Below are 72,089 nucleotides of genomic sequence, written 5' to 3' on the forward strand. Positions count from 1 at the left end.
GTCGAATTCGAACATAGGAGCTCCGTTGGGAACTCCAGCTCAGTGGCGGGAACTGAGCCAGCACGATGCAATTTGCCTACCTTGGCAACAGGGCGTGGCTTGCGTCAGCTTGTGCGCTTTCGTGCTTGGCCTTAAAGTTCGCGCTTGAAAGAAATACCTATTAGCAAAATCAGAGAAAACGCAAGTTCGGGCCTTATCTTGCTCAAAAGACGCACAACTCTTTTGCGCCGACACGCCAGAATGTATACGACCTCCCGAGCAGAGTAGGCAAAGCGGGCAGCCTGCGAGAACACTATGATACGCTGCGAGAACCCTATGATACGCACTGTCAAAGATTAACGCAATCAGTGACAACGTGAACAACTCTAGCCGGCAGATTTAGTTGTTAACCAACCTTACAAGCCTCGTGAACACGCCTTTGATGTTCCTTTCCTAGTCTTTATTTCTTTCAAGCGGCAGATTTGAAGCGAAATCGTAAGGCTCTCGAGCTGCCGCATGCCATGTCGGCTTGCCGAGATAAACACACTGCAACGTGTTTCTGTGCGCGCGTGAGAACGCAGCCAGGAGCAAAACGCCGCGAAACGGGCTCGTCAAGAGCGCATATTCTCCCCGTCGGCCTGGCACAGACGAGAGGCGAGTCTAACCGAACGGCGCTCCAGCTATCGCAAGCCGCCGCAAACATACCGAGCATTGTCTCGGCTTCAGCGGCCACCGCGTCGCGGCCACAGCGTCAGTCTAAGCCACGCTGTCGAGCGTTCGTGTCACGCGTGGTGACGGCGGTACAGTCCAAGACTACACGGCGCTCTTTTTCGCACCTCACCTTCGAAGCAGCCGTCATACGTTCGCTTCATGGCGGTAGAGTGGTTAAGGCACTAGCATGCTGAGGCTGGAGGACACGGGTTCGAACCTGGCCGCGGCGGTCGCGTTTTTATGGAGGCTAAACGCGGAAGGCGCCCGTGTGCTGTGCGACGGCAGTGAACGTGGAGAGGCCAGGTACAACGTAACTTTGGTTTGGCTAGATATCTTCTTAATATGCTGCGTAAGTGACGGTATTATTGAGAGCAATATTCCAAGCATGTTAGAAAACTTGTACACGTGTTGCGCGCTTTTAAAAATCTCTGCAGCAGGCAATGCATGCACTTCGCGGAGTATTACGCAGTTAGGCAAGTTACCTGATATGATGTAGGTAAGTGAAACCATGAGCACTTCTGAAGCCTGACAGGCTGGGAGTGAAAGTATTACGGACAACGTGGAGTGAAAGTCTGCCTGTGGAGAGTCCCACGTTTGACAATAAGGGAAAATTCTTCTGAATTTATGGCGCGATTACAGCTCCCAAACGCTTTGTAGCAGTCTGGGGCTCGAACGTGCACGCCGCATTCATTTCCAAAATAGGACAAACAGCGAGCATTAATGCGCTGCAATGGCGATCAGTTTTCTTTCAGGTCACGTTCTGGTGGGCTGCTTGCCTGGTTTGGTCAATGACTGGATATCCCGCATCGTTCACGTCGATTCCGGCCAAAAGACAGCCTTCGCAAAAGTTGTACTAGCTGCGCCATGTCTCGTCGACGACACACGGATGAAAGCAGATTACGCGAACCAGAGCGTAGAAGTAGCCGTAGTATTTCACTTAGTCAAATTACATAAAATGACTCCGAGGAGAGGCTAATGGAGAGCGACAAATCATGCCTCCTGACGACGACTACACCCCGGATTACGCAACGTGACACCGGTGGCTGAACAGGCAAAACACATTCAGAAGAAAAGTCTTTTAAAATGATCATGCTCAGTTAAGTTGAAAATTAAATTAAAGGCATAGTTGAAAAAATCCAAATTAATGAGATAACTCAAAAGATTGAGGGAGTAGCAATAAAAGTGAAAAGTGAGCTGTCCGAGTAGTACTACAGGTGCGTAAATATTTAGTAGCAAAAAAAATGTTTCAGAAAATAAATACGCGCATAAGAAATTCGAAGGCGCCGTGAAAAGAGAGCGATATTAAACCACAAACAGTGATAACAGAACGGATATTGAGTAGTAAAGTGTTAGCAGTTTCTCTCATTGATGAAGCAATTTCTAGACAATATTGGTGCGATTTGCTTGGCGTTGCAATTTGGTAACCTATACTTTGAGTTCCCTGGGTAGTCTTAGATTTTTTAGTGGATAAGAAATGCGCAAGAAAATCATATGTCAAATTAGTGGAAAGATAAGTACTAAGGGAAGAAATGAAATGCTGCTTGGTTTTACAGAAAATATCAACCACCAAACTGAAGTTCTAACAAGAAAAGGGAAAGGTGATAGGAATTTAACGTTCTCATTTGGAAAGATTCATTGTAGAGAGATATGGGTCAGATGGTTCTTGATAATCACCGAGTGAACAAGGAGTGAAAACCTCAGGGTGGTCGTCGTTTCTACAAGATGACTTGTCTTCGTCTTGGCAAAGCGTTCATCACTGGAGGGGTATCCCACCAGGGAGGAAGGTCCCGTGAGGGGGAGCTGGAAAACATTTCCCCAGAAAAAACGTCCCCGGAAGATACGTCCCCGGAAAAAAACGTTCCCGGAACATGCATCCCCGGAAAAAACGTCCCGTTTTGGGAAGTAGGAAAAAATGTCCTGAAACGGGTGACACCAAAGGTATCGTAAGCCGCCGTAATTTGAGCATCCGGCCGTCTCGCATGTGCACATGCATGCAACACGCATGCATTCAATTCGCATGCATGTACAGCCACTGTTGTATTACTACTGTAATACTTATACTAGTACTGCACTACTTGTATTTGCTAGCACATCTTGCTTAAAGTTGCTAGCCGAGAGCCGCACATGGTTCATGGATGGGAACTTCGATCTCGCACCCAAGGGATTCCTGCAAGGGATTCCTATATTTTATTCTTGTACCAATCGGCGAGGGAATTGTATCAGTTTCATACGCCTTCATGACGACGAAAAATCAGGAAGCCTACGAAGAGCTGTTCAGGCCACTTCGTGACACGTGCGAACTCCTTGAATTGGCTCTGTACCCGGACCTCGTTATGTGCTACTTTGAAAGGGCGACCATGAATGGTGTCAGGGCAGTGTTTGGAGAAGGCGTTGCCATATAGGCGTGCCTGTTCCATCTGTGCCAAAGCACCTGGCGAGAAATTCAAGAGCTCTGTTTGGCGAACCTTTACAGGCAAGACGAAGAATTCCGTACATTCATGGGAATGCTGGCCTCTGTTGCTTTCTTGCCACTTAACGACGTAGAAGACGGAATGGCAGTATTGAAAGGCCAAATGTCACAAGCTGCCCAAGAAATAGTAGACTACTTTGATACTACATATGTTTCTGGTACGTACAAGAGGATAAACAAAGCTAACAGCATCGTAACCTTGCGGCGAACACCTCCCACCTATGCCCTGCAACGTGGAGTGTCCACGCGGCAACTCTTGACGGAGGACACAGGACGAACAATCATGCAGAAGCTTGAAATAAAAGGCTGGGAAGCATGCTTGGCCATAGCCACCCAACCGTGTGGGAGACGACTGACGCCTTGCGTTCAGAAGAAGCCACCGTGACCATGAAGAAAGCCAAGTGCCAAGTCGGTTTGCCTCCAAAGAGAAGAAACAGAACCGCGCTCGTGGCCAACACAACACGAGGAAGTGTTTGACACCAACCGGAACCTTCTGGGACAAACGGTCCGACCGTAATGGCCGCCTGAATGTCCTCGCAATTCACGGTTTTGGGGAGGAAAGGTCGTCGTTGCAAATCCCATCCATATTTTGGGCTTCATCTAAAGTACGTTTATTCTCAAGAGTATGCAAATCATTTGGCATCACCTGGAATATTCTGCTTCAAACGGGTGGTCCCCAAATTTTGTGTGTGCGCCGCCGCGGTGGCTCAGTGGTTATGGTGCCCGCCTGCTGACCCGAAAGACGCGGGTTCGATCCCGGCCGCAGCGGTTGAATTTCTTTGGAGGAGAAATTCTAGAGGCCTGTGTACTGTGTGATGTCAGTGCACGTTAAAGAACCCCAGGTGGTCGAAATTTCCGGAGCCCTCCACTACAGCGTCTTTCATAGCCTTAGTCGCTTTGGGACGTTAAACCCCATAAACTAAACCAAACCACCACACCAAATTTTGTGCAAATGGTGGTCCCGGGGCGTCCCACCTCGGTGGCTCTTCTACTGGCACATCTGGTATAAGGGATCGAAAGTAGCGGACCCAGTTGAGGCGCCAATGTTGCTAGGCAATATAGTGCGGTCACCTGTTCACTGTTCACTGTTTTGGTCAATCTGACCTTTACTGCGGACAGACGCTCCTTGACAAACGAGCCGGGTGGTCAGGACCGCTAGTCCAGGGATCCGCTGGCGGCAACTGAATGGCGGTCTAGCTGAGTGAAACAGGCTTGCTGCTCCAGGTTGTGGCTAGTCAGGGCCTCCTCCTACTGCTCGTGTGTCAGGTGTGGCCCTATTGACACTTTCTCCGGTTTGTCCTGGTAATCCCAGGATGTATAGTAGAGCGTGGGGCTTGCTCCGCACCAAGGACAGTAACTTGGGTATTATGTGGGTCTGATCTTGCGTAAAATGTGAACACTTGGACATGTCTCTGTTTTTAAGGCGGAAGCCTTTAATGTCTCATCGTTGTAAGCAGCAGTTGTCGACAGAAAATGTCACGCTTTTCAATTGGTGGAAACGGTCGTGACGTCACAGTGCGCGAATTTCAAACGGGGCCAATTGCACTTTGGCTAGTAACCATGCAACCAATTGAAGGGATCGTATAGTGATGCTCCAAGTAAGTGGGGATGAGCTTAGTTAATTGCTTAATTGCCCAATTAGCCTAACTACCTTTACTAGTCAGGCCATATAAATAAATAAAACCGATTAAGATATTGGTCGAGCTCAGGAATCGAACCCCAGTCTTCGGCGTGAGAGACGAGCATGCTATCCACTCCGCTATGCCAGCTTTTTTTTTCTTTATTGCCTTCAAAGGCGTGGCAATACAGTGCATTACAACAAATGTGACTATTTACATGGCTATTTACATGGCTACACCACTCCTCCCTTCCAGCGACCATTCCAACTTCTTCAGTTGGGATAGATTCTGGAAAAGGGATACAATTTCTTCGTCAAAACCTCGGTCTTTTAACACATCGTAAATTTTCAGGACACTCTCAACAAAATATTGATACACAGATCTGGCTCCAGGATCGCAATGGCGATATGCCATGGCACTACGCCACACAGCATGCAAGCCAAGTAGAAAAATGGTGTCATATGGAGCTCCATCGTCTTCGACAGGCAGAAACCTAATGCCGTGCGGAGTGAGTGGCAAATCTTTCTTTATGGTTCGCTGCAACACGTCCCAAAAGAAGATTGCATTATTACAGTCGACAAAAACATGGTCAATTGTTTCCTCCTTCCTACACAGAAGGCAATGGGTGCCCTACGGGACGTACATGTCTCTTTCATGTAACCAGCTTTTAACAGGTAAGGAACCTGTGTGCAGCTGAAAGAAGAAAGTTTTTGCTGAAGGCGTTACCCACATTCTTCTTACCCTCTTTAACACATTTTGTCCCGGTGAAGCCCCAAATGCCGACCGATACAAGGGAGCGGGAAAAAGGACGTGTAATAAGTCTTTCTTAAGTTGCCTTTTCTTCACAGTTGTCAAATATTCTCTGGAAAAACGGGTGACAAGGAATCGATAAGATGCGAGAACCTCACGAAGGTAACGAGACACACTGTAGCGACCACCTCCGGCAGAGGAGATTACAAAGTCTAGGAGTGCATTTGGCAACATAAACTGAACAAAACACTGGAGGAAAGGGTTTCTTCTTTCGCGGAGAAACATGAAGCGCATGACCAATTGGCTTAAAAACAAGTGAGAGAGGGAGAGACCCCCCTCGGCGATTCGCCGAAAAAGATTCGTTCGGGAGGTTCTCTCCCAACTGGACTGCCATATAAATGTCGCAAAGATGCGATGGAACTTCTGTATATTCACCCGTGTACAGTACAACACCTGCAAGATGTACATTACCTTTGCTGCTAGAAAAACATTGCATACCGCGGCACGCGCGAACACTGAAAGGTCGCGCCCACGCCATTTAGATGTCATCTCTCTCATTTCACCGGCCTTCTTGCTCCAGACCGAATCGCTTTCACGATAGCAATCAAGAGGCACCCCAAGATATGTGCTCGGTGTAGTGGACCAGTGAACATTTTCAAATACATCCGGAGTCATGTCCCATGCGCCATGCCACAAACCAATGCACTTATCTATGTTTAACATGCTCCCACTCTGCGCACAAAAATCTTGTGTTGTTTTCAGTACAGCCGTAATGCTTTCCCTGTCCGATGCAAAAAAGGCAACGTCATCCGCGTAAGCAAGCACACGAACTTAACACGAGTGGAAGCAAAAACCGCGTATTTCTTCATTCTGCAAAATTTTCTGGCAGAGTGGTTCAAGGAACAGTGTGAGAACAGCGGCGACAATGGACAACCTTGGCGTACAGATGAGCGTACATCAATACGGCGCGACAGTTCACCATTTATGACAAGATTTGTGGTGCAGTTTCTGTAAGCCATTTGTACACCATCGCGTATAACTTTACCAACACCAACATACTCCAACAAATGAAAGAGGATGTCATGTGGCACCCTGTCAAATGCCTTAGCGAGATCGATCTGCAGCATGGCTACCTGCAGGGATTCGCTATCACAAAGTTCTAAAACACTCCTGGCCACATGGATGTTCGTGTGTATCGTCCTGTTTTTAATACCAAATGTTTGATGGGGGCCGATTAAATCCTGGATTACAGCCTGGAGTCGTCTCGCCAACACCTTCATCAGCACCTTGTAGTCTACGTTTGTTAGTGTGATTGGTCTGTATCCAGTGACCGTGCGAACTTTGACTTCCTCTTTGCTTTTCGGAATCAAAACTGTGTGAGCGCGCGTAAAAGAGGGCGGCAATAATCCACACTCGAATGACTCCACGAATACCCCATGCAAGGCCACAGCGACACCAGGTTTAAACTCTTTGTAAAAAGCGGCACTCAGTCCATCTCGACCTGGCGATTTTCCAAGGTTTAGTTCGTCGATGGCTCTTTCGACTTCACCAACGGTGATATCTCTTTCGAGTGCCGTTGTAGTATCGAGGTCCAGCCTAGGCATTACTGTGAAAAAACCTTCTTCAATCCCCGGTTTATCGGGTAATCTGTGGCCGAACAGTTCCGTGTAGTAATCCTCAAAGGCGTTCTTAATACCAGCTTGGTCGTACGTTGTTTTCCCCCTGTAATCTATCTCTAATATCTCTTTAGCTCTAGCATATGCTTTTTCGTCTGATAAGGCACGCTTAGTTGGAGCCTCACCCGCCAGTAGCTTTTCTCCCCGTGCACGTATAATTGCTCCTCTATACTTATTTTCGTCTAGTTTCTCAAGCTTTCTTTTTATTGCTAGTATTTCCTGTCCGAACCCGCCGGGGAGTTGGGCTTCTATTTGAAGCAGCGCTTCTAGCTCCTGTCTGAGGCTTTTCTCTTCCTTCGGCGCATTACGCTTCAACTCGCCCCCTCTTTCTATTGCTTTCATTTTAACCTTTTGTTTAAAGGTTTCCCATCGTTCAGTTATGGTCCTTCCGTCTGATGTTAAAAGTGCGTTTAATTCTTCCTTCGTTCCCAAAACAAACGCGTCATCATTCAACAAATCCGCGTTGAGTTTCCACAAGCCCCATTCAACCTTCTTCCTTTTCTTTCTACCTAATGATACCATAACCAAACTGTGGTCACGAAAGGAAACTGGCTCCACCACATAGTCCTCACAGTTAGGAGCAAGTGGTAACGATATGTAAACACGATCCAATCTAGCATGGCTAGATCCTTGATAATGAGTGAAATGTTGACGCTTGCCACCTCTTGCCAAATAGGCCCCATCCAGCAAGTCTACCTCATTTATAAGGTCTGACAGATATACCGCACTTGCATCTCTGCAGGTGTTGGATGGCGTTCTGTCCTCCATTTCGCATACACAGTTGAAGTCGCCCATAACAAGGAGATGCCTACTACATTTAAACAAGTCAGCAACGTTTTAAAAAAAACCCAGTCTCTCTTTAGGTTTTGTCGGCGCATAGATGCACAAAGCACGTACATCTAAATCTCCGTGTTTAAAGTCACACATGACATAACGTCCCTCCAAACAACTAGTGACACTTTCTATCACAAACCCAGCCGATTTCCTCAAAAACAAACAGCAACCGGCCGATGTCCCAACAGAATGGCTGACGCACACATCATAAAGACCACGGAACGGGCTCACCATGCAGTCAGTGCGGCCCTCGCTCTCCACTTTTGTCTCCTGTACCGCGACTACATTCAGCTCCCTTTCCACCATTAGCCTTTTTAGTTGGTACTGCTTCCTCTTACTTCCGAGGCCGCGCACGTTCAGTGTGGCTAGCCGGAGAGGCGCGAGCACAGGAGCCAATGTGAAAGCGAGGGCTCATCCAAAGCAAGGCGATTACTCGCCTGCACAACTCTTGCTCGGCTCCAGGGAAGGGTCGCCGTCGACGCGCGACAGCGATGACGCACGGGAAGGGCGCACATATTTCTCTTTCTTCCCTCTTGCAACCTTCCATTCCTTCTCGAGCTGGTTGAGCCGCTGTTCCCCCACTGTACCCTCGGCCTTCTCCAGGCGCCTCTTTGTCGACGCTGGCTGGGCGTCCATGGCGTCTGTGGTGTCGGTGTCGTTTTTCCCGGAAACCTGTGCTTTGGCTCCTTGAATTCCGCTGCTCGAAGCTTCGTTTCGTGGGGCAGCTGCGGCGCTCCCCGGCTGTTGACCTTGGCTCGCTGCTGGCTCCTTCACCGCAGCCGTGCTTGCCTGAATTTTCCCTTCCTCGTTAGGCAAGACTTCGGCTGGCGGTTTATCCTCGCCGCTCGCTGTTTGCACTGTACTGCCTTTTGCCCTATCTTCCGAGGAAGCTGCCTTCTCCGCCTCCTCTTCGTCCATCAGGTGGCTGGTCTCCTCAGCCACCCTGGTTGCCCCGGCTACGACGGCGTACGTACGAACGCAATCCATGCGTTCATGTCCAAACGCGCGACATTTGCTGCATCTTGGCGTCTGGCACTCCCGGCGAATGTGGCCCTTTAGTTTGCACCGCAGACAAGTCGGCGCCCTACCGGGCACGACGACGAGCGCAGGGCCGTCGGCTAGTTTGAAAAGGTCCGGGAGGGAATCCGGGGTGACGCCTTCCTTGAGAACAATGCGAACAACACGGGTCGTCGATTCCGCAAGCTCGAAACCACTCGCATGCCATTCTTCCAAGCGGATGTTGATCACCTCCCCAAACTCACTCAGGATCTTTCGAAGGGTCTCATCCGGCACTTAGAAAGGAACCCAGTGGATCTTCGCGGTTATCTCTCTACGTACCGGATCGATGACGGCACAGTACCGCCCCTTCACCTCCAAACCACCGGCTTGCACCAGCGCGTCCTTGGCCTCTTGAGTGCGCAGCTTGATCAGCCACACGTGTCCCATCTGGTACGGGCCAATTCCTGCCACGGCCTACAAAACACCAGTTTCTTCGAGCGGCGTCCGAAAATCCTCGATCTTATAAGGCCTGCCATCCACGTCGCAATGCAGAAACACGCAATCCTTCACGCCTTCGTGCGAAGGCAGCGACGGTAGCACGAACCTGTACCCCTCGGGGGGGGGGGGGGGGGGGGGGGGGGGTGATTGGCGCGCGTACCCCGGCCGTCGCCGGTGAAAGGACCTCGCACGGAGAGAGCCATGCCGCGTCCGCTCCCCTCGAAAGCCGGAGGCGGACTGACTCCGCCATGCCAGCTCGATGGTTTGGAATGAACAAAGACGCGTCTAGTGAATACGGTGTCTTCACTCACTCTCATCCTCCTCCATTCCCTTCCGGCGAGGTTTAGGTGTCCACCGATAAATGAGAGACAGATACATTTCCTTTCCTCAAAAACCAATTTACCGACAAGCGAGGCGTAGAACCGAATGGGCGATGGCGTTCTATGGACTCCTTGGCAGCGTTGCAAGACGCTGTCGCGTTCCACTCTTAGGGGCGAAGCTTAACATCTTAACCACACATCAGTGACCACACTTTAGGTCAAAAAAGTGCCCGCCTGAATTTTGACGGGTGTCCACCGAGATATGTCAAACAGTTACTGCGTAATTTCCTTTCCTCAATTACAATTTTCATTTTCTTCATTACGGCTCCTCTTTATCTATCTTCTTTCACTCCCACTTCCTCCCGTCCTCTACGATGCGGTTCAGGTGTCCACCGAGATGACAGAGAATTACTGCGCCATTTACTTTCCTCAAAAAGCGTTGCGTTCAAAGGGCAAGGCATCGCGCCGAACGGGTGGTGGCGTTAGGAGGACTCCCTGGCAGCGCTACAACGCGCTGTCGCGTTCCACTCCTAAAGGCGGAGCTTAAGCGTCATTAATTAGCAGTTAATTAGTATTCAGGCATTAATCAGTAATTAACAATTAATTAGTGATCTGCCATCACTTAGTAATTAGTACTCAATTATATGTGACGCCACCGGTGCCACAGAAACAGCGAAGGTGGTGCGGAAAACGCTTCCGCCTCTACCCACTTTAGACAGTCAAAGTGCCCCCTGAATTTTATTATTCTCCTCCAGTGAATGGGATCCGAGGAGTACAGTCTTTTGTGTGGTCTTCTTTCTAGTGCAAGGTGTTCTAGCCTGTCACCATACGGTCGTCGGACGGAGTTAGCTGACGCACGTCACGTGCAGCTGCGACAAGAACTGCTTGCTCTTTTTTGCTAGGATGTGTTACGGTGCTGGGACCGAGCTTAAGCGCAAGTTTTCTTTAACCGCTTGGTCTTCCTGTTGAACAGCGCCGGTTTACCTGGGAGGTGTAACAATACTGCTATGCTTCTTCGTACAGCGCTGTCACATCTGGCAGTGTCGTAGAGTGCAGAAATCCTCTAGAATTGTCTTTTTCAGCCTTAAAGTTGTTCCTTATCGACTAGAGGAAATCTGGACTATCGAGTGTTTTTTAAGTTGTCGCCTTCCTTAGCATGCAGCCTCTCTAGTTAGCGGCTGGCTGCTTCTAGTTGCGCATGTGTGGTATTCTCGAAGTGATCAGTGTGAAACGTGTGTTATTTGAGATTTATTACTTTTTTCTCGTGTAGTGACTGCTATCATTGCAATACCGCCAAGCTCTTTTAAATATTTTTCAGAAATAGTTATTCTTCATTGCGATAGGCTTGTAATCGTCGTCCTAGGCGTATTAAATAAGAGCCAATAGAAGTGTTTTTCTCCTCTTTCTCCTTTTAGAAAAAGTTCTGAATAAACTGTTTGTTTTAGGCAATTATAATAAGTCGCGACGAATTGCTTTTAATCCGCCAGTGTGAGTATGAACAGGGGCTTTGCTTTAAAAGTCCACCATCCCCTGCAAGGACGATGCGCCTACGTAGGAGACACAGTCGGGTGAGCCGCCATATCGTATATATATTCTGAGGTGTACTCTCTATACCCGTAATTAAATCACTCATAAAGTAAACAACATAAAAATTGCAAGCAGAATTTGGATCATGTGTAGATTTCGTGAGGCAGCTAATAAGTTTACTAAGAGTGACGATTAATACATGTCACGTCATGGAGTCTTACAAAAGATTGATGCCTCCGAAAATACTGTGTGTTGGGAAATGGTGCTAGCCGCGGGGAACCAGCCGCATGCAGAGCGCAGCACATATACTTGTCGGTTCACCACTTTTAAACTACGCAAGCAACCTTGCATACATCTACATGAAGTTTGGGTACAGGAAATTGTCTGAAATTTTACGCAGCTGTGAACCGATGAACAGCGAGCAAGTGCTGCCTGCAGTGATGAATTGGTCGTACTCACAGAAAGAGGCCGTTTAGCATCGCATATCCTCGCTGAGTTCAATGTTAGTCGCCAAGATCAGGCAACGCATGGAAGCGACAGCGCCACTTTTAAGCTAGGATAGCGGCCTTATGTACCGTCTTTGTCAAAAGTAACCAGGCTGCATGGTTTGCTTCTAGCTTGTATAGTGGAGCCCTTGTGACTTAATTAAAGATCAAAATGTGTTGGAAGGTAAGAAGACCCCCCGTCCTTACCTTTAACGACCATTTCAGCTATAGGGAAGCTGTAAGGGCTCCACTGTACGAGCTAGAAGCAAACCATGCAGCCTGGTTACTTTTGACAAAGACGGTACATGTCGTTTTGGTGCAGGATAACTGATGTTTTTAGCATAGGGGAGTTGTGTTAGCGTAGACATATACAGTTGTCAGGCCAGTGTGAGTCGCCAAGGTCAGGCTACGTATGCAAACGACAGTCAGTCTCGTGCCCTTCGGGCATCGCAAGTGTGATTGACTGTGTAGATTTTGGAGAAGTTTGGATGGAAGTTCCCACCACTTTCTAAAGATTTCGAATGCCACCGACACAAAATGATACCCGCTGCATGGCCCAAATGCAAACATGGTGTGGTATATATTTTTAACAAAGGCTGCACATGCTACATGAAATGTTTCCCCTGTCTTGAAAGCAGCTGAACTGCAAATCACCTACAGAGGCAGCTAATGCATGCAAAAGGTGCGTATGCAGCTGCGTGTTTAGTGCTGGAGCATATCTGCAACATCTCTCCCTTTTGGTTTGAACCCAAAAGAAAAGGCAGGCATCCATGGAACTTTCCTAAATTCTTTGCGCAATCGAGAGCTCAGCGTGTCCTAATTTTGCGACAAGGGCAAACCAGGCGAATAAAACAACTTGAAGTGACGGATGGATGTTAGGAACGTAACCTTTGAAATGGTGTGGTGCTAAGTGACACTGCGCTCTGTGTTTCTTATTCTTGCGACCGCCCGCCCGCAGCGCCATTACGCGGCGCATATGGTAACAAGGTCGCGCTGACAGCATAACATTTCAGCGATTGAGTGTAGAATGTATTCACTGCGGCTGCGGAATTCAGGTCCCTAATATAGACTTTGGAGGCACAAATGAACTAGTGGTCGCTCGAGAAAGCATCACAGTTATGCATTTAAAACTCAGTTCCCAAAAAACCTGCTGGTCTTGATGGTAACAGAATTCTTTTTTGCGACGGTACGTGCAACAACAGTCTCAAGTTTTGACAGGTATCTTCAACTTATCACTTGCTACAGTTGAAATACCGCATGGCTGGCGCGAAGCACCAGTTCCCGTTCACAAAAACGGCAATCGTTTGCCTGTACTAAATTAAAGCCCCATTTCAATCACGATTATATGCTGTAAGCTCTTAGAGTATGTGCAACGTCCAAGAATTCCTGCATCCAAGAATTCTTAGAAAGCCGCAGCCTGTTACTACCATATCAGAACGTGTTCAGGTAACACACGGCCACTGTTACTCAACTTTTTGTACTGTTGATGAATTCATGCGAGTATTTGATATGAACAATGAGCTAGACGTGCTGTTTTTAGATTTCTCGGGAGCCTGGAATAAAGTGGCGCATGAAACGCTATTCTACAAATTTGACTATAAAGGCCTTCCTTTTTGTACCTTGCACTGGATTGGTGCCTACATTAAAGATAGGCAGCAGTTTGTTGAAACTGTGACCTGTTACTCACACACCTGTCACTGAATTGGTTGATGCCATTCATGGTGGTGCTTCTATCCAATTTTTCGCAGATGTTTCCGTCATTTTCAAAGAAATTACAGCGCCGAATGGTCATGCACTGATTGCGCTTAACCGTTGTTGTGGTTGTTACCTCGTTCGTGTGGTCGTCTTTAACTCTCTCTTCGTCTATCTAACGAGCGCACGTCTTGCATATGAAATGTTTCATCTAGCCCTATCTCAAGCACCTCTTATCATTAGGTATTAGAAGCAAAACTACAGGCTATTGAAGAATGGTGCATGGTTACAGAATGCAACTTAATATCGAGAAAACAGTTGTGCAACCAGTTAGTAGCATGAGAACATTTAGTACCTTTTCTTATTCACTTGGCAACATTATTACAACAGAAGTAGACGCGTTTGCCTTGGTGCCACGCTTACTTATAATCTAACCTGGTCTCCTCAAATACCCGCCATTTACACTTTCTCTTACGAAGTTGTGTTCCCTCAAAAGGAAGCTTAAAGGTGGACCTGTTTAAGCTAAGCTTTTAGCCTACAATGCCAGCGTCAGAGCCAAACTGCAATAAGCTGCCACTGTTTGTGACCCGCACAGCGAGCAGGATATATTGCACCTTGAGCGTGCTCAAAGAAAAGCTGTCTGGTACGTTTTAGTAAAGATCCAAGACATAATTTTCCTCTTATTGATGCAGCAACACAACACACTCTCTCGAATCTCATCGGAAATTCAGTGGGCTGAAATTTTTGTAAACTGCCTCTCGGGTAAGCTGAGGTGGAACTTTCTGAATTGCGTAAAGCCGAATTTTACTAGAAAAAGAGGGCACACACACCTTCGCTCCCTGGCTTCGATTTTCGCAAGAACAAACACTTCTTCACAGTTTTTTCCCCTGAACTGTAAAGAGCGGAATACTTTGCCTTCGCATACTTTCGCAGCAAGCGACATAGACAAAGAATTGGAGCGTCATTTCTTGTTGTTGATTGTATTTCCCTCGTTCTGAAATTACTCGCCTTTTTCCGCGTTTTTCTCCATTGAGGTATATGAAATTCATTTTTATACTGTCATATTCTCGTCATGTATTAATTTACGGTTTGTGACAGACGGCGCTCCTGCGTGGATCATGTACATTAGTATGGTCTGCAGTATTTACAAATAAATAAATATATTTATTCCACTGTAAATAAATGTATAGTGGAAGCGGCGTCTGATGCAAGTTCCAGGTGATTTCATATGATTTATCGTTGCATATAGCTTGCATTTGCTAGTCAAGTCAGAGCCTACCTTGCGACAGGGAATAGAACCGCTGACAAACGAATTTCGCAGCCTTCTGTACCAAAACTGTGATGCAACCATCCGTCGTACAGCATTCCGAGTGGCGTCATACACGCTCGGGTGTATTTGGGTGGTGCCATTCATCGCGCCACCGCGAACGCTAACAGTGGAGCGCACTACCTGAGGCGGGCCATTTTGTCAAAAACAGATAAGAGAAAGCCAGAACGCTTTCGATCTGGCGTGCAACTAATACGCAAACACAGGAAGTGGTAGAAAAACACTCTATTGCACGTAGAAACATTACACCTTCATTACGCGCCCAGGGACAGTAATGCTTTCGGACTCCCACACGTAAAAAGCCCTGGATCGAATCGAAGCACCCGCACCGCAGATCGCTGCGGTGCGGGGTCTGGGATTGGTTCTGGAGTCGGTCTGGTCCTTTTCAGGCCCGGCTGTACACCCGGCCGCCGTGTGTGGCGGGCAAGGCGAGTTGGTAATCACCTCGCTGTCCCCCCGGGTTTCCAAAGGGTGGAGGCCCTTTGTTACTTCCTGGTATGTTTCCTTGACCGCATTCTTTTTTTTAGCCGCCGCGGTGGCTAAGTGGCTACGGCGCTCGTCCATCGAGCCGGAGTACCCGGGTTGAAATCCAACTGCGGCGGCGGCCGCGTTTCGATGGAGGCGGAACGCAAAAGGCGCCCGTGTGCTGTGCGATCAGTGCACGTTAAAGATCCCCAGGTGGACGATAGGATAAATTTGTTTAGCTGCAGCGCAGGTGCTTTTATGCGGTCAGATGAGTCCAACTCCGCAATCGTCGGTTGACCCTATTGCAGGGCTCTGCTGGATGCTGCCGTCAGCTGAGCTCGCCGTTTCAAACCGATCTAGTCATCGCGGCGGTCGCTGGAGAGCAGACCCTCCCATTGCTCCGCACTTGGGCTTGGCATAACTGGAACGACGTCGCCTTTTTGACATGCCCATTTTATGTGATACCGTGTAGGTTTTTCATGGCACCACGGACAATGGTGTTCGTAAAGTGTGGGATGAATTTTACTTAGTGTGTTTAGGTTTGGATATGACCCTGTTTTTAGTTGTGTCCATGTGCCAGCATCTTCTTTGTTTAAGAGTTTGTGTGGTGGTTAGTACCGCATCCTTTGGCCTTTGTAGTTGTTTAGTATGGCCGAGTATTCCTGAGGTATTGGCAGGGATTCCTCAAGGTCGTTGACGTTGGATGCTCGGTAGTTAGCATATCCTCGAGCTATCCTTACCACCTCTCGGTTTCCTGCCACCCCCGTGTGCCCCGGTACTCAGATTACCTGATGTTTGATCGGCTTGTGTGATTCTCCATCTGTTTGGTGTGTCTTGTAATCTACAGAGCGGAGTATGCGGAGCGCTCTGTGACCAACTCTGCCGCAAAAATAGTTACGGCAGGCTTCTTGTCAGTGTGTAAGAATTGTCAGTGACCGCCCAGTCCGATAGCCCTCCGCTGCCGCTACAGTGACGGCCGCTTCTTCAGCCTCGGCTGTCGTGCAGTATTGCAATAAGGCGCTGGTAATCTTGTGTAATTCCAAGCTGACTATAGTTGCCACTGCGTTGTTGGTCAGGGCGTATGTGGCAGCGTCTACTGTTGTATCCTGGGATGCGTGTGTTTTCTGTAAGCGGTCGGCCCTCGCCTCTCTGCGGTCTTTGCGGAGGTTAGGGTCCATTTTTCTCGTTATTGGTGTCCTCCTGAGCGCGCTGCGGTACTCATCAATTATCATTTCGGTTCTCGATATTTCGCGGATTTGCTCGGTGTCGCCCATTTTCTTTAAGAGAACTCTGCCTGTGGAGTCTGCAGTAGTCTGCGCATTTGGGCGACAAGCTGCGTTTTCCGTAGTCCTTCGAAAGGTGTTGTGCAGCTCTAAAGCTAAGAGCTTTTCATTTGATGTGTTATGGGATAGTCGAAGCGCGGTTTTATACGCTTTGCGCAAAATCGCGTCCGCTTGTTGTATTTCACTCTTGATATGCTTGTAGTACGGGAAACTGTACGTCACCCAGCTGACCACTAGGCTCCTGACCAGCTTGAGTGTGTCTTCTTCTCGCATGCCATGACGTCTATGTGAGATGTGCGTAATCGAGTGGGTCACTTGGAGTGTAGATGCCTTTAATAGCGCAAGGGTATGAGTACAGCGTTGATTTGACTGTATCCACATCCCTAGGACTCGTACACGTGTCTTCTCTGGTATTGGTTCTCCTTCGAGGTAGACTTTTAGTCGAAGCTCTTTACTGGTAGGGTCTGTTCGGCTCTGTTTTCCTCTTCACACCCGTAGGAGCTCAGATGTTTCGGTCGTGCACGCTAGCCCTCTTGCTTTGGCGTAGTTTTCCACGCAGGTGGCCGCTTCTTGCAGCCTATCCTCTTTCTCGCCGAGTAAGCCAGTATTAGTCCATGTGATGATGTCGTCGGCATAAATGACATCGCTTATGGCACCAGAATATTTAAACAATGCTAATATTGTCGAAATTCTTAAAGAGAGACATGTCAATGACACGAAAAAATTTCTTGCTGATCAGCCTATTGTTCGTTGCCTGCAAGGTATTTACAAAAGTAGTCGGTATCATTGGAGCCTTAGGCTTGGATAAACCAAAATACCTGGCAGGCTCTCGTAGAGGCTACAACACATCAGGCCATACCCATTTAGTACAGCGGTTGAGGAATGTGCAGAATTTAACGAAGCGCTTTGATATCTTTCATAGAATATGAGAAAGTAGCCGCCGCGGTGGCTCAGTGGTTATGGTGCTCGGCTGCTGACCCGAAAGACGCGGGTTCGATCCCGGCCGCGGCGGTTGAATTTCTTTGGAGGAGAAATTCTAGAGGCTCGTGTACTGTGCAATGTCAGTGCACGTTAAAGAACCCCAGGTGGTCGAAACTTCCGGAGCCCTTCACTACGGCGTCTCTCATAGCCTGAGTCGCTTTGGGACGTTAAACCCCATAAACCAAAACCAACCAACCAAACCAACCGAATATGAGAAAGCATTTGACTCTGTCGAAACCTCAGCAGCCAGTTATTACGGAACCAGGGCGTAGGAGAGGCATATGTGAAAGTACCGGAAATATATATACAGGGGCTCCACAGGAGTGCTAGGCCTGTGTAGATGAAGTGATAAATTTCATGTGAGGAAGCGGTCAGGCAGGGAGAAAGGATCTCTCCAGTACTGTTGACCGCTTGTTTTGACAATTGACATATATGCATTGCAAGAGTGGGGAATAGACGGTAATGGATGATCCGTTATTCATTTGCGCATTTCTAATGGCCTTGCCTTGCTAAGTAACTCCGGGGACGAACTATAAAGCACGAGGGAGGACAGATATTCAAAGCAGAATAGTGGTTATAAAACTTTTTATGCACAAAACTGAAATAATGGAACGGCACAGCAGTTTACGACAGAGAGAAGCGTTTTTAGTAGCAAAGGAATACGTATACTTAGGGCACGCATCCACCGCAGATCCGGCTCACGAGAAAAGAATGATTAGGAGAACACACATGACGTTGAATGCATTCGGAACAGGGCTCACAGAACATGAAGACACCAATTGTCCAGTTCTTGTGTGGATGGAGAACTTGTGACTTAGTAGTAGTAGTAGTACAAGACCTTTATTCGGCCATAATTTACCGGCCCAGCATGTCGACCGCCTGGGCGACCAGAAGTCGGTGTTCTTCCTCCCCTTCAGCGCCAAGCCAGTCGACCCAGGTGGTGATGGATAGAGAGGGTGGGGGGTAGAAACCCGACTGCTGAGCAGCCGGGCAATAGAAGAGGCAATGGGCCAGGTCCACATAGATATTGGGGCCGTTGGGACAGGAATGTTTTACTGCGAAGCTTTTCAGTCTGTCTTTTACTCAGTATTTAGGGATAACAACAGTCCCAAACCAAGCTTCATTCTTTCTTTGGACTGTGAGCACATTGGAAACATCTCAGTGACTAAGCAGGTTTTTTTTTTTTTAATTTATGCACATGAACATCATTATTCTTTTGTAGATTTTGTTCCCTTCTCAAGCAATCGAGCATGCCTGGTGTCTTTCAAGGTATTGATATGAATTAAATGCCTTTTTTGTGAGCCTTATCATCGGTTGCACCTTTTCGTTTTCATTCGCATTATTCTTGATTTCCGTCCCCCCCTCTCTCCCGCTCTGTTTTGTTTTCTTCCCTACTTACTGCTCGAACGTTGTGCACTGCTTGTGGGCATCAAAAAAAGTGTTTATCGCACTGCCCACTCCCGGCGAAAGCTTAAGACTAATGCCGGCAGTATTTTTTAATTAAATGAATAAATCCCTCAGGACGAAAGTAAATAACAGCTGTATCTTACCGGTACCCACCTAAGGGGCTGAAGGGTGGAGGCTAACGTTAAGGGCAGAACATGAACTGAGAGCCAACGCAGCGAGCTATGGAAAACAAAATGATAGGTGTAACGTTGCGAGTCAGGAAGTGAGCAGAGTTGGTCACTGAGCAAACCAGAGTTAGTGACACTGTAGTTGAAATAAAGAACTGGCCACGGGCAGGGCGTGTAATGCAAAACAAGTTAACCGAGGGTATTTAAGGATATCGGAGTGTATTCCTAGAAAAGACAAGGTGGCCGCAGATGGCACAGGACACGGTTAATCGGAAAAGTAAGGGAGAGATCATTGTCCTGCAGTGGACGTACTTATGCTCCTGCTGGTGACGATCAAACACGGTATTCGATAAATGGATACCAGCCTGCATATGCTCATACACGTCCCCTGCGCTGGTTCCTTCTCAGCGGAATTGATGTTTACATGACATAGAAGATTTAAAATAGCTGATGGATGTTTTCGTATATATTTGTTAGGTTATCAGTTATTCTTAGCATTTATTGGGCTGCTCATTTTTGCTTTGCCAGTACGCTCGTTTTCACCGAACGAAGGGATTAACAAAACACCTGTTGCGAGCATATGCCGGCGACAACATTCCTTTGTGCTTCGCCGCGAAACGAAATACCGTTATCTCTCGTCGCTTTTCATGTTTTGTTTGAATAAAACCAGGCCTCCAGCGGCCAGCTGTTATCCTTCTGAACACGTGGTCATAAACGGATGTGGATCAATGCAATCAGGGGTCGTGTTCGTGGTCGGCTTTGTTGAAAACTAGTTACTCGGGCGTCAGGTACAAGGGCAGCATCAACGTTTCCAACTATGTTGCTCCGCTTTGTCTCGACACTGCTCCTAGCGTTGGCCGCGTCATGGGCTCTGGGCGACGACTCGCTGGTGAGTGCCTCAAATGCATGCGCAGAGCATTTAGCTGCGCCATAAATAATGTTTAGTTTGGTTTGGTTTATTGGGGTTTAACGTCCCAAAGCAACTCAGGCTATGAGAGACGCCGTAGTGAAGGGCTCCGGAAATTTCGACCACCTGGGGTTTCTTAACATGCACTGACTTCGCACAGTACACGGGCCTCTAGAATTTCGGCTTCATCGAAATTCAGCCGCCGCGGCCGGAATCGAACCCGCGTCTTTTGGTACAGCAGGTGAGCGTCGTAACCACTGAGCCCCCGCGGCGGGGCCCGTAAATAAGGCTCCAGGCTTCATCGACGCTAGGACTTAATTTCTTTGTCCTCTCTTGTATACTCGCGAGTGCTTGGCATTGCATTAAATGGGACCTCTTGCAATACTTTTAATGTCTTTTAGACTTTGGGCCTGGTGCGACAACCCGTGAAACTGTGTGCGCTGCGTTAAAGAAACCTCTCCACAAACTTTTAACGCCTTAATTTTCTTTTGTTGCGGGTAATCGTTTCTTCCACTTAATGTTTACACGTTGTTTATACGTGCAGTACAGTACGTGTACAGTGAGGGTCATTATGAAGTGGATCGCTGTGCGGTGGGTCTACCCACACCAATATTTTACTTCTGCGGACGTGACGATCCCTAGCATTCCCTGAAGCTGACGATAAAAAACACAGTCACGATGAAGCAAGCTAATTTTTTGCCTTGTTGCAAATATTAACTACGGTAGAGCAGTTTATCTCAATATGTTAGTCTGAACTGATCACCTTCATGTTGGTTTATTGAGTACGTCGTCTAGCCGTTAAGCTTGTCATTTCTTTTTTGTCCGCTGTATGCGGAACTCTCGCTTACATTTTGTTTGCAGTTCGTTTAATTTTGATTTAAACTTTTTGTACTCCTAAAGCTGACTTTATCTCTCTTTTTGTTTAGTGCAGCGGGTTATCACACGCTATTAGCCCTTAGCCCTACACTTTATTTTTATGTTCTTGCCTTTGCTTTCAGTCTACCGATTTTATTACCAACCATGTACTGCTATTTGTACCAGTGTTGTGTTCTATGAACGCATGACCCATTATCGTGTTGCCCTGCATTCTTGGCGGTCGCTTGTACCGAATGGCATTAAAGTAAGTTAGCATCCGGCAGATCCGGCAAAGCAATTTCGCTAGACCTGTATGTTGGTCAGTGGCATTATCCACGGGAGAAGTTTCAAGGTCTGAAGTTGGTGCCTAAAAAAGCGGAAAGTTTACTGTAGCAGCACTCTCCAGCGGATGCAGCGGGCCGTTTGCGATCCCAGCCTTATCGTTGGGCGACAATTCTGGGCCCCTCATGTTGAAAACTACGATTCTGAATACCTCGTAAGCACGCGTGGAACTAAGAAACGCGCACCAGAGGCGCTGATTGTGGTGTTGATTGCTGCTTGGCATGAGAGGACAGGCAATTAATTGCTCAATGGATGTAAAGTGCACATTTGCATAGGAGGCATGAGGGAAATCGCATGGTGTGTTTTCTGATAGCACAAGGGAAGCCTCGCCTGGTGCAGGCAGATCAAGAGTCAAATACTCAAAGATGTACGCACAGTAAAGAGATCTATGACAACTCCACGCTCGCAACTTTGAAATCGCAGCATTTGTTAAGGCTATAGCGTTAAAGCTTCCATTGTGAACAATATCCGGTGTCTGTCGTCGTCGGAATTCTGAGCGAAAAATCCCTGGAGGAGGAACCTAGGTGGGTGACTTTCTGGCGTCATCACTGTTGAGAGGACATAGTAGTAGCGCTAAAAACAAGGACGACAGGGCAGAGAAAGACAACACAGGCGCTAGTGTGTTGTCGGCGCTAGTAGGCGCTAGCGTTACTACTATGTCCTCTCAATCCAAATGTCGTCCTTGTTTTTAGCGCTACTACTATGTCCTCTCAATCCAAACACCAACTAGCCCAGCTTTCTGCCTTATATGTCATCACTATCAGCCCACCGGGTTTTGAGCAAATTAGCCACAGTGAAAGGTGGCAGTGAAAGTAGTAATTCGTCTCGAAAGGTTGCTCAGGAGGAGCAACCTCGGTCTCACAAGTCCTACCAGCGGCAGCACTAGCCATCGCAGGGCAGTGAAGCATCGCTTAACTGCTCCACCATTGTGCCATGCGTGGTATGGGTACTCTCAAGGATCAACGAATGAAAATCGAGAATTACGAATTCCATGTATGCGAACATTAACTCATTAGCCCTATTGCTTCATACACTTAAGGCGGAGCTTAAATGTGGCCTTCAATTTCAAAGCGAAAGCCAGTCTGTGTGTGCGTGCTGACACTCGATGGCACCCATAAAAGGCGGCGTCCACATGCAACCTGGCAGGTGGCGGTTAAATAATTTTATGCGAAGCATATTAACGTAGGTTTCAGGCCTTCGCGCGACGCCCGGCGGTGGCCATCATTGACCTTGAAGTGAGATCACATGATGTGACGTCACGTGATGACGTCACACCGGCTGCAGATGGGGCCTCATATCGCGCCGTCGGACGTCGCCCGGCGGAGGCCTCCACGCTGCGGTTCGCGCCGTCGCGCGCGACGCGGCGGCGGCGCCACCATCGCTGCATCACGTGATATGTGACGTCACGCCAGGGATGAAGCGGCGCGCGCCCGCCGTCGCGTCAGTCTCGGTGCCCGCAACCGCGCCAGCGTCTTTGCGCCGGGCGTGTATGCGGTCAAGATGCCTCCAAACGCTAAGGACGTTAATAATAGGAATGCAAAACGAAGGCTGCAGCGTGCTGTGACGTGCAAACCAAGAGTCATGCATTTACGGACCATAAGAGTGTGTTTGTCGGGCTGCAAAGAATAAAGTACGACGATTAACCTAAAACCACGTCTCCAGCCCCATCCATACTGAGGCAGCTGCTTAACATGCTTCGCATCCACTGGGCTTAACCTTGATAAGCCTCCAATTTTTTTTTGGTCATGCGCTAGAGACAACCAACCCGGATCGCACAGATTCCATCTCTCGTACCACCTGCCATCCCAGGGCAGTGGCGCACAGCTTAACCGTTGCATCACTGCGCCAGGAACAGTATGACGAATCCCAGCGATCAATGAATGTTAAGTAGATAAAGACTAACAGTGCATATATGGGCCTTAACATATTAGCTATCGCGTCATGCCTTTAAGGTTGACTGCGGGCCGCAGTGCGGCGCTGATTGCCTTCACGAAGTTAGCGCGCAGATCAGAACGGATGCGGCGGTTCCTACGTAGAGCATTGCGCAGGTAGAATTGCCAGCTGCGGGGCGCTGGGTTACATCACGCAGCAGCGCGCGGCGACTGCGTTCACAAAGTGAGCGGGCGGGCTTGCGCCTTCTCACACGTAAGCAGTCTTTAGTATATTTGCCGACTTTTTTTTACTTCTACCAAGCAACGGCACTACACGAAGGGAGTTGTGCAAAAAGCACAGTTTCGTAAATATCAAGCAAGAAGTGCACTAAAACACTCAAATTGCGAAGAATATTGATAATATTTGCTTTGTGTGATTATTTATGCTTGAACCGGAGGCCACGCGGGTTCATTACTTTGTAACTCCACATGAAAACAGATTTACCTTGAATCAACACTACAGCCAAACGGGCGAGTTGGTGGTACATATTGAAGGACAACAGCGCAACGACGCACACAAAGTACAAGAAAACACAGGACAAGCGCTGACTCACAACTGAAATTTATTCATGGAAAGCAGTACAATTTTATAAAAAAAGTGGCCAACTTATCAGCTAGTACACAGACAAAACCCATGTTTCTACGTGGCATCGAGGTATGCAACCTCACTGTCATGTAATGAAATAGATGGCTTACTGAGGCATAACCTTGTTTTTTTCGTCATGTGATATGCTTCCATAATCTCAAGTGTCAACCGGGACGGGTGTTTGTAGAGGATATCACAGTAAGGCAATGAAGGAAAACAAGATTGGCAGTCTCGAACATGGTCCACTAGATTATTAGATTTGTTAGCTTCCAGATTATTTGCATGCTCTTTCAACGTCGATGACTTCTTAATTTTTGTAGAAGAAACTAACTTTTCCAGGCGCATGACTGATGTACTAAAAGTATTTAAAGAAAATGCGTTAGGTCTAGAAGTAGTAAGGTAGAAAGTTGGGCGAGTTGAATCTTATTCATGATGAAGTTAGCGCCAAAAACGAGGACTAAAGTGGGAGAGAAGACACAACACGAGCGCTTTTTCGCAACTAAAACTTTAACGGGAGAACACATGACATATATACCCATATCGTGAAGTAAATCAAAAAGAAACATACAGGGTCTGTTCTGAAAGTAGTAGGACTGGTTTTTTCCTGGGCGAACGGGCGGATGAGAGATGGTCTGCGCGTGCAGGATCGTTGAAGGGGGATATTGGGAATGCCGGGGAAAATCGGCAGTCGGCTCTCGGCCGTTGAAGAGAGGAGGTCGCTTGTACTCTGAACCCCTGTCAAAAACGTCTCGTCACGCAGAATCGTCGAGCGTTTACTGGATCAGCGATGCGCGGTCAAATTTTGAGTAAATCTTGGTAAAACGGGCAAAGAGGCTCACAACATGATTAAGGAGGCCTACGGTGACGCTTCCATGGGTAGATCAGGTGTTTTTTGAGTGGCACAGGCTTTCCGAGAAGGTAAGGAAAGAGTGGAGGAAGACGACCGCTCCATACGCCCTTCGACCAGCAAGACCAACGAAAATGTGTAACGAGTGAAACATTTACTTAACAGTCATCGTAGAATGAGTATCAGAATGATTTGCTGATGACTTGAGCATTCCTCAAACCCAAGTTTTTGAGATCGTGACACAAAACTTATCCATGAGGAAAGCGCGCGCGAAGTTGGTGCCGGGAGTGTTGTCAGAGGTGGAAAAGGCCAACCGGTAGGATCTTCTTCATCATGTGAATGAGGACCCCGATTTTTTTGCCCAGCACAAGGCGGCAACGCTGCCTCAGCCCCCCTACAGCCTCGACTTGGCCCCGCCAGACTTTTTTCTATTCCCGAGAATAAAATCGACGCTCGAGGGGAAACATCACGGATCGGTAGAGGTGGTTCAACAGGCCGTGACGAGGGAGCTAAACAGCATTCCGGTCCAGGCGTTTCTGGAGGCGTACGAAAACTGTAAAACTCATTGGCAGCAGCGTGTAGGTGCGGAAGGGGGCTAGCTTGAAAAATTGTAATCGTTTGTACTATTCTTTTGAATAAATTTTGTTTAAAAAAAATGAGTCCTACTACTTTCAGAACAGACCATGTACATGATATCGTCAAGATAAACCATAGAGGGCGATACATCTGAAGAGTGCTGAGGGTGCAAAAGGTGCATAAAAGGTGCATACATGATATATTGACGATATCATGTATGTTTCTTTCAAAGCGAAAGCTTTACTACTTGCACTTTCAGCCTTTGCCGTGGCGCGGCGGTGCCACCACCGCCGGCGCCTAACGCCTGCGCTCTCCGCTAGGAGCGCAACAGGTGCTTTGTGACGTCACGCCGAAGAGAAGGGCGACCGACTCGCGCCGTCGCAAGCATGGAGGAAGAAAAACTAGGAGGGACCATGACGTCACAATCTTGAAGCCTAGTCATAAAAAATATAATGGAAAGCATCATGGGAAATAGGCCCTCACGTGACAAGGCAGTGGTAGCTCTTAGCTGGATTTCGGTTTCGCTCTCTCGCTGTACGAGCAACTACGCGACCATCTGCTTGCGTTCACTGACGGCTCCGTGGTGAGCGCAGACTGCTCGCTCGCCGCAGCGGCCACCATCCCCGAGCGACGCGTGCGCTGACTGCGGCGCAGTGGAGACACTTGGAGCACATGCTCCTTCGCTGTGCCGCTTCTGCAGTGCCGCGTCGCGAGATTCTCGCGGCCTGCAGGACGCTGGGAATCATCCCGGACAGTCTCGAAGCGCTCCTGTGGCCGCGCGGCACTGCGCGCACCCGCGATATTCTAGCCTCTATACCCGTGACAAAACAGTGGTGAGCCTCTGTGCGTTCATCGAACAGGCGGGCTTGACTTCCCGCTCGCTCTTCGCCAGGTAGTGCACGCGTGACACGAACGCTCCGTGGGTGCTACCTCCGACGGTATACGCGGCCGGGCGCCCCACCCCGGCCGCTAGTGCAGTATGCCGCGCGCGCGATTAGTCCGAGACAGGACGCTACGAGCGCGCGGCTATGTATACATACAGTTTACTTCTTTTTGTAAGTGATTGTGCGCAGTGGCCGGGAGACCCCGCGCAGGGGCAGACGTAAAGCCGCCGGCACTCTCTCTCGACAGCGAGAGAGAGAGAAATACTTCACTGCTGAATTTCACGTCGGAACCGCCTATGTGCGCGCGCGTATTCGGCACGACTTGTGCCTTGAGAATAGCGGAGAACGGAGGGCCCATGGGCGGGCCGAAGTCCGCCTGCCCGAGAAATAGAATCTTGCGCAGCGCGCCGGAGCGCTCGTTCAACACGTCCGTCCGCCGTGAGCGCTCTGGAAGCCGCTGCGTCCTTTTTTAGAGGCTCGTTTCTTCGCCTACTCTCGAGTTCTCCGCTCATAGCATGCGCTGAAATAAACGCTCCGTATGTGTGTATAACGACGAAAGGAATTCCTCTCCATTCTCTTTATGAACCACAGTTGAACAGTGACGAGGTCGCGGCCGCACCCTTTGATGAAAAGTTTACCCGCAGTTTTCTACAGTGCACCCAAAAACTCAAGAGTGTAATCAACAGAGACGCGGAGCCTTCAGACAACCTCGAGCTCGGTACGCATTCCGCCAAAGCGCTGCGCTGCGCTACTTCGGAGCACGGACGTTCACTAAAAAGCACCGCTGGCTGGCAGTCTGGTAACTGTGGAGGAGGGCCTATTTCCCATGAGTCAGTGCGCAAAAGGGCCCTCGGCAGCGGCGTCAGAGGAGGATGGCTTGCAGAGGCTGAGCGCACTCCCTCCTAGTTTTTTTACCTCCATGGTCGCAAGCCGCGGCGGTGCCACCATGGCGTGGCCTCCGCAATCGAAGCGCGCTTTTGAGCAACGGCGCGCGCCGCCGCCGGAGCAGATCGCGGCGGCCGCGACCACGGGCGCCTAACGCAGCGATTATAGTTTCACTACTAGTTGTACATAGAATAGCCAAGTGATCAACACAGCAGCACCAAGGTATACAACAAGTTTCACACAAGCACCACAACAGCACGACTATCATGTGAGCGAGGGCGTAGCCATGGGTATTGCTTTCGCGATTTCCCCGTTTAACCAAGTTGAGCCACAGCCGTTGTTTGGTTTACTTCACGAGATGGGTATATATGTCATGTGTTCTCCCATTAAAGTTTTAGTTGTGAAAAAGCGCTCGTGTTGTGTCTTCTCTCCAACTTTAGTCCTCGTTTTTGGCGCTAACTTCATCATGATTTAGGTCTAGAGTTCACCACTGAGGTCACGGTCGGTAGCAAGCTACAATTCTTAGATCTGAGTTTGAAGGTGGAGACGGGACACGTCTGTTGGGAATATCGTCCAAGGATGGGTAAACCGCTGTTAAATTATAAATCGCCTCATTCCAAAACAGTTAAAACAGGAATTGTTGTCTCATCTCTTTTGTCCTCATTATCAAAATCTTGTATCCATATGGCAACCAATAGCTTCAATGAACAAGTTAAATGGTTAAAGGAAGCTGGATACCCGGATGGTGTTATGTTATTGGGCTGCAACAAGGTAGCCAAAAAGCTTAAGAATCCATATTTGGTGACTAGTCCGGGAAAAGAGAAGGAAAGAAAAAAGTTTGCCATTCTCCCTTATGTACATCGCCTGTCACATAATCTTAAAAATGTGGCAAAAAGGTATGGCGTAGGGGTTGATTTTTCCGCACCCAAGAAACTTAAAAGGGTTTGTGTTGTTTTGGAAAAAAAGGCTGAGCAACGAAAAGAATCTGAAACAACTTGTGGGATTAAGCACGAAACAATGTATGTGCCATGCGCAGAAGAGGTAGTTTACAAAATCCCAATGTCATGCGGACAAATATATACCGGGCAGACGGGGCGTTGCATCAATACACGTTTGAAAGAGCATGCAAATAATCTGGAAGCTAACAAATCGAATAATCTAGTTGACCATGTTCGAGACTGCCAATCGTGTTTTCCTTCATTGCCTTACCGTGATATCCTCTACAAACACCCGTTCCGATTGGCACGTGAGATTATGGAAGCATATCACATGAGGAAAAAAACAAGGTTATGCGTCAGTAAGCATATATTTCATTATATGACAGTCAGGTTGCATACCTCGGTGCCACGTAGAAACATGGGTTTTGTCTGTGTACTAGCTGATAAGTTGGCCACTTTTTCTCTAAAATTGTACTGTTTTCCTTGAATAAATTTCCGTTGTGAGTCAGCGCTTGTCCTGTGTTTTCTTCTACTTTGTCTGAGTCGTTGCGCTGTTGGCCTTCAATACTTACCTTGAATTACCTTGAATGCTTGCAACTGGGCGCAACGTCTTGTGCATTGTTCTAAAATATAGTCGGTAACTGTCGCGTCTTATCTCTAAAAATTTCTTCCAGTTTTAAATTTAGCGTGGGCGACCGCGGTAGTGTTCCTATTCCTCGACCACCACCGAGCACGTTTACTGCTATTTCTGCCAGATAATGGTTTGTGTATTTGTGGGAGCAAGACAGTCCAATAGACAGTTTCGTTTCGAAGACTTGCTGACTTCCTGCTTGCCGGACTGCTGACACCACTATGTGAGAATGTGCAATTCTAGCTAAAGCACTACGGCCAAATGTGTTATGCTAATATTCACCAGTTCTGTAGGAGGGTGTTTCATTCTCGGGCAGTACGGAGTATCAGTGCTTGATAGAACATTTATATGGTCGACTATTGAGTTCGCACTTCATGACGATACTCCATCAGGTGGTATACGTGATGCGGGCAAGGGATCAGGTCCCTATGCCTCAAGAAAGGGATGAAAATCCTTATCTTTGAAAAAAGAATCATCCGGTACATTGGAAACAACCAATACCTCTGTCATATCAGGACCTTGTTCGCGACGTACAACAAATACCATCCTTGAGTCGTGTTTGTACGAAATTCATGTTTTGCGTATGTTTTCTTTCAAGAAATTTATTCCGTGGCTTCTTGATTGGTGTCGCATTATTAAGACGTCATGAGCGCATGGTTTAAAGAAACACTGATGACTGGTTCATTGCACTATTCTGAACAAATTATAAAAAGCAGTCGTTTAAATATAATCCCCTAACTATTGAATAAGTACACATTTGACACTAAGCACACGTTAAATCAGATGAGCAAGCAATTTCTGAACACTTGACGAAAAGCATCACACAAACAATATTCCGAACAGTAGTCCTATAGAAAACATTTGTTGAAGCAGTTGCACCTTTCCTATGACAATTGCTCTTGATTGCTGTTACTAGTTGCTTATTTTTCTCACACATGTGCTGTGCTTACATGTAGATGTACTATTTTTAGAAAATGTATAACTCGATACGAACTGGCATTTAAAGTAGTGCTTGCAGTTCCGTATCTGTAATCTGTGCGTCTCATTATCTGATGCCTTTTGATCACTGCTCCAGCACTAGTACCTTATCCAGATAAAATGTTCATATTGCATATCGTCAGGTGAGAACGCTTGTGTAAATGCATGCGGGAACACATCGGTTTTGTTGTTCTGTTTATCCTGCAGTGTATGTATACACACCACATCGTACCCTGCAATGGTCACCTGGGCCTAGTCAAGCTGTTTCGAGCAGCTTTGAGCTGAGCTGCTCCTAACAGCATGCATCTGGGGAAATAAAACGGTTTGATTTGATGAGTCACTCTAACGTAATGGCAAAGTTTTATGAACAAAGCTGAAAAGGAAAACTTTTTTTATGTAGCGATAGGGCCCGCATGCCGACTCTGGACTGTATATCATGTCATGCTAACTTTCCTGTGTTTATTAGATAAAATGAGGAGATAATTTAGGAGGGCTTAATGTGTAAAGGCGTCCCTCACAGTCTAAGCGACTCAGGCTGTGAGGGACGCCGTAGTGAAGCACTCCGAAGATTTCAACGACCTGGGGACGTTTAACGTGCACTGACATTGCACAGTTCAGGAACCTTTAGAATTTCGCCTCCATCGAAATTCGGCCACCGCGGCCGGGATCGAATCAGCGTCTCGGATCAGCGGCTAAGCACTACAACCGATGAGCCACCGCAGCTGCGAAAAGACGTGTTTTTCTGGCAAGTTCAAATGAATTACTCAGTGTTTTTTATAGGTATCTCACACTGGTTTGGCGTACATTAGCATCGGCCGAATTAGTGGTTTGTAAAGAAGCGGTTTCAGTGAGTATAGTGCCTCAGGAACTTACGACAAAAATAACCAATACCTGACCCTATGGGATAGCGGTAGACACAAATGCATTCGAATAAGTGACCCAGGCAGGGCAATTGCCGACAAATCAGTCCTGCACATAGTTACTCTCACCATCCACCTTATTATGCGCTTAATACGAAGCGAGCAGGTTAGGATAGTGGTGATATGCTCCGCAAGGAATGTTTATAATCAGCTGATTATACAAGTCTATACATTATACAAAAGTCTTCAAAGCAGTCTTCTGGTTATACAGAACCTACGAGGACGTCCTGTCATGAAAAAGCTGCATAGGTCCTACAAAAGACAGCAAAGATATAAAGAGTGATTTCAAAGGCGCTGTGGTTTCGAAACACCGCGACCCGTGCGAGCGGGCCCCTCCTCCTCGAGAGTACAAGGAGGGAGTTCGACCCATAGGAACACATGTAACGGAATTTTTACGAATTATATTTTCCAATCACAAAGTGTCAATGGAGGCGATTGTTCGTTAATCAATGAGAAGCACTCACAAAAACCTTGGAAAAAAGCATGCTACATCATTTCAAAGCTATTTTTTTAAAATGCGATAATGAGTGTGTGTTGTGAAACCAGCGATACCCCCAAAAGGCGCTCCACGCGCTGGGCGTTTTCCCAAATCGCACAGCGTTCTCTTGGAGTCCGACATGATAGGGCGGGCTCTAAATTTGCTCGCAGATACTACCGAACAATCTAGACATCCAGGGGAGGCTGATAATCAAGGTAGTTTTCAAACAGCCCGATAAAAGTACCGTGCACACGACGACGGCACCGTTGGATCAAACCGTGTACGAACACAGGTGGCACTCGCGGACGCTGGGGGCAATTTAATAATGGTAGCGGAAGGGAGGGGGGGGGGGGGTGTAAATGACAGCGTGAATGGTGACGCTGCACAATTGATGGATGTAGAGGAAAGAGTAGCTCAGGGGGTTGACGACATCAGGGCAACAGCACAGCAAGTGCAGAATGTGGTGTGCACAGTACCGGAGGTGCTAAGACCAAACGGAGAGCTTGGCAAGGACGTGGCGACTGTTAATCGGGAGAAAAGGAAGTTGACACAGGAGATAGGCATCGCAGTGACAGACATAAAGAGGGAAGTGCGTGGAACAGGCGTTGGCTGATGGTTTGCACGAGATGGCATTCATTTCAGTGGGAGGGTAGAAGCATAGATTGTCTGGCGCCTGGCGGTACGGGCGGAAGCTCTTCAGCGGGTCCACGGGGGCTCTGGGCATAGCAGTAGCTAGTAAGCGAAGAAGGAAGTGCAGTAATGAAGGCTGAGCTCCCCAAAATTGTTATAGAAAGATCCAGAAAGAAAACTAATAAAAAGAAATTAAACACGATGATCAGTTTCATAAACATGCAAGGGGGTAGAAAGAGAGCGAATTGGTTAGAAATAGAAGAGCAGTAAATGACGGTGAAATATGTTTGTACGCTCTCTGCGAGCCACATATCAAGGATATAGAAGATCCACCGCTTATTGGTGGCTACGTTGGGGAAGGTTGCAACAGAAGAACAACGGAGAACATGGGGGAGGTGTAGGTATGCTGATACATCAAAGAACAAATTGGCTAAGGATAAAATCAACTTGCAAAACACATTTTTGGGTATCAGGAACAACTGCGGATAAAAAACGGCTAGGGATTGTTTACTTATGGACAGGGGATAAGTGCAGGCAAAAAAAAACGAATCTAGTTAAATTCCTCAATGACAGCACAAAATAGTCTGGATACGATGCCAATACAATTCTGTTGGACGACATGAATAGCCACAACGGGAATCTTAATTTACGCCAAATTTCACGGGAAGGCAAAGCTAGACTTCTGTGAGTGGTGCAACCTGGTTATTTTTAATAAGGAAACGAAATTTGAGGGACATATCACATCGGAATTGCGTAACAGGAAGACGACCATTGACTACTGCGTGATGTCCCAGCTCTAAAAAATGGAAATATACGAAGCGGGGGAGTACAGTTTGAGAACTGATCATAAGCGTATTAGTGTGCAGATGGGAGCTCTCATCAAAACATAAATGCAGCAAAGACAAAAAAGGAACGCAAAATTAAACGACGAACAACTTGCCCTAACAGCAGCAGGTATTGAGGATGCAATAGAGAAATGCCCCATGGAAGAGTGGGATTATAATTAGCTAGAACTACTCATCACTACGAGAATGAAACAAGTAAATGTGGCAAACCGGTGAAAAGGAAAGAGGAAGTCATGAAGGGGGTGAAATGAGGAAATTAAGGAGGCCGTCGCACAACGACGGGAGCCTTCAGGAAAAGCTCTGAGTAAAATATTATATGAAGAACGCCTGAGAAAATGGGACGCTAACACCTGAAGATCTAAAGTATTTGAATAATTATTCAGAAAAAAGCGTTGACTCACATTTGCGGAAAAGGAGTACGGAACTAACTAGTAAGTATGAAAGACAGAAGGAAAAAGAAGTAAAGAGCTTTTTCTAAAGGCAGGTAAAAAACGTATAAGGTAAAAACTGGATTAGTTAAATGGTTATGACGCAGAGTGTAGAACTATACCCGAACTAGAAAAGGCACATCAGGATTTAATCGTTCTATGATAACTGAAAATGCAGTGCCCTACTCTACGAAGATAGATCTGGGTGTCTTAGAACGCACAGCTACAAAAAAGCCTAGCATGTATTCGGCTTTTCTTCACGAAGGGACTACATCCTAGATGAAATGAAAAATCGAAAACCAGCTTCGAAAAAAAAAATTGTTTACATGTTTTACTATAGAATGTAACCCCAGCTTTTACGTCCAGCTTGCTCCGGCATGTACGAGCTCCCCCATGTTTCCAAAAACGGTGAGGGTTCATACTGAACCATTTGCACGTAGCACTTGTGCTAGTAATTCGGCGGCAATTAGCAGAAGTTTTATTGCTATTATATAAATACCGGTCACCTTCCGGACATTTTATTCAGTGAAGAGGCAGGGTGTGTCAAGAGATTGAAACAAAAAATTGGTTAGAAGTGAAACAGTAAAACATGAGGTGCTGATAGGAACTAGGTTTCAATGCCAAGTACAAAATGTTTTTTGATGCTTCGCAGTGTGGCGCACGTTACAGATATAAGATGCGGCGGTCTGGATGGCGCACTGGCGCCTGCTAGTCGGGAACTGTTGTAGAGCGAAATGGGTTGACAGAACTGGGTCTCTACGTTGTGCAACCAGCTGTCAACTTTTTGTTGCCGCGCAATGAACAAAGCGTGCCAGGCGGGATATGGTTTTGGCAGCAACATCTGTGGGGAGGCATGAGGGACGTAATTCGCGACGCTTCGTTTTTTTTTTTTTTCTTTCGGTCCTGTGTCATTGGTTGCAGCTTGGCGGGGACGTAGGCTGCGGCTGACGACTATAATCACGGAGGATGAAAAAGACTCTCAAAATGAAATGAAGCGTTGCAAAACAGCCACGGCTGTTGTCTGTGTTCGCGCACTTGATGGTGGTTCTGTTGCTATGTGGAAGCTGGTGTAACTTTGGATATGCTTTTCGAGAGCGCTACAGCAAACAACGATTTTGCGCGCTTTAGCAAAAATCGCCTATGCACTGCTTCTCTCCTCAGGAACTGGTCCCTCGGCCAGTAGCTCTTTAGGGCACCGCCAGAACTATAAAGCGTGCAGAGACGGCGTGCTTCTGCTGCAGAATATAGCATCAACTGAAAGTGTCCTCTTTGACGGCAGAAGTATGATATGTGCGAGCGGCTTTCGTACTAGCATTGGCCGTCGTCTATGTGTAGAACTGAAAAGAATTTCCATGCTTGTTGGGAATAACTTTAAATTGCTAAAAATCGTTAAACGAACAAAAATTATCTACTTTATTCCGTATATGCCTCATTAAACAGGGGTAAAAAATGCTGCGCTGGAAAGGGCAGTACAGCCAAGAGTGGGCACCATCTCCTTGCGATGCCTTTGTGAAGATTCTGGGTCAGTCGCATAAAGGACCAACGCCTGACCAAGGATGCTGCGCATAAGCTATGTGCCTGAACTTGTAAGCATTACGATAGCTCAGCGGCAATACCTCAAGCAGCATAATCTCATTGGCTTCTGGGCAGGTTCGTTCTTTCGCAGTTTTATTTCACTGCAGCAGTCACCTTTTGTTCGTAATTATTGCTGTTTGCCAGTTAGCGCTGATTTGCCTGCTCAGCAGCTGCGTAATCGCTGCTACGGTTTTTTAGCCCAGTGTTTATGCGAGTGAGAACAGCGTTTGTCGCGAGATTAAATTGCAGTGTACAGTACACAGCCGGACCACAGTGCATGGCTGGTAGGCAGTGCGCCGGCTTTAAAAAAATGGCGTCCCCTACCGCTTTCGCGTAGAATATTACGGGGCTTGCCTCAGACGGCCCGTTTGTCACGCGCGTGAAAAATTTTGCACCTTTCTGTGTCGCCAAGGCAATAAACGCCGATGTTCAGCGGCATACGAAATCATGCCGTTCCGGTTTCTACACGCGTGCTTTCGAACCGACAGGAACTTTTGTAGCAAGAGCTCTATTACCCGCGGCCTCGCCGTTTCGCCGTGAGCTTTCAGTGCCACTTGTGCGCATGCGCGAGGAGCCGAGCGATGTCACAGCCGCGCAGCTGGTGCGCCGCGCCGCTCGCCTCTGACCGAGAGGAACCGCCGAGTGACGTCACAGCTGCCGTGCGCCTATGCCCACCGCCTCCGACCGAGAGGGAGACTACGCATGCACGACTCGCAGCTGGCGCGCCGTGCTCTACTGAGTATGCGCGGGAAGGGGAGGAGCAGGATCGTGGTTTATAGATGATGGTGATTGCGGCGGTGGAAAAAACACACTGTCATGGCGGCCAAGGGGAGCGAGGCCGACGCTATGCCAATTAGCCAGCGTCGCCAACTGGCAAGCGTCGCTGAGCGCTTCGTCACGCGAGAAGTTGCCGCCTTCATCACGTGCCGCCTTCACCACATGTCTCGTCTTTAATGTCTAACACGTAGCCATGACGATAAGCAAAACAAGTAGACGTAACCAGGGATACTCCTACATCTCGCTACGTATATCCTGGCATAGCTGAGCTACGCCACTGCCATTTTTTTCTCATCATGACTTCTGATGCGTTCTGCGCATAGTAATTAATCTCTTTTTACAGTGGAACAATTTCTTCTGATGCGCGTCGTTTACAGAGAAGCGTCTGCTCGCAGTGTTTCTGCAAACGCTGCGAGTATACGATGAGGCACGGAGGACCATCTGTGAGATCTGCGTGCCCTCTCGATGTGTTCAGAAGGTCTGCATCTTCCACAGTGCTAAAGGAAAGTGTCGAGATGGAGTATTGTCGCGGGCTGCTGGCGTCTGGCGGTTGATTGCTTGTCCCGCATGTGTCGCCAGATGTCGAACGCACTCTCGAACATATCTTTTCAAATTGAAGTTGTAGGGATTAGCTTTTTTTATTAGTTTGGGCAAGGCAAGTAACGGTCGATGTTAAATTAGTGCTGTAGCGAAATAGACAATGAGCGAGTTCATGGCGCTTGTGACAGAGTTGCTTGCACAATTCCTCAAATCCTCCTGCTAAAAAATGCGCGCCTCTTTATGTGGTCGCTTTATCTGAAGGCGTGTTTTGCTTTCGTGCTATATTTTTCATTTTTCATGTGTTATATCTTTCAGTGAATGTGGTTTGGATGTTTAAAAGACGTACTATTGCTTGGGTTGCGGTGCCGAACTCTACAGTCCTACGGGCACATCCATGCACGAGACGTACTGCAGACTAATCTTCGCGTACAGTTAGTACCGTTATCCCCGTTCCTTTTTCACCGTTATTTTTCCGGCAGCTTCACGTCACCAGTTAACCCCGTTGCCGCGTCCATAAAAGAGAAAGCATGCGCACGACAAAGCTTGTTCACGACGAAAGATGTGAGGTTTAACCGTAGTTTGTACGGCGTGTTGTGAATGTTAAAGCGCTTGAGTTTTTTTTTTTGTTTTTCAGAATGCCCAGACCATTGAACTGCTTGAAGTGGGGAGAGTCATGAAGAACACCGTTGCCCTCTTCGACACGGCCAACGATTCCAGCTGGAAGTGCTTGTACGGAACTCGACCAGTGTACCGCCCTGAAGAACGCTTTGTAGTTTTCGTTTACCACTTCCCGAACATGAACACATCCGGGTACGCAAGAGATTCAGCTGACTATGCTCGTTATTTCACGGCACTCAAATTCTCGGAAACGTGGTTGGGACTGTCAGAAATGAAAAAATAGAAGCATAACATTATTAAATAGTCAGACATCAGTTTTATCAGACTGGAGATATAAAAATATACTTATATAACCATGTACTTGAAAAAGCCGAAGCGGAAAGGGTGAACAAAAGTATCAGCAAAATGGGTACATTTTTCAGGTATTCCTGAACTACCGAATCCTTATTTGGCGGGTGGCATGGCGCGATACATGCAAAATACTAAATTAGAAGAAAACGCAGACAAGCTCTGCAGTGAACTCTTACTCCCAGCTACTACTTCTGCTAGAACCACCCACAATTAACGGCCATTACCGACTCGCCCAGCTATTCATAATTCCTTATTTTGCTAAACTAGCAAGAGGGGTTCTTTTGTAGTTAGCCGGGAGATAGAGGAGAAAGAAAGAACGGAATGTTTATCAGGACAAGCAATTGTTTTGTAATTCTGCACTGGGAGAACGGGTGAGAGAGATAAAGTTGAAGGAGGAAGGGGATCTAAGAGGATAAGAAGTCAAAGAACAGTTAGCGTGCGGCAATGACGCAGCCTACCATGCGGGCCAGAAGCCCTGCAGAAACGGAACAGTAACCGACAGGTCTTCCCCGCCGACGATGGCCGAGTCCACTCTCAAAAAATCTGCATCTCCGTGAGCAGGTGGGAATGAATGCACACAAACACACAAAGTGCTTTCCGGCACTATATTTATATATACAATCCAGCAAAAAGAGCAGAAATCTCGGCACGGTATGTAGTAGTAAGAACGTTTGAAACGCTTGAAAGAATTTATTGACGTTTCGACCGTGGAACGGCCTTCGTCAGAATGTCTGATTTTAAAGGCATGGTACAATAAATGTAGGTATGAACAACGCACAGGATAATGGATCTAAAAAATCGATAAAAGCATCAGGCACATGGCTAGAAAACGATGAATGAATTACAGTGTCAATCACAAGACGATAAATGAATCACAATGCACAACAGCTACTTTGCGAAATTTAGTCTATCTTCTGTATTAGCTACATATCAGGAACATCATTATGTACTTCGCTTATAATCAGTCCTAAGATGAAAAGTCACCATCTTGAACAGCGAGAATGAAGAAGCAACAAGTTACACGTGATCAACGTAACACATGGAGGAGATGAAAAGCATAATCAGTAGAAAGAATATCTATTACTAAATCCAGAAAAGCAACTGATGGCAAACACAGTACACTGACCCAAAAGCGAAATATTCGGGCATTAAGAGGTTATGGAACTTAATTTTCCTGTGCTTTCATTTAAACCCGAAGACACTGTATTGAACTTATAGATAAGGTAAGACCTAATTTCCCGGTCATGATTAGTTCTAAATCCCGATTCCAGAATGGTAGCAGAAATCTGATCAAATGAATGGCAGGTGAGTTGGACATGCCTTGATAGCGGTAAGTTTGGTAGGGCTTGAACGTGGGCTCTGTGGTTATTGAAGCGTAATCTAAAGGGGGTTTCAGTCTGACCTACATATTGCAGATTACATACGGCACACTGCAGCAGGTACATGACATTTGCAGTATCGCGTACCCACGCGTACCCACGCGTATAGGCCCAAATTATGCAAATATATTTATGGGGATGCTTGAAAACAAATTTTTGGAAAGCCGGTCTTTAGTACCATTTTGCTATAGGCGTTACACCGACGACATTTTTTTCATTTGGCCCCATGGCGAAGCCGAACTCCTATCATTTATTGCCGATTTCAACAGCGTTCATCCTTCGATATCATTTTCCCATACGTATTATAGATCTATAATAAATTTTCTTGACGTCACAGTCTCACTTCACGAAGACCGCTTAACTACAACAGTGTACCGTAAACCTACTGACCGCCAACAGTATCTGCACTTTGATAGTAGCTATGTCAAGAACGTTAAAACCAGCACCCCCTACAGTCAAGTGGTCCTCTTCAAACGCATCTGCTCGGAACAATCTGAGTTTGAACGCAACTACGCTACAGTTCGTAACTCGCTGACTGAGCAGAATTACCCACCACAACTAATAGATGACGCCATAAAGCGAGCTGATACACTACTCCGAACGAGTCTACTTGCTAAAGATAAGCCAACAGTTCAGCACTTTCATACCAACCTTGTCTTGACCCATTCTGCATCTGCTCCAAAAATTTCGACAATCCTAAATAAGCACTATAACATTGTTATGCAAAGTGATCGCCTGAAGAACATATTTTTAGAGCCACCCAAAGTAGTTTACAGAAGGTCAAAAAACCTACGCGATATACTAACATCCCCAAAGACCAATTCCCCCGAACCCGTAGGCTGCCATCCATGTAACAAGAGTCGCTGTAAAGTATGTCTGCACATGACCACATCTCATAGCGTCAATAGCACCGGTTAACTCTTTCGTTTAAGCATTCGCGGTGATTTCATCTGCGATACTGCAAATGATACTGCAAATGTTGCCGAGACACTTGACTCATTTAGGACTGCCATCATGAATACAAACTGGAATCGAGTATTCCAACAAACAGACGTAGAGGAGGCGCTTGACTCCTTTTTAGAGATATTCATCGCCATATATCGTGATAAGATTCCCTATAATTCAGTAAAACCCCCCAAAAAAGCTCGTAAGCCCTGGATGACGTCGACCATCCTTCATATGATCTCCAAAAAAATAAATTATTTCAACGGTTTTTGCAAAGTCGGGATACTGGCGATTTTTCAATTTTCAAGGCACAGCGCAACAAAGTGACTGCGGCTTTGAGGAAGGCAAAGGATAGTTACCACATCTCCATGTTCAATGCTACAACTGATCAAAGTCAAGTGTGGACAAAGCTTAATCGTCTACTTAACAGAACTCGGAATAAAACACCCGAAACTCTTGAAATTGATAGAATTCAATGTAGTGGCGCTGAGTTAGCAAACAAATTCAATGAGTATTTTACTACATTAGTTGAGAGTGAATATGACCCTAGTGCGCTTCAGTACATAAATAATTATGTACGCGACTCTATTGCCCTGTTGCCTACAAGCAATGAAGAAGTGTTATCAATATTCAACAACATGAAAAAGAGCAAAAGTGAAGACATATATGGCTTAAAACTACAACCTGTCTTGTATGTACTTGATGCCATATCCCCGATCCTAACTTATATGTTTAACTTATCACTAAATTCAGGAGTCTTTCCGTCAGCGATGAAGAAAGCCAAAGTAATTGTCATACATAAAAGTGGTCCTAAAAATGTGCTCAGTAATTACAGACCAGTGTCAATACTTCCGGCCTTCTCCAAAGGGCTAGAGAAGATACTTTTCATCCGCCTCAACAGTTTTTTTCAGAAGCATAATATTCTATCAACTAAGCAGTTCGGCTTTAGAGAGAATTTATCCACTGAAATAGCGCTACTTAAACAAAAAGAATTAATTTTAAATAACATAGAACACAAGCTACTGACCCTCGGTGTATTCGTAGACTATTCAAAAGCCTTCGATAGGATGCAGCACTTAACTCTGATACAGAAACTCTCTATATATGGCGTTCGTGGCGTGCCGCTTAATCTATTTTCCAGCTACTTGACTGACCGCACTCAATCTGTTCACTTGGGTAACTATCACTCTCAATTTAAATCATTTAGTCATGGTGTCCCTCAGGGAAGCATATTGGGGCCCCTGCTGTTCAACATCTACACAAATGACTTGGCACAAATAGACAATGAAGTCGATTACATCATTTTTGCCGATGACACAAGCATATTTATTGCAGGAACAAATTTAGAATATTTAATACGTAGAGGAAACGATGTACTGGCGAAACTGCATGCATGGTCCAGAAGAAATGCGTTGCTCATCAACACAGAAAAATCTAAAGCCGTCATATTCAGAGCTAAAAATGTGTATCTTGCGACTGACCTCACCTTGACACTTGGTAATATCACAATAGCAATAGTGAGTGCTGTAAAAACACTCGGCGTTTATTTCAACGAATTCATGCTATGGAACAATCACGTGGACCTGATAACCACTAAGCTAGCTCGTGTTGTAGGAGTATTAAGAAAATTTCAGCGCACATTACCAACTAAAACAAAGATCGCAATATATCATGCTTTATTCGGGTCTCAAATTAACTACTGTAATTTGGTGTGGGGAACCACAACGTCTACATGTAAAAATAAACTTCTGAAATTCCAGAAGGCTGCGATGAGAGCCATAGTGAATGTATCTTATATGTCACACGTTAGCTCCTATTTCTCAACATACCACATCATGGAGATCGGAAAAATGTACGAATTTCGCATTCTTAGGTCCTATAAAGTTCAGGTTAAACAAAACAATATGTTATTTAGAGACATCGCTAACTTAATTGAAAATCCCTCAAATTACACAACACGATGCCACGAACACTGGCACGTTCCGAATCCGCGCACAAACTATGGCTTTGAAACACTTTACTATGCTTTGCCATACACATTAAATAAATTTAAAGTTACACAACAAAATATTAGCAGCTATTCTTTTTCTTTTAAAAGGTTAAAAGAACTTTTTTTCTAATGCACCTGTATATCTGTTGCATGAGTACCATTATAAAGTGAACATATAATAATGTCTAGCATTGTATTTGCACAATTTTGGTTGTATTGCACTGCTTCTGGCTGATTTTTGTTATGTTATCTTTTTAGTGTAATCTGTGTTTTCTGCCCTGCACTGCCGAGTATAGAAGGGTAATGGGAGCTTTGTCAAGCTGCTCTTGAGCGGCTTTTACTCCCATACACCCCAAACATGTATGTAAACATGCTTGTTTGAAATAAATTCATACTCATACTCATCTACCTGCTGCAGTGTACCGTATGTAATCTGCAATATATAGGTTAGACTGAAACCCCTTTAGATTACGCTTCAACAAGCACAGAGCCCACGTTCAAGCCCTACCAAACTTACCGCTATCAAGGCATGTCCAACTCACCGGCCACTCATTTGATCAGACTTCTGCTGCCATTCTGGAATCGGGATTTAGAACTAATCATGACCGGGAAATTAGGGAGTCTTACCTTATCTATAAGTTCAATACAGTGTCTTCAGGTTTAAATGAAAGGACAGGAAAATTGAGTTCCATACCCAAATATTTCGGTTTTGGGTCAGTGTACTGTGTTTGCCATCAGCTTCTTTTCTGGATTTAGTAAGAGATATTCTTTCTACTGCTTATGCTTTTCATCGCCTCCATGTGTTCCGTTGATCTCGTGTAACTTGTTGCTTCTTCATTCTCGCTGTTCAAGATGGTGACTTTTCATCTTAGGACTGATTATAAGCGAAGTACATAATGATGTTCCTGATATGTAGCTAACACAGAAGATATACTAAATTTTGCAAAGTAGCTGTCGTGCATTGTGATTCATTTAACGTTTTCTAGCCATGTGCCTGATGCTTTTATCGATTTTTTTGGGTCCATTATCGTGTGCGTTGTTCATACCTACATATATTGTACCATCCCTTTGAAATCAGACATTCTGACGAAGGCCGTTCCAGGGTCGAATCGTCAATAAATTGTTTCAAGCATTTCAAACGTTGGTCTACGTTCTTACTATATATATATATATATATATATATATATATATATATATATATATATATATATATATATATATATATATATATATATATATATATATGCCGCCGCGGTGGCTCAGCGGTTATGGTGCTCGGCTGCTGACCCAAAAGACGCGGTTCGATCCCGGCCGCGGCGGCTAGAATTTCTTTGGAGGAGAAATTCTAGAGGCCCCTGTACTGTGCGATGTCAGTGCACGTTAAAGAACCCCAGGTGGTCAAAACTTCAGGAGCCCTCCTCCACTACGGCGTCTCTCATAGCCTTAGCCTTTTGGGACGTTAAACCCCATAAACCAAACCATATATATATATATATATATTAGCGAAGTGTACGCTACGTTAAAGGACACATATTGATTCGACTCGACGTTTCGATCGGAAGACCGATCTTCTTCAGGAATAGCCTTGGCAAGGCTATTCCAGGAGTGGGGCACAATACAAAGATATAAAGTAAGAAAACAAGTTGGGAACATGCTCGCAAGAATTTTAATTATAAGGAACGAATTTTGCCTGCTAAGGAATTGCAAACTTGAACGGCATAAGGGAAAAAGCTATACTCAAAGATATGTGCAGGCATAAGAGGGCAAAACGTTCTGCACATAGTGACTCCTTGTAGATAAAGGCTCGGAAGATGTCAGATGATTGTCTAACGAAGAAAAGTGAGGTGAATTGACTAAAGTCTACATGGATTTGAGGCATTCACGACGACGACGTGCGTCGAGAGAAGTGAGGCCTAGTTGGGTAAGAAAAGTAGACGGCGAAAAATCCGTCTCGAATCACCTGCAAATAAATCTCACGGCCTTCTGCACAGATTCTCATTTGTTAATGTAGCACTTCTTATATGTATCCCAAATAACACAGGCGTATTTGAGGATGGGGAGAATGAGTGTTTTATACCTTAAAAGCTTAGTTTCTTGAGGAGCAGCGCGTAAGGTGCGGTGTAAACATCCTAGTCTTTTTGAGGGCCTTATTACAGATGACATCAATTTGTCCACGACATGTCGAGCATTAGCAGGAAACCGAGATATTTGTTTTCCTACTCACTGTGTAAGTTAACCATATTATATGAATATGTGAAGAAGGGCACGATGGACAGTGAACCATTAGAAGTGGACACAGAATAGATGTGTTTACGGCAGGTAGTCACCCTAGATCAGGACCACCAAAGTGAAATAAGTAGATTAGGAATGGGGTGGAGTACAGTTGGCAGGCGCTCTCAGGTGATTATTGATATTTTACGCAGTATCTGTCTAAAGGAAAGTATGTAATGACTGTACCTTCCCCCTGGTGATCTCTGTGGCAGAAACGCAGAGGCTAACGAATATGGCTGAACATAATTGAAGACAGCGCAGAGTGCTGTCTAAAGAAAAATGTTAGGACTAATTGTAAGGGATAGGAGGTGAGCAGAATTGGTCGCGCAACAAAAGTAAGTTAATAATGTCTTAATAGATTTCAAGACGACCCGAGAATTGGCAGGGCATATCTTGCGAAGGCATGATAATCGATAGTTTCACAAATTATCATTGTATTAGTAAATTTAAAGGAGACCCGGGAATTGGCAGGGCATATATTGCGAAGGCATGATAATCGATAGTTTCATAACGTAATAAAATTGATACGAGGAGAGGGTAAGTGTACCAGGAGCGCCAGAGAGTCGTTAGGGAGAGGAGATTAGGCAGTTTGCCGCGATAAGGAGGCCGGAACTGGCACAAGGGAGGGCTATTGGACGAGTACAGGAGGTATCTCGGTCCAGCAGTTGAAACAGTTGGGCGGGTAGTAATGATGAAAGACTCTCATCAGCATCCGCCGGCGCATTCGGGGGTAGGCAACTTCCGGTGTAATTTTTTTCATCTGAAGGCCGCAGCAGGATACAAGATACGGTGACGAACAAACAATAGCAGAAGACGTGCGAAATGTCCTGCATGCAGACACTGTTGTAAACAAGAGGAATTTGTTTAGCAGAGTTGATTGCTTGGGAATAGCATGCAGTCACTTGCAAACACATCCACAAGTTGTCTGCCATGCGAAGGTTGGGGCTAGCCGCCACTTGTATTGTTTGACTCGTAGAAAAGCTCAGTGGAGTTTGTGTCTTCTTTATACTTTTTTTTAGGATGGAGATAAGCATACCTTACTGCCTCAATCTGACAGCAACGGATACAGGCTACTTCTCGTTCGGCCGCTGCGATGGTAAGCCACTGAGGGAATGGGTACTGGCCACAGAGGTGGAACTAAACTGAAAGTTTATTTCCTTTTTTACAAAAATGGCTGAGGCTTAGCTAAGGTTAAGCCTAGTCAGATGCGAAGCATATTGATGGCTAGGCTTGGTAATACATGGCTTTCCTTGGTTGACGTTCATCCCGCTCTTCATCGGTCTCTGTGGCACGCTGAAGCTTTCGCTTCTCATTCAAATCAGCCCTGCTTCTAGGCGGCATCCCAACAATTGGCCGCCTCGTAAGTGCCCGGAGAGCGAGGCAAGCTCAGCTTTATACCGCTGCTGTAGCGTCACGTGGTCAGCTGCAGCGCCTCTGATGTGGAGCCTCCACCGCCGCGGCCGACCGCGCGAGCCGGCAGCCCATCTCTCCTCTGCTGTGACGTCATGTTGTCACGTGGTGTCACGTGGTCACGCTAAAGGTCAATGGTAGCTCCACCGCCGCGCTCGACGGGCTGTAGTGTAGCTCTAGTAATATGCTTCGCATAAAAGAGGAGCCGGTACCAAAGGCTGTAGTGAGAAGAAATGATCCCAGCTCGTTGAGATCCCTGAAAGCAGAGGAGGAACACGGCGGTTGCAGAGCATTACATACAATTACAATGGTTACAAAGCATTTAATAAAATTAGAAACTAAGTTATGCGTTTCTTTAACAACTACGTAATAAATAAAAAAAGAAAATTACAATAATAACTCGTTAAAATGTAATTAAATGAGAAATAAACACTCCACATATCCATATCATGATATTAAAGAAAAATAATGTGCGAATAGAGGTGAAGTTCAGAAACAATCATTAGGAAAACAGTTCAAGTAATTTTCAACTATAAAATAAAATAAGACCACAAGCAATTAACAGAAAGCGTCATACGGAAATCTCAGACAAAAGTTTTCCCGACATTAATCCTGAATAATGCATTTTGATTTACAGGTATATTAAAAACATGATGAATGATTCGTTTAGTAAGCTTTTGATGTTAGGTAAACCAAACTTATGCTTTCTGTCTTGGAAGCTGGTGTTTTCCGTGCGGTGTGCAAACAAAAAAAGGATTCTCGGGGTGTTTTAAGTAAGATTTGCAACAAAACGGATGCTTGTAACATTATAAGGTAAATATTGGAAGAATATCAAACTTTCTAAAACTATTTCAGGTACGAGAAGTGAATGGTACCATTCTAATGCATCACCAAGCTTTTTTTTCGTTTATGTAACTGGCTATGGGCGATGACGGCCGGTTACATTCTTTTATGGGAATATATCCGGTATCGACTCAGGCTATGATGGACGTTATAGTGGGGAACTAAGGAAAGTTTCGGCCTTCAGGGGCTTTTTAACGTTCACTGACATCGCACAGTTCACAGGCCTCCTTCATTTAGCCTGCATCGAATGCGACCGCCGCGTTTGGGATCGAACCCTCGTCTTTCGGGTCAGTAGCCGAGCACCATAACCTCTGAGCCACTGCGGAGCCTCCTCGAGGAGGTCACCTTCCATTCTAGCTCGTAGTACGGCATTGGAAGAGGTGCGAATTGTACCACGAGGCAAAGAGTTGCATGATAACAGCGACGACACAGCGACCGTCCTCCGGCTATGTCCTTTTATTTGGCTACCACTGAAGCTTTCCAGCGCACGCACTTTTTGTGGGAATCATAGCAGTGACGAAGTGTCTATAAGTGACAGTTTTCCGGACCAGTGTGAACAAGTTCATTGCAGTATTTGCTCTTCTGTGAAGTGTTCCCGAGACTCCAGCTCGATTGAATCAAAACAAAAATTTAGCTCTGAAGTGCCGTGCTTTTCGTCCATCTAAGACGCTTTGGTGAATGATATTTATTTATTTATTTATTTATTTATTTATTAGTACCTCAAAGGCCCACTAGGGGCATTACATGAGGGGTGGGCATACATATCATTGAAGAAAAAAATCAGTGATGAATGATTTGAAGTATTCCAGGACAGGATGGATGAAAGCTTCAGCGGGGAGGTCGTTCCAGTCTCTTGCGGTCTGGGCGAAGAATGATTTTAGGTGCGCAGAAGTAGATGCTCGAGGTGTATGAACAGCTTTCGGATGACTGATGCGAAGTGAAAGGCGGTATGCAGGGGTGATAACAGATTGGCTGAAATGCGAATGATAAAACTTGTGGAAAAGGCAAAGTCTGGCTATTTTTCGACGGGATTCAAGGCTGGGGAGGTTAGCTTTTGTTTTCAATGCTGTTACGCTCGTATGATATGAGTAATCAGAATATACGAATCTTATCGCGCGGCTCTGGACGCACTCAAGGGTTTTGGCTTGGTTAATTTGTTGGGGGTCCCAGATTGAGCATGAATATTCAAGTTTAGGACGGACAAGAGTTAAACAGGCGGACAGTTTTACGGAAGCAGGTGCCAAACGCAAGTTACGCTTTAGATAACCAAGAACACGGTTAGCTTCGTTGGTTATGTTCATTATGTGGGTGGTCCAAGAGAAATCCTGTGTAAAGCTAATACCTAAATATTTATATGAAGATGCGTGTGTTATCATGGAACCGCGAAGGGTGTAATTGGGAGTAGGATACGATTGACGACGATGAAATGATACTAGCGTTGTTTTATTAACGTTTAAAGACATCAGCCAGTTTGCGCACCACTCTTCCACAAGTCCTATGTCGTACTGCAGATGGTAAGTGTCTCTGTTACAAGTGATGCTCCGGTAGATGACGCAGTCGTCGGCGAACAAACGAACGGTGGAAGATAGATTACTTGGGAGATCGTTGATGTAAATTAAAAATAGTAGAGGTCCTAAAACCGTGCCTTGAGGTACGCCGGAGGTAACAGGGGAGATGGAAGATGCATTATTGTTAGCCCATACAAACTGCTGACGGTTAGTCAAAAAATTCCGGATCCAATCGTATACTAGTGGGTGGAGGTTTAGGCGCGAAAGTTTAAAAGTTTACATCGCCCTCCTGGATTAGCAATGCCTTACACGATGTTTACTAGGAAAAAAAATCGAAATGTGAATTTGATTTCTCTGTTTTTAAAAAGAAAACACCGTACCTTTTATATCGCGGCCTTGGAATTAACCGTAGATGAGGTACATGAAGACGTCCGACTTGCAGGCGCAAACGTGATGGCTATACACGTCAAGCCGCAAAATGTGGGCACACGGAGCAGATGTACGGCGTGTGCTGAAGTGCAGCAGGTATTTTAGACTGCGTGACCGCAGCTTTAATACCGGTAGCGCCTCTGGTAGCGCCGAGGCAACCATCACGATTAAGAAATGTCATAAACTGCTTATTTATTCAAGAAACGCATAAGAAAACGAAGACTATAGTCTTTTGCCTTGAATGTCCAAATGTGATGTGTGGTGAAGTATGTGTGTAAAGTTTTATTTGAATTGTAGCCTGCCTGCGTGTCTCCTGTCCTTTCAGACCCAGGAGATCAGAATGTGGGCCAGATGCTTTATTTTGACGGCAAGTCTTGCTATATCGGATTGTTTGAAATTTCCGGCACTAACCGTAAGTGAAACAGAAATTTTCTTTGGGGCGCCCTAATAAATCTTTAGCACATTTCATATAGAATCAATCGTACAGAAAAAAATACCTTATTTCATTTTTGTTCATTCGCTGAAGCATTATGGAGAGGAGTGGAGGCAAGCAATAAGGGTATCAAGAAAAAACAAGAGGGCCTTAAGAAGTGGCCATGCATTGTGGGTTTGGATATATCTGGCGACTGTAAAGGAACCACTAGATGCGGCTTCAGTCACTGCATGCTTTACGAATAGAAAATCTGAAGTATAGGTAGGTGCAGCTTTTAAAAATATTTGCGGGGTCACTGATGTAGATTAATAGAGTTCTCAAAACCTAAGACAGCAAAATGCCGGATGTAGCAGGAGAGGATGGAAAAGTGTATTCATCACGCAAGAACATTGAATTGGGTTTAGAGGCTCATAAGCATGTAAGGCCGTCATACTCAAAGCTGAACAAAGACATTTAATCCATCTTAAAATACTATGGTTGGTGTCTAGTATGCTCAGTTTAAGAAGTAGAAGCCTCTGACGAGCATTGTCAAGTGTCTTGAACTCTATCGAGATACAGTCGGCACTAATCAAAGCCTACTCCAGAAAAGAGTGCTTAGAATATGGAAGCGTTTCTATGGCAAGAGTTATGCTTGCTAAAATCGCAATGATATTCAATGAAGAAAGCATTGGTTTCAAGGAAAGGTAGAATATGAGAGTAAATGAAGTAGTCTAAGAGTTTACATTATATGGAGATTATGTGACACTGAGGAGAAATAGAAGTTCACTTTTACAGGTAAGGTACCGCGTTCTAATCAAAAAGAGGCCCTTATCACCAAGGACCGAGCCTCTACAAGGTATAAACATTACAGAACAAAGTACTGCTATCGCTACCACCGTCTTATTTCGCATGCGTGAACATCATTTGTTATGGCGGGGATACCAGAAGCTAGAAAACGCCGCCACAGACCCTTTGAAAAATTCTGTAAGTAAGCCTCCCTACATAGAAAAACGCCCTTTAGAACGGCGACAGGGCCTGTCCTAGGGACAGAACTTGGCTGCAGCACTAAAGACATCTACTCCATGCCTCATGTTGTGTATACTGACGAGCAGTACTTTGCCACAGCTGTCTTTCCCTTTCTTCTGTTATTGCAACGGGGAGGATGAGTGGGACCTGCAAAGCAATAGCTTGGGAGCTTAATCTCTTTATCGCGACAGCAAAAAATGGCAGAAACATGCAGGAAAGAGCTGTGAAATTAACCTCATAGTAGATTCCTTTAGCACGCACCCTGTTTATACCCAGTTGCTGCCAACAATTCCGGTTTCACCGCCTTAATGAAGGGGTTCGCGGTATACAGAGAAGTTCACTTTGGACTTTGCGAATGGTCCATTATCTTCAAAACAGGAGCAAGCAGTCCTTTTCGGCATGGACGGAATTTGCATACCTGAGAATTCTTATTTTGCAGCCGAAAAAACTTCAACATAGCCTAGAAGAGTCAGATAATCAATAAGTTTTTTTAAGAAGAATAATTGGATGGGCACAGGTCTGCACTTATTGGGGGAATGAATATTACCTGATTTGATAGCAGGACCCATCATCCCCACCTTCGAGGCATTCGGGAGTTTACAAGATTGAAGTGATTGCAAAATGTCTTTGACACCATACCTGTCAAATAGGTTGCAGTTTCCGTGCAGAATTTTACATTAACCGCATGCGCCCCCAGAGAAAAAAGTCTAAATTTTTAAACAGTTTGCCAGTCCAATCAATTACACTAACATCTACAGTACGTAAATTTTGACTGGCAATGTTTTGAGTTACAAGCAGGTTCGTTTGTACAAATAATTTCGAAGAATACGGTCTTGTAAAAGAATGATAACTTTGGGAACTGCTACATAAGAGTTCAACTAAGGTTCAATGCAGTACCTTTTGTCACCTATAAAATGCCAGAATTTGCGTGTGCTGGGCTCTTGCAATGATTTAACATGTGCGTTTGGCGAGAAACAACGATATTTGTTATGAGCTTGCCCTTTCACAGGTATTTAATTGCTTCGAGAGTCAAAAAATGCGCTTTTTTTTAGAAGCCATTTTAAAGAAGATACAAGCTAGGGAAACCACGTATAAATGCCAGTTTTTCGAACGTGTTTTGGTACGCTGTGAAAATTTTGCGCACCGCAGGAATATTTCTTGTAGAACGATATATGAAGAAAAAAAGAGAAAAACGTGAAAACATCAATTATCGGTCTATTTTTACGTTCTGCCCGGCACCTAGTGCTGCAATTTAGGACCCTTGGCTTCCGCAATCGTTTTCCCCTTTCCTTTCGCTCTTTCTGAGCACCCATCCACTATTTTCTCTGGTTCTTTTTCTCCTTTTTCCTTTCAGTTTCTTTGTTCTATTCCCCCCCCCCCCCTGTATTTCGTTCTGCCATGGTGCTCAGCTCTTTATCCTAGTTATTCCTGGTCAACCCTGCCAGTCATACCAAGCCACCTTTCGCAGCTGGAAACACAGCCTTTCGAGCCCACGTTCGCTTCTTTCTACACTCCACACAACCAGATTCCGTACTCCTCAGCTGAAGAATTTTATGCATGAAATGCTTTTAGCTCCCGTTGTCGGCAGTGTGGTGACGTCACGCCGAGACCGAGAGCCAACATCCGGGGACTGAATTCCACTCATCCGGGAGCTGAAACGAGAGCATCCGGGCACCGTACGAAATTTAACGAGACTCTCTAAGAGAGAGGGCCGCTTAGAGCAAGTGGGTAGCTCCAGGGCGAGAAGGGCTTTGGGCGGAAAAACTGCTCCCGCGCCGTCCCCAAGTATGGCGCCGCGGTCCCACACTCACGCATGTAAAAGACCGGCCGCTGGGTCTTCAGGTCATGACGTTTCCCCCTTTGGCCGGCAGATGTATACACGCTCGCGGAGTATTCGAACGCGCTGCACATACATTCTGGTCAGGCCCGCGTCTCGTCGTGTCCGCGTACGCTTGTGCCTCGTCCTGCATTTCAATGTTGCCACTGTCACAGCTGCTTAAGCCGACCAATGGAGCCTGACAGAAACCGGATACAGCTGACGAGGCAGGGCGGAAGTGATTCCCCAGACACTCACAGGAAACGATTGCGTCCACATGGACCAGTGCATAGTATGTGTGGTGTAGTGTGTTGAAGACTAGACCCATTTCAAGATTTTGACTAGTGCCATCTACAACCAATGTGTTATGCCCGTAAACGTTTCATGCTTACTCTACTCTCGGTTATGGGAGAGGCAGATATTTTCTTTACCTTAGTTTTCTTGGTCAACCGGTCAACCCTATTTAACAAGTATCGTCCCTCCGCAATATTTACAAGTTTACGCTCCTCACCCTAACATCATACTCTACCCCCCCCCCCTTTACACACACACTGGACTCTCCTCCTCGGAGTGGATGCCCAATATAAACCCCGCCAATGATGTAAGACAAGTCCTCTTGCCGAACCTTGGCAAGCGTTGGGAATTCCTCCTTCCTTCTTTCCTTTGTTGGTATTATAAGATTAAGCTATCAATCATTATCCGTTCGCCCAGTCTCAACTTCGTGAGCGCTAGAAAAAATGTTCCAATTAAATGTAGAGCTTTTCTCCGAAAAGGTCTTACGCCAAATATTTGAGGTAAGTAGCTTCAAAAAGAAGTCTTTTTCTAATTCTTTTCGTTTTTCTCCTACCCTTCCTTCTTTAGACTGCCTGACTGCTGCGGTTAAATGAGAAATACGAGGACTCTGTGCCAGAGGAATGTGTTACACAGTATGATGAAAAATGCGGAGAAGAAAAGTACACTCTTTACGACAAGGACAGCTGCTAGCTGATCTTGAGAGGCCGTACACAAGATGCTTTGAAGTCTTTCAAAAAAGACAATTCGAACGAGTTGTGTTCAGTTCATGAAATAAACAGATTCAGATCTAAGCCTCGTTGTTTCCAGTGTTTTACTCTAACTCTTCTGGTATTTTATGCTGCTTTAAGTGACTACACACTTCAACTACAGGCATCCTAACGGCAATTGAGGTATCCGATGCTTGACGGCCTCGGCTGCAGCAGTCAGCGTTAGATCAATTTGCGATGTAGATTAGAAGAGTGGTAGATTTTTGCAGAACAATAATAAAGATTCGTGTGCCGGAAACAATACGAGAATTCTACAACTTTTAGGGAGGCACTAAAAGCCTTGCGTGGTGTACGGCCATAGCCGCCGTAACATTCGCCCTCAGGCTCGCTTTTCGTAGCTTGGACGCACCTCATGCAACAAAATTGAAGCAGACACTCAAGATCCCCCTTAAAGGTGTGATGCGATAGTGTAAAGGGTTAATTGCTATGTATGCAGAAGATAATTCTCTACTATACATCCATAAATCGCTGGGAGACCTCATACCCCTCCTGGTGCCGTCGTACAGCGAATAAGCGATGCGTTACTGCCCAGCGATGGTATGGGCTTCCAGCGGTGGGCCTTGTGCGGCAAGAGCGAGCAGTCATGAATTTTTTTGTAACCTGCAAGGTGGGGATTTTGATCACAATCCGGTGGCCGAGTTTTCATGACGTCGCAAGGCCACGTGACCAAGGTGGCCCATCTGCGTGCTAGGTTGCTCTTGGCACTACCTGCCAGAGTCATGTTCGTGTTTTTTAGTTTACAGAGTGACCACGCCGACAGTGCCGACGTCGGATTTTCTCGGTAACGGGGCCTTCAACACTATAGCGCTAAAACGCAAAAAAAAACATGCGTGAGGTCCATACCATCGCTTTCCAATCATTCGCCGTGAGGTCTGTCAGCGATGAGAAGGTACTGATTTCTGAGGCAGAACAGACAATGGGAACTGAATTACTCCCACATTCACACGTACGAATGCAGATATGAACAAAGCAGTGCCGCATTATTTGGTTTGGTTTGGTTTATGGGGTTTAACGTCCCAAAGCGACTAAGGCTATGAGAGACGCCGTAGTGGAGGGCTCCGGAAATTTCGACCACCTGGGGTTCTTTAACGTGCACTGACATCGCACAGTACACGGGCCTCTAGAATTTCTCCTCCAAAGAAATTCCAGCCGCCGCGGCCGGGATCGAACCCGCGTCTTTCGGGTCAGCAGCCGAGCACCATAACCGCTGCGCCACCGCGGCGGCCCATTATTTAATGGGCGTGCTTGCACATTCCAAGCCCTGTCACTGGTGCCATAACGAGCTGCACTTATAGAGGCCAGCCCGCTCTTTGCCGCGTTCTCCTTTCGGTTAGATTTGACAGCTGCGGCTGCATGGCGATTCCTAAAGTTCTAGCTATCATGCGCATCGCGCGAGAGTTACCGTGTGATAATTGTTTAGAAGAAGTGTTGAACCTAGTGCAGTGCCCCGGGGGGCACCCACTCATTTTAACTCCCAGAAATCGGGGAGGTACATCGGTGAATGCTGTGGCACTGTGGCTGTGGTGCAGTGGAAGGCGTTAAGCTCCCCAAACCGGCTCTTGGGTGGACAGATATGCCCGGTGTTCCGATCGAAATAAATGAGGATGAGGAGGAAGAACATTTTTTTCCGCCGAATATGGCGCGGCAGTCACCTCCGAGTCCGCACGCAGGCGTCCGGGGAGGCAGTCTGTCGCACCGTGGGTTTGCTGAAGGTATGAACGACCTCTGACGTCGATTATACGCTGTTATACCAGCGATTATATCGTCGATTATACCAGTGACTGCGCGTCCCTGCGCTGTGATTCTTGCGGCCTTAAATGCACACTTGATGAAATTTTCACGCGAAAAACCAGCAAAGCAGGGTACACGTAAGGATAAGCCGATTGTATTGCCACGTATCATTGTAGTGTTTGTTCGTTCACGCTCAAGGCTGCAGGAAAGGGTTGTTATCACTTTTGCTCGTGACGCGAGAAGCGACCAGACTAATCTCGATTGATCGCAGCCATGAAAGGCTGCATCTAGGTTTTTCTAGATTACTGTAGATGATCTTGTCCTGTTATCTGGAAGTTTCCTTGCCACCTTTAAATTGAGCGATGTCGCGAGCGGCGGACATTCGTAGTTCGACGACCGACGAGCACGTTTGTTGCTTACGCCGCCGCCGAGTGATTCAGCTATTTTGCGGGCGCAAGTCAGCCCAAATAAAGAGCTTCGTTTCCAAGACTGGCTGGTGTCTTCCTGACCACTGGACTGCCGTCACTACAACGTGACATCTGGTGGAGGTGCTGGGTAGCGTTCCAGGTTCCGGACAACCCCTACAAGCCGTGACCCCAGCCCTCTGAGTCATCAACCGCAGGACCTGAGTCCAGTCCACCGCGCTAGCCGACGCCTGCAAGGGGACGCACCAGAGTTCGGGAATCTGCCGGACCCTACCCGGAAGCGAAAGCCAGCAGCAACGTCTACCATGAGCTTGCCCCAGACAATGACTCCAATCATCCTTCAGCAGCCCCGGGTGCCACCAACCTTCGACGCTTCGCCTGGCGCCGACCCCGAAGAATGGCTGGAGCAGTTCGACCGTGTGGCTATATTCAACAACTGGGACGATGCCACGAAACTTAGGTACGTGTTCTTCGCCTTGGAGGGACCAGCAAAAGTCTGGTTTGAGAATGAGGAAGCTAACCTCACGAACTGGGAAACCTTCAAGGAGCAGCTTTTAAAGACCTTCACGAACGTCGTGCGAAAGGAGAGAGCCCAGCAGCTGCTAGTCTCGCATACAACACCCAAACGAGACCGTTGCTGTTTACGCTGAGGAAATGAAGCGTCTCTTCCGGCGTACCGACGCAAACATGAAGGAAGAAGAAAAAGTAAAGCTGCTCATGCGAGGAGTTAAAGAGCAGCTCTTTGCCGGCCTCGTCCGCAACCCACCGAAAACCGTCGTGGAATTCGTAGAAGAGGCATCCACAATGGAGAAAACTCTTGACGCCCGAGCCCGCTAATATGACCGCCAGCAGCGCGCCTTCCCAGCAAACTGCCTGGACGCCGCTAACAACGATAACCTGCGGGAGGTTATCCGTCAAGTTGTGCGAGAAGAGCTCCGACGATTGCTGCCAACGGAAACGCAGCCGCAGCTTTCATCGCTTACTGACGTCGTGCGGGAAGAGGTTCAACAGGCCTTGGGTGTGACGCCGACACCCACGCAGCCTCTGCAGCCCCCAGCCATGACCTACGCCCCAGCTGTGCGCCGTCCTGCACCTCGACGACGGGACCCAAGCCCCTATCGCCCTCAGCCAGCTGCGCCAGTGGCAGATTTGCTCAGTGGCAGCCAGCTCAGCCAGTGGCAGATTTGCCTAGTCTACTTAGATGACGTTGTTGTCTTCTCCTCAAGCTTTGAAGACCACCTCAGAAGGCTTCGGATAGTGCTGGAAACGATCAAGTCTTCAGGCCTGACACTGAAACCAGAGAAGTGCCACTTCGCCTACGAGGAGCTGCTGTTCCTTGGTCACGTCGTAAGCAAGGATGGAGTTCGCCCAGACCCCCAGAAGACGGCTGCGATCGCAGAGTTTCCACAGCCTAATGACAAGAAGGCTATACGCAGATTCCTTGGATTGTGCGCTTATTACCGACGATTCGTCAAGAACTTTTCGCGCATCGCTGAACCTTTGACTCAACTTACCAAGGCTGACGTGCCTTTTAAATGGCAAAGGCCACAAGAGGAAGCTTTCAACGAGCTGAAGCGCCGCTTACAGTCCCCTCCTGTGCTCGGGCACTTTGATGAAAACGCCGAAACCGAAGTTCATACCGATGCAAGCGGGGTGGGCTTAGGAGCGGTCCTCGTTCAGAAAAATGGCAGACAGGAGAAAGTTATCGCGTACGCTAGCCGTTCACTGTCGAGAGCCGAAGCCAACTATTCGACGACAGAGAAAGAATGTCTCGCCATTATTTGGGCCACGTCCAAATTTCGCCCCTACCTATACGGACGTCCATTCAAGGTTGTGAGCGATCACCATGCTCTGTGCTGGCTGGCCAATTTGAAAGATCCCTCCGGCCGCCTTGCTCGCTGGAGCCTGCGTCTTCAAGAATTCGACATAACTGTAGTCTACAAATCTGGCCGCAAGCATTCCGATGCAGACTGCTTGTCACGAGCTCCTGTCGACGCAGCACCCGAAGAGGAAGACGACGACGCTTTCTTAGGACCGGTAAGCGCCAGCAGTTTCGCGCAGGAGCAGCACTCGGATCCTGACTTGCAAAGCCTAGTTGATTATCTGAAAGGCAAGACCGCATCGCCTCCCCGAGGGTTCAAGCGGCAACTGTCGTCCTTCGTTCTTCACAATAATGTCCTCCTGAAGAAGAACTTCGCGCCGAACAGGGCAGTGCATCTTCTTGTCGTGCCCAAAAATCTCAGGCAAGAAATTATGCAGGCATGTCATGATGAGCCGACTGCAGGACATCTCGGGATTGCTCGCACGTTGCACCGCATCCAGGAGAAGTACTATTGGCCGCGGCTAGCTACCGACGTTTCCCATTACGTGAAAACGTGCCGTGAGTGTCAGCGACGCAAAACACCTCCGACTAGACCAGCCGGACTCCTGAACCCCATACCACCGCCAATTAAGCCCTTTCAGCAAATCGGAATGGACCTCCTCGGCCCCTTTCCGACTTCTTCATCAGGTAACAAGTGGATCATTGTGGCCACCGACTACATGACCCGCTACGCCGAAGCAAAAGCGTTGCCTAGTGGTACCGCAACAGAAGTTGCAAAATTTTTTGTCGAACAAATTCTCCTCCGACACGGCGCACCCGAAGTGCTCATCACAGACAGAGGAACAGCATTTACAGCGGAGCTGACGCAGGCCATTTTAAAGTACAGCCAGACAAGCCATCGGAGGACAACTGCCTATCATCCGCAAACCAACGGACTCACAGAGCGTCTGAATAAGACCATCGCAGACATGCTCTCCATGTACATCGACGCCGAACACAAGACGTGGGACTCTATTCTGCCCTACGTGATCTTCGCCTATAATACAGCCGCCCAGGAGACAACCAGGTTTACTCCATTCCAGCTGGTATACGGCAGGACGCCCACGACAACACTCGACGCAATTCTCCCGCACGTTTCCGATGAAGACAACCTCGACGTCGCCGCCTACCTTCATCGCGCCGAGGAAGCCCGAACACTTGCGCGGCTTCGCATTCAAGACCAGCAGCACACCGACGCCCGACGCTACAATCTGCGCCGACGAGACACGCATTACAAGCCAGATGATCGGGTTTGGATATGGACGCCAGTTCGCCGCCGTGGATTGAGTGAAAAGTTGCTACGACGCTACTTTGGGCCGTACAGGGTTGTCCGTCGCATCGGTGACCTCGACTATGAAGTCATCCCCGACGGCACGACAGCATCTCAGCGACGCCGCACACGCCCGGAAGTCCTACATGTCGTACGCCTGAAGCCATATTATGAACGCTAAATGACTCGAAGTTTTCATTCTCCGTGTTTATTTTCATTTTAAAGCATCGAGACGATGCTTCTTTGGAAGGGGGGTAATGCCACGTATCATTGTAGTGTTTGTTCGTTCACGCTCAAGGCTGCAAGAAAGGGTTGTTATCACTTTTGCTCGTGACGCGAGAAGCGACCAGACTAATCTCGATTGATCGCAGCCATGAAAGGCTGCATCTAGGTTTTTCTAGATTACTGTAGATGATCTTGTCCTGTTATCTGGAAGTTTCCTTGCCACCTTTAAATTGAGCGATGTCGCGAGCGGCGGACATTCGTAGTTCGACGACCGACGAGCACGTTTGTTGCTTACGCCGCCGCTGAGTGATTCAGCTATTTTGCGGGCGCAAGTCAGCCCAAATAAAGAGCTTCGTTTCCAAAACTGGCTGGTGTCTTCCTGACCACTGGACTGCCGTCACTACAACGTGACAGTATGACGCTTCTTAACTGTCTTCACTTGCTTATAGATATTGAAGCGGGTAGACGACAACGAAGTTTGGACTGTGTTCTTGGTGCCGCTCGCAGCTGTTCTTTTCTATTTGTAAATATTTGTAAATATATTCTTTCCCGCAACATATTTGGTGGAGGTGCGGATTTCCCCTACGTCTACCGACTACGGAGCTCCGCAGCGGCCGCCAGTTGCCTTCACTCATCATGATCCAAGACGCCTCCCAGCAAACTCTGCCCCGGCCATGACATCACTCGTTCTTTCTCCCCCTCGTGACCCTGGGACATTTTCTGGTACCGGCAACACTGACGTCGACGACTGGATCAACATGTACGAACGAGTGAGTACCTACAACCGCTGGGATCCGACCCTTATGCTGGCAAATGTAATCTTCTATCTAAAAGACACCGCCCGGGTCTGGTATGAGACCCGCGAAGACCATCTGACCAGCTGGGACGTGTGCAAACAGAAACTGCGCGAATTGTTTGGACGGCCACTCGGCTGAACGCTTGCCGCTAAGGACCTCGCCTCCCGAGCTCAAACATTTACGGAGTCCTATGTGTCGTACATTCAAGAAGTGCTGGCCCTCTGTCATAAAGCTGACGCCAACATGTCCGAGTCTGACAAAGTCGGCCACGTGTTGAAGGGAATCGCCGACGATGCCTTCAACTTGCTCGTATACAAGAACTGCACTACAGTCGACGGAATTATTAAGGAATGTCGGAGCTTCGAGGAATCCGAAAGCAGACATATTAGCCAGCCGTACACACTCCTCCCCAACACGGCTGCGACTTCCTCATGTGAAGACCTGCGACACCGGGGAACTCCAGCACCCCCAGAAAATGTGACCCGCATCATCCGACGCGAGCTCGAAGCTATGTCCCCTGCCCCCCTTCATCTACATGATGGCGACAACCGCTTGCCTACCATCTCTCTGGTACAAGCTGTCGTCCGCCAAGAGCTTGCAAACCTTGGTTTCCAGCCCGTCAGCCCTGTACGGTCTTCAACACCACCCGAAATCACTGCGATTGCTCCTGGACGACCTTCGTACTTCACTCCACGTCGGCGAAACCCTAATGACTGGCGGACAACCGACGACCGGCCCATTTGTTTCCATTGCCACCGCATTGACCACATCTCCCGCCACTGTCGAAATTATTGGTCCCGTCACAGCACATACCGTCCTCTCAGCTCCCACCGCGACGACGAACAGCCCAGCCACTACACGCCCCCTCCAGCCCAGCACAGTGCTACAGTCGACAGCCAGATTCCCCGCTCCAGCCGCTCCCCGTCCCCACTGCGTCGACAGTCTCGTTCGCCCCAACGCCATCGCTCCTCTCCTGGCCCCTACGGACGCTCGCAAGCGGAAAACTAGACGCTGCAGTGTCTGGAGGTGATGCTGCAGTACAGCCCCAGTCCCAAAATCCTCGATTAGCCCTTCGCGCACACCATAATTTGCTCGCCATTCATGTCGGTGGAGGGCCTGTGAGAGCCCTGATCGATACAGGCGCGCACGTATCCGTCTTGAGTTCAAGCCTACGACGCCGCCTCCGAAAAGTACTGACCCCTGCACCAAAAGCCGTTCTCCGCGTAGCCGACGGCGGAACGCCTCCTGTTGTTGGACTATGCACAGCCCGTGGGACCATATCTGGCCACCATACATCCGTTCTGTTCTTTGTTCTGGACCAGTGCCCTCAGGAAGTCATTCTTGGCCTCGACTTCCTGCCTGAGCATTCAGCCCTCATTGACTGCGCCACTAATGTTGTTCACGTTGACCTTCCTCTTTCTGCTGAGTCGCCGTCCCCAGTTATACACCGTCTTTGTGCTGTCGACTTTGTCCGTCTACCGCCTCAAGCCCCAACTTACATTTCTTTCTCATCTGTTCCCCCTGTACTTGATGGTCACTACGTAGTCACTCCGGAACTTGACGTCGTGCTGACGCGCAGCATTGCGCTTCCACACACTATTTACAATGTCGGCCAACCAAGCGTACCTTCCGGTCCTGAACTTTGGTTCATCCATCCAACCGCTCCCGCAAGGCATCTCACTCGCCACGCTGTGCCCTGCTGCCGAATGTGTGATATCAGTGGTGGACAGCTGCTTACCTTCCACCCAGCAATGCAGGTTGCCTGCGGCCCCAACAGAGAATCCAACGGACGACTACGCCGACATGATCTTTTCTGACCTACCGCCGATGCAAGCTCGCGATCTTAGGTGCCTCTTATCATCTTTCCGCGACATCTTCGACTTTGATAGCCGTGTTTTGGCCATGACCTCTGTGGTGACGCATCACATAAACACCGGTGATTCCGCTCCTCTCCGCAGACGTCCGTACCGAGTGTCCAGCGCCGAACGCACCGTCATAAATCAAGAGGTGGACAAGATGCTAGCAAAAGACATCATCGAGCCCTCGTCAAGTCCTTGGGCTTCACCAGTCGTCCTGGTGAAAAAGAAGGACGGCAGCTGGCGCTTCTGCGTTGATTATCGGCACCTCAACCGCATTACAAAAAAAGACGTATATCTACTCCCAAGGATCGATGATGAATTAGATTGCCTCCACGGCGCCAAATATTTCTCTTCAATTGATCTTCGATCGGGGTACTGGCAAATTGCCGTTGATGAAATGGACCGCGAGAAGACCGCCTTCGTGACGCCTGATGGCTTATACCAGTTTAAAGTCATGCCGTTCGGCCTCTGTAACGCACCGGCTACCTTCGAACGAATGATGGACTCCCTTCTTCGCGGCTTTAAATGGTCCACTTGCCTCTGTTACCTAGACGATGTTGTGGTTTTCACGCCTACTTTTGCCACGCACCTCGAGCGCCTCTCCAATATTCTGACAGTGTTTCGTAACGCCGGACTTCAGCTGAACTCATCGAAATGCAAGTTCGGTCGTCGTCAGCTGACTATTCTCGGACACCTCATTGACGCTTCTGGCGTACGCCCAGATCCCATCAAAATTCAAGCTGTGAAGGACTTTCCTCTTCCAAGGGCGTCGGAAGATGTGCGCAGCTTTGTCGGCTTTTGCTCGTATTTTCGCCGTTTTATCAAAGATTTCGCCGGCATCGCTCGTCCCCTCACCGATGTTATGAAGAACGACACCCCCTTTACCTGGGGCCCTTCTCAAGAGAACTCATTTTCATCCCTCGTCCATTTGCTGACCACTCCGCCAATCTTAGCACATTTTGACCCGTCGTCTCCCACAGAGGTTCGCACCGACGCCTCCGGATATAGCATCGGCGCCATGCTAGCCCAACGTCAACAGGGTCAAGATCGAGTCATCGCTTATGCCAGCCGCCTACTTTCAGCCGCAGAGCAAAATTACACCATTACTGAGCGCGAGTGTCTTGCCCTTGTCTGGGCAGTAGCTAAATTCAGACCCTACCTGTTCGGCCGTTCATTCGCTGTTGTCACTGATCACCACGCTCTCTGTTGGCTGTCTTCACTAAAAGATCCCACCGGTCGCCTTGGCCGCTGGGCTTTGCGCCTCCAAGAATACTCATACTCTGTCGTGTACAAGTCAGCGCGCCATCACCAGGATGCTGACTGTTTATCCCGATAACCTGTGGAACCACCTGACCTAGAGGACGCTGAGACCCTGCCCTGCCTCTTAGCTATCTCTGATCTTGCCGATATTGCCAACGAACAGCGCCACCACTCATCTTTACGTCCTATCTTTGATGTCATCCGTTCTGCAAACCGCTCTCCGTCTCTGAACCTTTATGTGCTCCAGAACGGCATTTTGTATCGCCGAAACCTACGCTCCGATGGCCCTCCGCTCCTGCTCGTGATACCCCAACGTCTACGCTCTTCTGTCCTTGAAGAACTGCACGATCTGCCGACAGCCGGTCACCTTGGCGTGTCCCGCACGTACGCTCGGGTGCGGCATCGCTTCTTTTGGCCTGGTCTCTATCGTTCCGTCAAGCGTTACGTGGCCGCTTGCGACCTGTGTCAACGTCGGAAAAGGCCCTTTGCCTGCCGGTCTTCTGCAACCCATCGACATACCTCCGGAACCTTTTCACCGTGTTGGCCTCGACCTTCTTGGCCCTTTTCCGACGTCCCTCTCCGCAACAAGTGGATCGCTGTCGCAATTGATTATACGACTCGGTACGCCATCACGCGTGCTTTGCCGTCCAGCTGCGCTACCTATGTCGCCGATTTTCTTCTGCAAGACGTCATCCTTCACCACGACGCCCCTCGTCAGCTGCTCACCGACCGCGGTCGTTATTTTCTATCCAGAGTTGTTCACAACATTCTTCGTTCGTGTGACACGCAGCACCAGCTCGCGACAGCTTACCACCCACAAACCAATGGGCTTACGGAAAGGTTAAACTGCACGCTCACCGACATGTTAGCCATGTACGTATCGCCAGACCACCGAGATTGTGACGCAGCCGTGCCTTATGTGACATTTGCATATAACTCTTCCCTTCATGACAGAACAGGCTATTCTCCTTTCTACCTTTTGTTTGGTAGGCATCCCACCTTGCCTTTGGACACACTCATGCCGCCTTCTTCAGTCCCTACCACTGCTTACGCTCGGGACGCCATTTCCCAGGCTACGCTGGCGCGCCAAATAGCACGTAGTAGGCTCCAAGCCTCTCAAGTTTCCCAGAAGTCAGCCTACGACCGCCGTCACCAGGCCGTCGAATATACCCCAGGATCACTCGTCCTTCTCTGGACTCCCTCTCGCAGCGTCGGTCTCTCCGAGAAGCTCCTTTCGCACTACCGTGGCCCTTACCGTGTCGTGCGCCGTGTTACCGACGTGAACTATGAAATTGCTCCGCTTGAAACCTCAACATCGTCATCTGGCGCCACCACCGACATCGTCCACGTCTCCCGCCTTAAACCTTATCACGACGCTTATACGCCGCCGCCCTAACGCCGACACGGCGTTTCAGCAGCCGGGGGTCCTGAAGCAGGTAGACGACGACGACAAAGAGTGATGGCACGAGTGGGAAGAGTAGAAGACGACAACGAAGGTCGGACTGTGTTCTCGGTGCCGCTCGCAGCTGTTCTTTTCTATTTGTAAATATTTGTAAATATATTCTTTCCCGCAACAATATTATCTCCTCATACCGGGACAAAAATGTCGCCTCGAAGCACGACAACGATTGCAGCCATAGGGGAAGTGATGCTTGTTGGGTGAGTTGTTGATTCATGATGGTAAGAAGAGCACGTAACTGGACAGGGCAAAGAAGGAACACATGACAAATCGCTTGGAGGTGTTTTCTTTGAGAACAATTCCGAGTGAGTGTGAATGAGTTTTCAGAATTTATGGCTGCATACTTACGCTACCATGGACAAGGGAATTTTTGACCTGCAAGAGCTGGAGCTTGTATTGGATCCTGTACTGCCCCTGCCCTCAGCGTCGTCTTCCTTGCAAAGCAGGACAGGATCCTGGAAATAAGCTTAAGAAGCTCCAATGTTGTGAAAACTTTTATATTTGTGGACGATTTCTTGTTCACACAACACTAAAGCAGATTTTTATATGGGCGCTGGAATTTCGCTTGCTATACTTAAACAGAATTTAACCACGCTAGTTTTGACGCATGAGCCTCCTGAGAAGACCTTTAAGTTCTTAGATCCAGACCTACATTTCATAATAAGCGGATCTGTTTAGAGGAATTGAGCTCGTGCAAAAAAAAAAAGATGTAGTACTAGCGGTATCAGCCCATATTTTAAGATGCTAAACGAAGCATTGTCAAGGACTGTCTGACAACTGTTCTAAACAGCTTACGGGTGAACATGAATCAAGAATTCTTTGTGTTATTCAATATACGAGTGTTGGATTCCGGACGCCCTGGGCTACTTGTGGTTTCTGTGGCTGAAGGCATGCCACAAAAAATAAAAAAATCATGACGATCAGACAACCAGGAAGATACGAGGAGGCAGTAGGACCGTAGGAAAATAGGAAAATAGCTGTCATCCCTTGCATTCGCCTAACTTCACACAACATAAAAAAAAATTAGGAAACGATTAGACCCTGAATAGGTGTATTTGGCGCCCATCATGTTGTCTGTGCTGTGCAAAAAGACATATCCGTGCGCTAGCTAAGAGCAAGAAATATGCAAAATTGACCATGAGAAACGTTTTGTTTCTTGTGATGCAGGCTTCTTTTTACCGTGTACTTTTGTCTTGTAGTTGGGTAAACAGAAGGTTAAAGGATGAGAAAATAGGGCTACCTAAGCCTGCACTGCCGTCAAAGCCAGACCCAATCTGGGCAACGCGTCCGTCCAAAGCTATGTGTGTATTTCTTAAATGTAGTCAAGTTATCAACAGCCACAAAGGGAAGCAAGTTAGGAATTTTTATTGCACGTGTAGGCAACAGGCGAGTAAGCATGGCATCGCTTAGCAGTGTCAGGAAAAGAGTAAGGATTTTTAGATCGATGTCAGCCAGCAAAAATCTGAGTTTTCTCATTATGTATCGGTTAACCTCATTGCTCCTGTCTGTTTGATGGCGGTTCCTGCATTTATACGTGCCAACGGCAAGCAATAAAGATCTGAGAGTTAGCGCTCGTGTTGTCGTGTGTTCCTTCTTTGTACCGTGTTGTTATGCACTGTTTTTACCATCATATGACCATAAGCCTTAACCATTTGCGTATAACAGCAGAGTGCGCTGTAAACAAAACTTAGAATAAGATTAAAGCACCGGAAACCTAACATTTATTCGGCCTCCATGGGCAACAATATGGTTCGGACTAAATTACGACATAAGGAGACGGCTGAGAACGCCTTTTATCCTCTACGGTTATTCACGAGACAAGTAAATGAGAGCTCGGTAAGTAGATCCTGCTATTTAAAATTTCTTTTACATGATGGGGTTTGAGCGATTTTTTTATGCACTGACTTCCAGCTTCCGCGCGTAGACAGTACGGAATACGATGTAATGGAAACCCACACGCAGGAGCCTGCATATGTGCTCTTTGCCATTACGTCACTTTCTTTGTCTGCCAACCAATAATGCCTTATACCTCCGCATGGCCTAACATACACTGACTCGCCGTCGTAGACCTTAGTCGGTTTCACCTCTGGTGAGTCCCCTCTAAAAATGATTTCGGTTTGATGGTGGCAGACGCTCCAACCCGGCACCAGCCAGGCGGTCTAAACAAACAGGTGAGCTTGAAAAAAGTGGCAGGGCTTTAAGGTAGTTATAGCCGCCAGACGTGCGAAAGCATGTCTTTACGTTGATAATCCTTGGTTTGGCTTTCCTGGGGATATTACAGTCAGGCTAGGCTATGATCGAGGTGAAGTTGATCTGATATGCTCGCACTGCAGATTGAAATTGATGAAGACGGCGACGTGCAATGCACAGAGTGTGCTCCAGTTTGACACGCGGCGTGATCGGCTGCGGCAATAGCATTGTGGTCTCGTCCTGTGGCCAGCGAAAGGAGATCTGGTAGCGTCGCCGCCAGTTGGAAACAAAGCCTCGGCAATATTTATTTTGCTTCTGCACCCTCAGGATCAGGGATGCCACAAGGCTCGCCAGTGTGACGCCGCCGGCTGCCGGGTTCTGCTCCAACCGTTCTTCAATGCTATGGCATAATAATAGCACTTTCTGACAACGCCCGTCCGGCTTTCTGTGGAGCTTGAGTGGACGAACGTCGCGAATTGTGGGCTTGCCAAGAATGCTGCCATTTAAGCTGTCTCTTCGGGAAGCACATGGAGTACCGCCATAAATAAGTTTGGGGCCTTTTTTAACGAATTAAATACGATTCCATTTATTTGTTCAGTTTTGGTGTCTACGTTGCAATTCTAGTGCCTTTCGTGCGATTGCGTTGTGTACCGTTCCGCATCAGTATTTATTGCAGGCATAAACACAAAGAACGACTTCAGAGAGGTACCATGACAGCAGAAAAGATACAGGTTTCGGTTTCGGTTTATGGGGTTTAACGTCCCAAAGCGACTAGGGCTATGAGAGACGCCGTAGTGGAGGGCTCCGGAAATTTCGACCGCCTGGGGTTCTTTAACGTGCACTGAAATCGCACAGTAAACGGGCCTCTAGAATTTCTCTTCCAAAGAAATTCAACCGCCGCGGCCGGGACCGAACCCGCGTCTTTCGGGTCAGCAGCCGAGCACCATAACCACTGAGCCACCGCGGCGGCTTACGCCGCCGCAAAAGATACACGCAGCTGAGGATTCTCAATGAATCTGGACTACCTGCATATGCTTCTAAGAGGTAATGCCTAAAATAATGAAAGCAGCTCTCAAAGACGTCCAGGTTAACCACATTCATAACGCAGCATGAATCGACCAATTTGTAGAGCTTCTAATTTCTTAGAGGGGGCTGCGAAAGTGTGTATCGACCAATGATGCTCTTGCGAAAGCCTAGAGCACTGCAATACTTTACAGTTCTCCTTCTTCGCGCAAAATGTTTCAAAATGAGTCTACCGCGGCCAAGCAGAGTTACACAAAACATGCACGTACAGACTTTACCTAGTTGACCGCCTGCATGCAGTGATTTGAATTCACGGGTGCAGAGCGGTAGAGGAGAGTACAGTTCGGGAGGCGGCTGTCAGTTTCTGCAGTACTGTACAAAGAGCTAAAAATAATTCCCTAGACTAGTCAAAGGCTCAGTTAGCACTTTCCATCCTGAGTGTTTATTTTGGCGGCAGTTTCTTTAGAGCGAAAGCTCTGCTTTACAACCAAAGCTGTAAAAGCCGTTTCATCGCTGAAGCCTACGTAAAAAAAAAATAAATAAAGTAAAATGGCTGCGAAGCGAACATACAAATACACCTTACACATCAATCCCCACAAACATGGACAATCAGAAACATTAGAAGACACAGTGAACTAAATTTACTTGACGGAATGCACACGCTATTGGTTCTGCATTGTCACGGCAAAACATGAAACGTGAAACCATTTTTGGAACATACAGGTGGAGTAAACCGAGCCCTGGACATAAAAGCTTGCTATAAAGTCTTGTGCAATGAATAATTTGCAGTACATAAGAAACTTTAGAGGCGAGAAACAGACTTCCAGAGGTCGCCCTCCCAAAACTCAAGAGACCATGGGGCACAAAGTCTGAGCATAGCGCTGAAGAGTAGGCACGGGGTGTTTCGAGTAACGTGCACTGCGCTTATAGGCGCTCCTTTTACCTCCTCTGTAAACGCTCCTCTTTACAGCAGTTCACCGCCTATGTCTTGGCCACTCCCCCGTAATGGGTATGTGTCATTTTATCGGAGGCCAACTAACCAACCAATTATAGGCACTCAAAGAAACGCCAGGATGCTTTGGTGGCGTACGTGTCCATTGTATACCGGCATATTCGGCATAATGGCATACCAAACCTGAGACCGCAACTCTTAGGACGATTAATTCGAGCTTCTGACACTGAACCGAAATCTTTCATTAAACAAATAATCTCATCGATGCTTAGCTTATCAGAGCAGAGAAACGCGAGGTCATCCGCATAGGCTAATCCCTCCAGGTCGCGACCAGTAGTACATTGAGAGCTGCAGGCTTAGACAAAGCGGTTCCAAGTATAATGCGAACAGAATCGGGAACAGCGAGCAACCCTGTTTCACAGAGAGCTGAATTTGGACTGAGTGTCAGCCATTAACAATCAAGCGCAGTGAACTGTTTTTGCAACAAAGGCGTATCCCAGTTATAAGAACTGAACCAAGATGGACGTGATATAGAAGAGAAAAAGAAATTAATGGGATACTCCATCGAACGCCTTGCGAGGTTAGTTTGCAGTAGTGCTAATTTTTTATGGGCGTCACTGAAGTACTGCAACACTGTGCGCGCTATATGTAGAGTAGACTGTATTGACCGGCCCCGTGTTAAACTGCAACACAGTCTCGCGGGTTTTATCCCTCCCACTGCTTTGAAATTTTGATGGAGGTGGAATTGTAGAGTCCGCGTAGTGTGTGTTGTTCAGTGCACGTCAAAGAACCCTAGGTGGTCGAAATTTCCGCAGCCCTTCACTGTGGCGCCCCTCATAGCCTAGGTCGTTTGGGACGTTAAACATCCATAAATTTAGCATAAACCAAACCAGACGTGCCGACGGCCGAGCAAAGCAGCACCATGAACCAACCAGGCTTTCGCGTGTCAACTTGGTTTAACTACGTTTAAACCCTAACAATTTTTTCACTGTGTTTTACAATGTGTAAGGCCTCATAAACGCGCAATAAAAATTTAAAGGTCGCGTGCGCCACTGACTGAAGACAACATTGCCCACGTGCAAGCAATGGCGAAAGCGTATCGGCGTGTGCACCTTAAGGAGATTTTTCTGGAGCTTGGGCTTTTGTAGGAAAGGGTTTACGGCATAGTATAGGGGTCCTAAGGGTACGGGAAGGTTTCATTTCGGTGTGTGCATAAGCAGTTGGATGACATGATGAAAGGCAAGCGAATGATTGCTGCAGAAAATCACCTGCAACGGTGTGCCGAGAAGGGTGAAAGTTTCGTGAACCGCCTTGTTACTGGCGCGATGGAACGTGGGTACTGCATTTCGCGTCGAATTCGAAGGATTAGAGCATAGTGTGGAAACACCCCGGTTAACCTATGACAGAAAATGCCGTTCTGTGCCATATGTAGGGAGGGTGATGTTAAAGGTCTTCTAGGATCGCCGAGGACCCCTCCTATAGAAAGTTTCATACCGCAACGTGGAATCATCAAAGCCCAAAGTTGTTGTTCCACACTGTCACGGCTGCTGGCTGTCGCTGTCACGTCTGCTGGAAAATGCCGAAGAATTCTGAATGTAGACAATACGGTTATCGTCCACGACAATGCGAGGACTGGTGTCGCAATCTCGAGGGCCGAAAAGCTCCGGTCATTTCAGTGGGAGAGTCTGTACCACCCACCATACGGTTCGGACTTCGCTCCTAGTGATTTGCACGTTTGCGGTCCGCCGAAGAAGTTCCTGGCAGGACAGCGATTCACGTGCGACGAAGAGGCCAAGACAGCAGTCCGACGGTGGTTCCATGGTTAGCCGGATGAATGCTACCACAGGGGTATCTCCTAACTTGGGGCTGCGGTGGGACAAATGTCAGGAGCGATGTGGGGACTACGTGGAAAAATAGCGTAAGGTCCGTTGACTAACACTTACACTTGTAATTACCTGTATGTGCTTTAGTTTGCCTGAAAAAATATAGGAAAAAAGACTATGATTCGCCCTCGCATCATATATCCTCATTGTGGATACAAACAGGCGTGTATTCCACTGTTAATCAGTCACGCGAACAAAAAATTCCTTCTCAACCATGGTGCGGGTATCTATCGGGCATAGAGAAAGCACAAATTTTGAGCCCACCGTGTACACGTTTGCAAGAAAGAGCTGCCAAATACGTTGCATTGGTACCGGAGTCATGCGTGCGCTACATGTGCCGTACAAGCGGTGCTGTGCGAGTTGCAGTGAGCATGACACGGTCGCATGTTGCAGCTTGCTGATGATGCTCACAGAAGGGAGGGAGTGGCAAAAAAAGAAATAGTGCTCTACATCAGGGATCCATTTAATATCACTGCTCCGTAGATCTGGCTGCTGCGTCCGCCAAGCCCCGCACCATTGCCTTGCTCGATCCGAACATCGATCTTCCACAATTCCAAAAATTTCACTTTTTAATTCATCAGAAAGCTATATTAGGTTCGTATAATTTCTATGGGGAATAATAATGTCAGCAGTCCAAAAAAAAAAACTCGTCAGCGTAGGTCCATCCACAAAAACAGTAGGAGATGGTCTTCTAGTAAGAATATTTATCATCACTCAATGGTCACCTCTGGAAACCATTGATCCCCGGTGATATCGAAACCGCACATGTCAAAAACATTATGCTGCTAAGCATCTTAGCTTTCAATAATATTAACGACGGGGATACGAAATTTGTAAAGTGTTTCACAGCACGTTTAAAAATCTAAGCGGGAGGGAAAAATGGGTAGCCAGATGTTAACCTGCAAGATTGCTATGCCTCGGCTTCTTCACCTATGCCTACAATGAAGTTGCTTGTTTTTGCTAACACAGCACATAATGATGAAGAAAAAAGTTTAATTGGAAATAACACTGATGGTCCACCTATTCCTGGAGTCCATTGGACCTTGCAGCAATGCGCACAGTGTGTGCACAGTGTGAGCATTGTGTATCATAGTCTTCTGAGTGGATTGCGTAAAGCCTTTTTACGCTCGAATATGCGTTTGTTTCTGTTGTCATATTTATTTCCTGCTCTTTGACTCATTATTGATCTGCTGGAGTGTGTTGCCATCTGCATAGCCTACACTGTGAGGGAAGCTCCCCTTCAGGGGATATCGCCCGATGAGTTACACACCACAAGCATAGCCAATGCCGTTTATTACGTGGAAACAAAGCAACGCTAAAATATGCGAGAAAACAAACGAACTCGCACCGCAGTGCAAGCAAAATGCAGTGCAGCAACACAGTAGCGTCCGAGCTCCGCAACGGAGGGGCAGTTTTGACGGCTATGCTCAGATGAAACAAGACGCTCCTACAAACTGCTTGGAGACAGTCCAGCCTCATAGCTCACAAAGGACACGGCCGCCTGTGTCGCAATCTATCACACCAGGTATTGATGTAACGCTGCCGGTGGCCAGCCGTGAAGCAGCCGGGAAGGACGTCGTTCCCGCAGAAGGCGAACATCTGGCTTGTGGCTGGCTCGCGCCGCCGGGACCACGAAGTCCGTGGGCAGCACTCCCGCGCTGGTCTGCCCCGTGCGCTGGCCGTTCGGCCTTTTAGTGCAAAAGCGAAAGTACTTATACGGTCGTTACAGCGGAGGAAAAATCTTGCTTGCGCATTTTACATCTTGCATGTGTATCTTGGAACTTGCCAGTGCATCGAAGTTTGCTATAACTACTGGGACACCAAGCGGCAAGAATTCGGCCCGCGCCGACCCCGAAATTTGACCTTGGCCAATTTTGGGACAAAATCGGTATCCAACTGTAACTGACCGCGTCCGACTAGATGGCAACCTGTGAATTTGGCACCGGTCATTTTCAAAAATTTGGCCCGGGACCCGCCCGAAGTTTCACCTTCGACGATTTGGACCAGAATCAATTTCCAATCAGAATTGGGCGTGCCCAAAAAGGATGGCGACCTCCATACTTGACCTTGAAATTTCCGAAAATTGTCCCAGACGACCCCCGAAATGTCATGTATTGAACGATTCGGACAAAAATACATGCCCAACCAAACTCAACTTGCACGACACAATGGCCTCTTCTAAGTCTGCCCCAGGCCATTTCCAAAAACCTGGTCCGTGCCACCTCCTAAAAAGTGATCCACAGCGTTGAGATTTCTGCCATGTGGCGTCACCTTTTAAGTCACTGCGCTTTCGTACATAACACATCGGTTTATGAGGAGTTAAACTCTAGCTCATTTTTATCTAGCCGCTGGCGGGATGAAAAGTATGGTCGCCTGCCTGCCGACGAAGAACTTGCCGGACATGCACGGTGAAGTACTCGAAAACACCCTTTCACACTCAAAATACGCCAGATGACTCCTGATTTGGCCACGCAGCCGGTTGTTTGAAAGTCGCTTTGGTTCAATGAATTTAATCCGGCGTTAAGGAGTTGCGATGAAATTCTTTCTCCAGCAGTTCATAGAAGGCATAGAAATTGAAAGCGTGTGAGTGGAATTAAAATTAATCTACTATGCGCGTATGATTTAGCGTCTGGGTCTCGTCTGGAGTACAGATAAGTTGGTTTTTTATGTTTTACGGGGTATAAGTTCCCAAAGCGATGCAGGCAACTGGAGTCGCCATATTGAAGGGTTCCGGCACTTTCGTCCACTTTAGGTTGTTTAACGTTTAATGACATAACACAGCACACAGGACTGTAGCATTTCGCCTACACCAAAGTACGTCCGCCTCGGCCCTGATCGAAGCTATGTCGTTCGAGTCAGCGGCCAAGCCACATAACCACTGAGGCCCCGCGGACGACCTTGGAAGGCTTATCTCCACATGAGTCTTTCGATATAGGATGATTTATTGACAGCGCGCAGGCTGGCACCCCACATAAAGATTGGATGCTTCGGTCTCATTTGAAGGCTGATAACTCTAACGTATTCTAGTACTTTCATAGGTGAGTCTGTCAGTCTATGCTTGTTATATGTCTTGTTCATCGTGTTTATCTGCAGTGCTTTGATTTTGATTTGATGAGCTTAGCCATTAACAGGTGCTAAAAAAATTGATTGCAGTCTCGAAAGAAAGCAATAAATTTTTTATTAGGGAGAAGCTGTTTCAGGCGCTGCTTATTAAAGATCAGCTGATTGCATGCCCTCAATTTTCAGGTATTGCACTGGTAGCCCATTGAAGTTCGACCTTCATTTGTAGGCATTATTAATGTCGCTGGGATCGCTCATCTTATTATAGCCAAAAAACGTGTAGCCGTCTTAT

The 72,089-nt window shown here is 47.2% G+C and overlaps 2 protein-coding genes across 2 annotated transcripts; one reads left to right on the forward strand and one right to left on the reverse strand.

The window, feature by feature from the left end:
* Positions 1-8,132: 8,132 nt before the first annotated feature.
* On the reverse strand, positions 8,133-9,642 carry LOC149361904 (uncharacterized). Its single transcript, XM_089569619.1, has one exon. The coding sequence runs from the start codon at positions 9,024-9,026 to the stop codon at positions 8,469-8,471; it is 558 nt and encodes a 185-aa protein (XP_089425745.1). The 5' UTR covers positions 9,027-9,642; the 3' UTR covers positions 8,133-8,468.
* Positions 9,643-19,939: 10,297 nt separating this feature from the next.
* LOC149361905 (uncharacterized) lies at positions 19,940-51,827 on the forward strand. The gene is made up of 5 exons (XM_089569620.1): positions 19,940-20,079; positions 36,378-36,553; positions 44,317-44,393; positions 47,813-47,899; positions 51,603-51,827. Exons 1-5 carry the CDS (start codon positions 20,008-20,010, stop codon positions 51,626-51,628), a joined length of 438 nt encoding a protein of 145 aa, XP_089425746.1. The 5' UTR covers positions 19,940-20,007; the 3' UTR covers positions 51,629-51,827.
* The last annotated feature ends 20,262 nt before the right edge of the window (positions 51,828-72,089 follow it).

Source organism: Amblyomma mixtum, chromosome 2 (genome assembly GCF_055824585.1).
Source record: "Amblyomma mixtum isolate Tamu chromosome 2, ASM5582458v1, whole genome shotgun sequence".
Classification (NCBI taxonomy): Eukaryota; Metazoa; Arthropoda; class Arachnida; order Ixodida; family Ixodidae; genus Amblyomma; species Amblyomma mixtum.

Coding starts and splice junctions, on each gene's coding strand:
- LOC149361904 (XM_089569619.1), bottom strand. CDS start 9,026: ATGGATTGCGTTCGTACGTACGCCGTCGTAGCCGGGGCAACCAGGGTG.
- LOC149361905 (XM_089569620.1), top strand. CDS start 20,008: ATGTTGCTCCGCTTTGTCTCGACACTGCTCCTAGCGTTGGCCGCGTCA. Junction 44,394..47,812: donor CTCGTTCGGCCGCTGCGATG/GTAAGCCACTGA, acceptor CTGTCCTTTCAG/ACCCAGGAGATCAGAATGTG. Junction 47,900..51,602: donor TGAAATTTCCGGCACTAACC/GTAAGTGAAACA, acceptor TTCCTTCTTTAG/ACTGCCTGACTGCTGCGGTT.